Here is a 72,089-nt window from a genome sequence, read left to right on the forward strand (position 1 = left end):
ACTAAAAGACTAAGGTTTTATCATAAAGCTTCAAACAAAGAAAGAATGAATGAACGTTTCAACTTTATTAATGAATAAGCAATTACAAGCAAGAGTCTTCGTAAGACTATATGACATCAAATGTACATAAATAGACACTACTACTCTTCTTGTGGGCACCATTGACAACAAACTCCCACTTGACTCAAAGAAGATGTGAGTAGTCCTACATGCCTAATCCCTCTCGAAGTTGGTCGAAGACCATGTTCGCTAGGGCCTTGGTGAATGGATCTGCCAGAGATCTACTTCACCTCCACGTCTCCGCGTTGCGCGATCTCTCGAATCAAATGGTATTTCCTCTCAATATGCTTAGAGCGCTTATGGCTTCTAGGTTCCTTTGAGTTAGCGACGGCCCCACTATTATCACAATAAAGGGTCATGGGCTCGTCGACGTTTGGAACAACTTCCAAATACTTAAGGAATTTTCTAAGCCATACAGCCTCTTTGGATGCTTCACAAGCAGCCACATATTCTGCTTCCATTGTGGAGTCAGCAATGCAAGATTGCTTAATACTTCTCCACACAACAGCTCCACCATTAAGGATGAACACAGATCCCGAAGTGGATTTCCTGGAATCCTTATCCGCTTGAAAATCGGCGTCGGTATATCCCGTCATAGTCAGGTCAGTACCTTAGTATGTAAGCATCAAGTTCCTAGTTCTTCGAAGATACTTAAGAACATGCTTAACAGCAATCCAGTGCTCGGGTCCAGGGTTGGATTGGAAACGGCTAACTACGCCAACGGCGAAACATATATCAGGTCTAGTGCAAAGCATGGCATACATGAGGCTTCCTACGGCAGAGGCGTAAGGAATTTTCCTCATGTCTTCAATCTCTTGTGCAGTCTTGGGAGACTGGTCCTTAGAGAGTGAAACTCCATTCCTAAAGGGTGTTTGGCCCTTCTTGGAGTCTTGCATCGAGAAGCGATCCATTACCTTATCAATATAAGATGCTTGAGAGAGCGACAGGGTCCGGTTTTTCCTATCTCGAAAGATTTGGATCCCCAGAATGTACGCGGCTTCTCCTAGATCCTTCATATCGAATTGTTATGCCAGCCAGACCTTAACCTCAGATAACTTACCCACGTCATTACCAATGAGTAGTATATCATCGACATATAGTACCAGAAACACAACTTTGCCTTCGTGTAATAACTTGTAAACACAAGGCTCATCTATTGACTGTTCAAAACCGAAGCTCTTTACAGTTTCATCGAATCTAATATTCCATGACCTAGATGCTTGCTTTAGTCCATAAATGGATTTAAGCAACTCACAAACCTTGGTCTCTTGACCTTTATCCACGAAACCGTCTGGTTGAGCCATGTAAATGCGCTCGTCAAGATTGCCATTCAGAAAGGCTGTCTTGACATCCATTTGCCAGATCTCATAGTCGAGAGCTGCAGCTATGGATAGGAGTATGCGGATGGATTTAAGCATTGCGACTGGCGAGAAGGTTTCTTCATAGTCAATCCCTTCTTGTTGGGTATAACCCTTTGCCACAAGTCGTGCTTTGAACGTCTCGACGTTCCCATCAGGACCCCTTTTCTTCTTGTATATCCACTTACACCCTACGGGTTTAATCCCTTCAGGAAGGTCTACAAGTTTCCAGACTTTGTTGACATACATCGAGTGCATTTCAACTTTCATGGCGTCAAGCCAAAGGTTTGATTCAGAACAAGCCATCGCTTGGCTATAGGAAACAGGGTCATCCATGTCGGAGACGGCTACAAGAGAGTCTCCATAAGACATGTACCTGTAGGGCTTTTGAGTAGCCCTCCCACTACGTCTAAGTACTGCTTGACGAGATTCTGATGAGTTAGGTTGTGTTTCAGTTGGGGTAAGAACAGTTCTTACAGATGAGGTAGAAGCTTCCTCACCCAACTTTTCTTCAAGCACAATTTTGCTTCTAGGTTTCGCATCCTTCATAAAGTCCTCATCAAGGAAACGAGCATTCGTGCTAACGAAAGTCTTATCGTCCTCGGGACTATAGAAGATGAAACCCTTGGTTTCCTTTGGATATCCTACAAACAGGCACAATTCTGACCTACTAGCCAACTTGCTAGTCTTTTGCCTCAGCACGTGTGCAGGGCAACCCCAAATTCGGATGCGGGCAAGATTCACTTTACGGCCAGTCCATCGTTCATAAGGAGTACCAGGAACCGTCTTGGACGGAACTTGGTTCAGAATGTAGGCGGCTGTTTCGAGGGCATATCCCCAAAAGGAAAGCAGGAGTGATGAGTAACTCATCATCGATCTAACCATCTCCATAAGAGTTCGGTTTCTTCTCTCTGACACTCCGTTTTGTTGAGGTGTGCCAGGTGCGGTAAGCTGAGAAGCGATACCTTCTTCTTTAAGAAAGTCATCGAACTCTCCAGACATATACTCACCACCTCGATCAGATCGAAGGGTTTTGATCACTTTGCCAGTTTGCTTTTCCACTAAAGCCCTAAAGACCTTAAATACGTTAAAGGTCTCGGATTTGTGTTTAAGCAAATAGACAAACCCATATCTTGAGTAGTCATCAGTGAAGGTAACGAAGTATTCGTATCCTCCACGTGCCTGTTGGTTGAGCGGACCACATACATCAGAATGTATTAGTTCCAGCAACTCAGTGGCTCTTCGACCCTTATCGGAGAAAGGTCGCTTAGTCATTTTTCCTTCTATGCAGGATTCACAAGTAGGTAGTGAATCTATTGCAGAGGCTTGGAGTGGACCATCCCTCACAAGTCTCTTAATCCTTGATATGACCAAGTCTTAAGTGCCAGAGGTATGTTGATTTTGTTAGATCGGAGGATTCAGAAAGTTTGATCCTCTTTGGCTCCCTAATTAGATCGTCATCTATTTCGGTGTCTAAAAGAGAAGGTTTAGTGGGGTAGATGTAGAAAAGAGCATTCTTCATACATGCATCAGTGACAAAAGAATTATCAGGAAACGAAATACGAATTCCATTCTTAATGAACTTTAAACAATAATCTTGCTCACGAAGACGAGCAACAGATATTAAGTTCTTCCCAAAGGTAGGAACAAAATAAACATTATTCAAGTTTAAAGTGCGGTCTTCAAAAGACAGCGTCACGGATCCCACAGCCTTCGCGGACACCAGGCTCCCATCACCCCATTTGAAACAGAACTCGCCTTCCTCTAAGCTTTTGGTTTTCTTGAAACCATTCAAGGAACAACAAATATGGTTAGTAGCAGCGGAGTCAAGAATCCACGTTGATACATTATCAGCTACTAAGCATGCTTCGGTAACTAGTACAATACTATGTTCCTTTGCTTTGAGATAGGCGGGACAGTTCTTTTTATCGGCCTTGTAAGGTCTCTTCACAGTTCCAGAGGCGGAGGCTTTTTGCTCAGTAGCATGTGCCTCTCCTTGATTCCTCTTTCTCTTAGTGAGACCTACAGCAGTGTGAAGTTCCTCCATAAGCTTGGTAACAGTGTACTCTAGCTTGTTAATGGAGTAGTTCATCTTGGAGGTATCAAGAGATACGGGGAGAGTTTCTAAGATCATATCTATGATATTCTTCCCATCAATCTCAGATCCTAGGATTTCCATTTTATTCAGAAAACTAATGATCAGTATCATGAAGTCTCCAACAGGAGTCCTAGCCTGCATATGACAGTTCATAAACTGTCGGACTGCTTGTAGCCTTGTTTGACGCCTTTGCCCTCCAAACATCTCAAGGAGATTGTAGAGCATGTCAGCGGCAGTCTCGAAGTCACGATGTTGCTCTTTCAGCATATTGTTCATAGATGCCAAAATATAGCACCTCACAATCACATCGGATCGAAGCCAGGCCGCTAAGGCGTCATTGTCCTCTTGAGTTGAATCATCATTCGTCAGAGGAGGACACGGGGTGGTGAGTACCCATTTGTGCTTGTTAACGGTAGGTATTATGTCGAGGTTATGTTTCGAATCTATGTAGTTTTCGTTTTCGAGTTGGTTCGAGGAAAGAAAGATAGAGAGAGGGTTGAGAGACATATTGCCTATATAAGTTGAAACAAGTTTATGATTAGTCTTTGGTTTAGGATTTAAGTTTCATTAAGACTTTTGTAAAATCCAAAGGTGTTATGAACGAAATGACACTTTACTCCTTCGAGGGAAGGCCGCAACGAGTCTCCTTTCATAAGTAAATGACTCATCATTAATGCATAGCCAAGATGTCAATACATCAATTTTGACTAGCCACCTTGTAAATTGGTTTGATCACTCACATCCTTTCGCAGGGCCTCGAGGGAGGATTACTAGGGATTGAGTCTAAGTGTGTAACCAACCACTTAGTCCAAAAGATTGACTTTGAAAAACAATCCGCCGAAGGGAGGTCTTGTCATCATCGTCTCACTCTCGAACGTAGCTCATTGAGCAATGATCAGAGCAAAGCGCCCTTGAGTACTCTCATTTAAGAGAGGGCCACGAGGGTGACTCTTAGTCCGGCGACACTTGCACTTTTCATTAGTGTTGGGGATCGTGGGTTACAAACAACAAGTATAACCCTCCCACTTAGTTTTTGGAGTTGGTTCATCGACTCTTTTAAGTTCGGAAACAAATTTCCTAGTTAGAGAGCGACAGAGCGGACAACTAGAAGAGAATCCTAGATCGACATGTTCAGAGCAGTATTAGTGCATAAAGGCACAAGGTACATACTCGATCTTTTCCTATTTTCTATTTCGGGAAAGTGCGTGAGGGAAGTGTGAACTTCAACTCACTCGAACACTTGAAAGTTTGAGATTACACATCCTTTTATTTTTCGGCTTGTCTACAAGGAGACCTCCCACTCAAAATTTCAAGAGCATATAGATTTTGAACATATGTGATATAGATATAGTTTTGAAAACATTTTGAAAACTTATTTGATTTGGATGACAAAATATTTTCAAGTTTGAAAGTGAAAACGGTTTTTCAAAATTCAAACTAGTTTTGTAAATATTCAATTTCAATTAATCTTTCAAAAATCAAAACTTTTAATCTTTACACATCATGTTTATAATCATATGAAAAACATTTTTGCTGAAGAAAATTTTCTCATTAGAGTTCTATAACTCATGGTAGTGGGGTTTGAAAATCCGGATTTCTAAAAACTGGAGTTTCAGACAGCCGCGCACCTCGGAGTAAAATCACCATATCTGGCGGCTCCGATGTCCTTTTGAGCCGAAACCGGTGGCATTGGACAGAGGACAGACAGAGCTTTAATTTGATTCAAGAATCATTAAATTTCGATTTCTGAGCAGAGAGTTATGCCGCTTTTAATGCGGGTTTACATTCCAGCTCGAAGAAAAAGAAATAAATTAAAGCTTCGTCCTTTTAGGTGCGAAAAAGAATCGAGTGTAACGGAACGTTTTAAGATGTTGTTTAAAGCTTTTATTTGTGTTTTATTAGCAGGGTAATAACATAGAATAAAAGAAATGACAACATGCATAAAACGATTCAAGTAAATAAACGAAACTAGCAAGAAAATAAAACTAGACACAAAATTTACTCGAAAATTCTCAAACCTTTAAAACACTTTTTTCAATATAAAAATTAAAAACTTTTAGAACTGATTCTAATGTGTTTTAACATCATCCCAAACTCATAGAAAATCAACATGGTTTTTAATTTAGAGACAAGAGCAATAAATTAAAAAAAATCTAAGATTACAATTCTAACTTGTCACAAAATTAGTAAACTTTCGAAAACGTTTTTCAAGCTCATAATTTAAAAACATGCACATGCATTCCTTTGACCATAGCTCTGATACCATTTGTTGGAATCGATCTAGGGTTTGAGAAAATAATTAACGCTTCGTTAAGCGGCGGAATTTTAAAAATTTTCTTTTACAAGTAAAACAGTTTTTTACTAACCTAGACAAGTGCAAGTACATGTAATTAAAAACCAATATGAGCTATGAAGTTCACTAACCTTTCTTGAAGCTTGAACCTTGTAGAAGCTTTTGGAAAGTTGCAACGCTCGTCTCCCCTCGTAGCACGTCTCTCTTCCTTTCCTCGGCACCTCGAGCAACCACGAAAGTTTCTATCACTAAATCACTCGAAAAGAAGGAATCAGTGAGTGGGCACTTTTAAACACTACGACTTAAGAACGAGTCTCGAAGTCGCAGAGCTAAACACTAGGTCGAGTGAGGACCTAGGTGCCAAGACAAGAAAAAACCGAAAATAACTAGAGAGAGAGAGAGAGGATTTCGGCCAAGTTCTAGAGAGAGAGTCTCTCAATCTCTTAAACTTGGGATGAATGAAATGTGAGGAATGAGGCTCCTATTTATAGGAGGAGGATTACCTTCAAAAGGTAGTTTCCTCTTTTCCTATTGCCTTGCACGTCCAACATGCCTCATGAAGGCTTAGGATTTGTTTCCTCATTTGATTTCCTCTTAGTTGGCCGAAAATGCACTTTCCTTCTTAAGGAAATTTGTTTCCTCTTTTTCTTTTGGCAAGTATCTTCATACATCAATGCACAAAATAAACTCTCTTTCCCACTATGGCATGAACGAAATTCAGCCTTATTTTCCTTGGGTTGGACGAAATTTGAGCTTCTAGAAGGAGCTTCTAGATGTTTCTTCATTTGTTCATGACAACATAAGAAAAGCCCATTAAGAATTTTCAAGTAAAATTCTATGAAATGAAATTAATCCTCAAGGCCCAATTACACTAATATGGCTGAGTAATATTTATTTCATTTTTCATCATATGACAATGTCAAAAAAATTTATTGACATTCTTTTCGTCCTATGTCCAAAAAGACAAAAATACCCTTTTGACAATTTTCGTAAAACTGTCTCGTTCTTGTTTTGACTTAGCTTCCAGTTTAACTATTCCTATCGATGTGATTCGTGACAGTGACCTCATGGACCCAAATGAACAAAGCTTGAGCTAAACACTTGGACTCAAAAGTTCACAAACCTTTTCCAAGTTTAGCTTAATGCCAACTGACTCCACTAAAGAGCTGACACTGAAAATCTCCCGGTTCAAATGAATTTGTTTTCTACTCAAGAATTCGACCTAATTATGATGAGCGGATCCACTGAATATTATCTATGTTTACCCTTCATGAATGTCATCAGCTAGTCGGGATTTACTAAATTACCATTTTACCCTTCTAGCTGTTATTTCCTCAACTCCTTTGTCGCTTGTGAATAAGTTAGAAACAATGTATTGACGAGGAGCTAACAAGTCACATTGTTTCATCCAAAAGAGTCAGGACTCAATTTGGACACTGGCCAGTTCATTTATTCACACTCCAAGGAACAAAGCATGAGGTGACATACATTGCATTTCAGCAATCTTGTACATGAATTCCATATCTATGAGAACTTCACAAAGTTACTCATGACATACTCACAACTTAGTATTTCACCAATAGGCCCTGTTCGGAATGACATAGTGAGTCCGAACTCTGACTTTCTCAAATGAGAATACTAATGTGTGAAATGGCATGTCTCATTTCAGGATTAAGGTAAGCATGATGCAATTCATACATAGTGACTTCGAGACATAAGAGGTTAAATGGTTTGTTCTTATATTGTCTCTAGAAGTGCACTGGTCAATTCAGTACCTTCGGAAGATACCTAGAAGAACTATAGAGTCCCCAACTCTCAATGCCTCATAACCAGACATCATAGATTCTTCTAACAATCATACTGAGGTCAATAGTCCTTTGACCCTAAGATTGCGAATATATCGTTTTAAGCAAACTACGAAGAGTTTGTTCATGCAAATCTACATTTGTCTCTTCGTAAGTTGTTAAGTTTGTTTATGGACTAAAAGACTAAGGTTTTATCATAAAGCTTCAAACAAAGAAAGAATGAATGAACGTTTCAACTTTATTAATGAATAAGTAATTACAAGCAAGAGTCTTCGTAAGACTATATGACATCAAATGTACATAAATAGACACTACTACTCTTCTTGTGGGCACCATTGACAACACTATGTGATTCCGAACAGGGCCTATTGGTGAAGTACTAAGTTGTGAGAATGTCATGAGTAACTTTGTGAAATGCAATGTATATCACCTCATGCTTTGTTCTCATAGATATGGAATTCATGTACAAGATTGCTGAAATGCAATGTATATCACCTCATGCTTTGTTCCGTGGAGTGTGAATAAATGAACTGGCCAGTGTCCAAATTGAGTCTTGACATTTTTGGATGAAACAATGTGACTTGTTAGCTCCTCGTCAATACATTGTTTCTAACTTATTCACAAGCGACAAAGGAGTTGAGGAAATAACAGCTAGAAGGGTAAAATGGTAATTTAGTAAATCCCGACTAGCTGATGATATTCATGAAGGGTAAACACTGATAATATTCTGTGGATGCACTCATTACAATTAGGTTGAATTCTTGAGTAGAAAATAAATTCATTTGAACCGAGAGATTTTCAGTGTCAACTCTTTAGTGGAGCCAGTTGACATTAAGCTAAACTTGGAAAAGGTTTGTGAACTTTTGAGTCCAAGTATTTTAGCTCAAGCTTTGTTCATTTGGGTCCATGAGGTCACTGTCACGAATCACATCGATTAGGAATAGTTCAGATTAACTAGGAATAATTATCTAGTTATTTATTTATTTCAGTTTTAGATATTTATTCTGTTGTTAGGAGGTTAGACGTACAGTGCTATTACTTAGGCAATCAGTTCAGTTGTATTCCTATATATACCATATTCATCAATAAAGGAAAACACACGTTCAAATATAATTGCTCTCACTTTTTGTTAATTGTGTTTTTGAATTAGCATTTAAAACTGTTTGTGGCTCGACCTAGCGACGGACCTAATGCCTTTAGCGACGGACTTTTAGGTGCAACTTTGTCGCACCTAATAAACTATTAGGTGCGACATTCCAGGTATTCGATGCGACATTCGTCGCACCGGATGACGTTTTTTGTCCTAGTGTAGGACTGGACCTTATGATCACACTTAGGTTAGGTGCAGTGAAGTTCTTCTCTTCTCGTCGTTTTCTTATCGTTGAAGAGTCTCCTTTGTGCTTCTCGTATTCGTCTCACTCGTCTCGTTCTTCAGATCTTCGGGTCTTTTATTCTTGAGTCTTCGAGCTTTTGGATCTTCGAGTCTTCGGGTCTTCGCGTTATTCATCGAGTTATCGGATTTTCACTTCTTCAACCCTTTGAATTTCTCTCCAAGACCTTGCCTTCAACCTGTGAAACTTCTCTAGAATCCTCATCTTCAATCCTTCCATCCGATCACGTCATCGTGTTCTTCGCATTTCTCATCGTGTTTTTGGATCTCCGAATCGTTCTTAGATCTTCAAGTCCTTCTTTCTCGCGTAGAGTTTTCCCTTGGCGCGCGCTCCGACGCTCAACATTAGTTGTGTTGTACTATGTTCTTAGTGAACGATTTATGCTCCTCTTTATATTTTATAGAGAAAGAAAGTTGTGATGTCAATTGTGTAGAGTTTTGACAAGTTGAGAGAACTTACCTTGAGAGTGAGAGAGGGATGGGTATTTATAGAGGTCTTGGGAGTTATGAGAGACCTTGGGTAGGAGGCAAAAAGGTTGGAGGCGAGTTTTTCCTTATCGCGTATGGGGTTGGCGGCAACAAGGGTCTTGGAGGCAGCTTGGAGTTTGCGGCAAGGTGAGGCTTGGTGGTTAGCAGGGTTGTTGTCAATGACATGGTGGCGTGGAGTTGGCGGCATCTTGTGTTGGAGGTACTTATGGGTTGGCAACATGGAGTGGTTGGAACCCATCTTGGGTTGACGGCGTCATCAGGTTAGCGGCCCCATCAGGTTGGCGGTGTCATCGGGTTGGTTGCACCATCAGGTTGGCGGCGTCATCAAGTTGGCGGCGGCATCACGTTGGCGGCAAGACTCATTTGGTCACCGAAATAGGTTGAAGAAGAAAATTGTGCTGTGGCCAAAATAGGTTGGCGGCAAGGTCATTTGGTGGCAAAAATGAGTTTAAGGCAAATCTCATTTTGTGACAAAAATGAGTTGAAGGCAAATCTTGTTTATTGGAGAAATTGAGTTCGCGACAAGATATGTGTTGTGGCCAATATGGGTTGGCGGCAAGACATGTTTGGTGACCAAAATGAGTTGAAGATAATGCTTGCTTTATGGCCAAAATGGGTTGACGGCAAGACATGTTTTGTAGCGAATATGGGTTGGGGGCAAAAAAATTTTGGTGGCCAAGATGAGTTGAAGATAAGACTTGTTTTTAATGACCAAAATGTGTTGGCTGCAAGACATGTTTTTGTGGCTAATATGGGTTGGCGACAAGACATGTTTTTGTGGCTAATATGGGTTGGCGACAAGACATGTTTGGTGGCCAAATGATTTGAAAGAATGACCCGTGTAGAAAGAAAGCGTCAAGTTGAAAGCAAGACACAGGTTGAAGGTAAGCGTCGTATCGACGACAAATATCATGTTGAAGGCATGACCCAGGTTGAAGGCAAGACCCGAATTGAAGGCAAGCATCATGTTGAAGGCAAGTATCAAGTTTGAGGCAAAATTTGGGTTGAAGGCAAGAGTCAGGGTTGACTGAAGTTTTACCAAATGACTTTACTTGTGGGCGTGAGTTTTTTACGTTGTGAAACTAACGGAATAGCACTTTTCATGTTGCTATTGTGGTGAAATAAATTGGAATAAATAAAAATTACTATTTATAAGAAAACAAGCTTGTAAATTATTTATAAAAATACTTATGTTTATAAGCCGTTTTAAATATATATATATATATATATATATATATATATATATATATTTATATTGAAAAATCTAATATTAACATGGTAATTTAATTTCAATTTAAAAAAACAGAATGGTGAAATTGAAAAAACAGCAAATGAAGTCTACATTGTTGTAAAATCTAATTGATTCTCCGTCATGTGATCTTCTCAGAATTGGTATTTCACTCTAGCGAGAGAAGCAATAGTTATCAGAAATTTGCTTTGAAAGATGAAAAACGAGAAAAAAAAATCCTAAAAAATATGATATAAAAAGATCAAAAGCGTAAATTATTTTTCAACGGAAGAAGAAACTTTGTCTAGTTTGCAACACAATAATTTTATAGAGAAATTGCCTCAACTACCACCGTTTGATAAGTTTTTTTCCAATTTCTCACTAGAAGCTTAATTTGGCCAAAAATACTAACAAGTCACTTGTACATATACAATTTTACCCTCAATGATTGATGTCAACAATTTATGTCAATTGTTGACATAGATGTTGATTGTTGGCATTCAACAAAAAGAAAACTCAAAACTCACAAATGTCAACAATAGTTGTCAATTGTTGACATCTATGTCAACAATAGATGTCAATGGTTGACATCTATGTTGAATGTCAAATTGTATTTGTACAAGTGGTTTACTAGTATTTTTTGACCAAATGAAGCTTTTCGTGGGAAATTGGAAAAAACTTATCAAATGGTGATAGTTGAGACAATTTCTCTAATTTTCTAATGGCCTACTTTGTTTAAATATATTTTTAATTTATGTTTTCTAACTTATTTAATGTTTAAGTATTTTTTTAATCTTCCTTCCCTACACAAGTTGTATTTTTTTTGGTTCGTCGTAGCTAAACAGACTATTTTTATGCAATGTATTACATATATAAAAATGGGAAATATTTGTTCTCTTTTTATCTTTCAACGTTGATGCATGCACAATATTTTTAATTTTTTAAAATAAATTTTATTTTTAACTTTTTTTTTTTACCCTTCCCTTTATTTCTCGAAGAAACTAATTGGAATAGCTCATGAGTCCCCTCAATTAAGATTATATCTCAAGTCTAACAAATATTAGAGATATAGTCCAACTCCCGTGGAGTGTGAATAAATGAACTGGCCAGTGTCCAAATTGAGTCTTGACTTTTTTGGATGAAACAATGTGACTTGTTAGCTCCTCGTCAATACATTGTTTCTAACTTATTCACAAGCGACAAAGGAGTTGAGGAAATAACAGCTAGAAGGGTAAAATGGTAATTTAGTAAATCCCGACTAGCTGATGATATTCATGAAGGGTAAACACTGATAATATTCTGTGGATGCACTCATTACAATTAGGTTGAATTCTTGAGTAGAAAATAAATTCATTTGAACCGAGAGATTTTCAGTGTCAACTCTTTAGTGGAGCCAGTTGACATTAAGCTAAACTTGGAAAAGGTTTGTGAACTTTTGAGTCCAAGTATTTTAGCTCAAGCTTTGTTTATTTGGGTCCATGAGGTCACTGTCACGAATCACATCGATTAGGAATAGTTCAGATTAACTAGGAATAATTATCTAGTTATTTATTTATTTCAGTTTTAGATATTTATTCTGTTGTTAGGAGGTTAGACGTACAGTGCTATTACTTAGGCAATCAGTTCAGTTGTATTCCTATATATACCATATTCATCAATAAAGGAAAACACACGTTCAAATATAATTGCTCTCACTTTTTGTTAATTGTGTTTTTGAATTTGCATTTAAAACTGTTTGTGGCTCGACCTAGCGACGGACCTAATGCCTTTAGCGGCGGACTTTTAGGTGCAACTTTGTCGCACCTAATGTCGCACCTAATAAACTATTAGGTGCGACATTCCAGGTATTCGATGCGACATTCGTCGCACCGGATGACGTTTTTTGTCCTAGTGTAGGACTGGACCTTATGATCACACTTAGGTTAGGTGCAGTGAAGTTCTTCTCTTCTCGTCGTTTTCTTATCGTTGAAGAGTCTCCTTTGTGCTTCTCGTATTCGTCTCACTCGTCTCGTTCTTCAGATCTTCGGGTCTTTTATTCTTGAGTCTTCGAGCTTTTGGATCTTCGAGTCTTCGCGTCTTCGCGTTATTCATCGAGTTATCGGATTTTCACTTCTTCAACCCTTTGAATTTCTCTCCAAGACCTTGCCTTCAACCTGTGAAACTTCTCTAGAATCCTCATCTTCAATCCTTCCATCCGATCACGTCATCGTGTTCTTCGCATTTCTCATCGTGTTTTTGGATCTCCGAATCGTTCTTAGATCTTCAAGTCCTTCTTTCTCGCGCAGAGTTTTCCCTTGGCGCGCGCTCCGACGCTCAACATTAGTTGTGTTGTACTATGTTCTTAGTGAACGATTTATGCTCCTCTTTATATTTTATAGAGAAAGAAAGTTGTGATGTCAATTGTGTAGAGTTTTGACAAGTTGAGAGAACTTACCTTGAGAGTGAGAGAGGGATGGGTATTTATAGAGGTCTTGGGAGTTATGAGAGACCTTGGGTAGGAGGCAAAAAGGTTGGAGGCGAGTTTTTCCTTATCGCATATGGGGTTGGCGGCAACAAGGGTCTTGGAGGCAGCTTGGAGTTTGCGGCAAGGTGAGGCTTGGTGGTTAGCAGGGTTGTTGTCAATGACATGGTGGCGTGGAGTTGGCGGCATCTTGTGTTGGAGGTACTTATGGGTTGGCAACATGGTGTGGTTGGAACCCATCTTGGGTTGTCGGCGTCATCAGGTTAGCGGCCTCATCAGGTTGGCGGTGTCATCGGGTTGGTTGCACCATCAGGTTGGCGGCGTCATCAAGTTGGCGGCGGCATCACGTTGGCGGCAAGACTCATTTGGTCACCGAAATAGGTTGAAGAAGAAAATTGTGCTGTGGCCAAAATAGGTTGGCGGCAAGGTCATTTGGTGGCAAAAATGAGTTTAAGGCAAATCTCATTTTGTGACAAAAATGAGTTGAAGGCAAATCTTGTTTATTGGAGAAATTGAGTTCGCGACAAGATATGTGTTGTGGCCAATATGGGTTGGCGGCAAGACATGTTTGGTGACCAAAATGAGTTGAAGATAATGCTTGCTTTATGGCCAAAATGGGTTGACGGCAAGACATGTTTTGTAGCGAATATGGGTTGGGGGCAAAAAAAATTTGGTGGCCAAGATGAGTTGAAGATAAGACTTGTTTTTAATGACCAAAATGTGTTGGCTGCAAGACATGTTTTTGTGGCTAATATGGGTTGGCGACAAGACATGTTTGGTGGCCAAATGATTTGAAGGAATGACCCGTGTAGAAAGAAAGCGTCAAGTTGAAAGCAAGACACGGGTTGAAAGTAAGCGTCGTATCAACGACAAATATCATGTTGAAGGCATGACCCAGGTTGAAGGCAAGACCCGAATTGAAGGCAAGCATCATGTTGAAGGCAAGTATCAAGTTTGAGGCAAAATTTGGGTTGAAGGCAAGAGTCAGGGTTGACTGAAGTTTTACCAAATGACTTTACTTGTGGGCGTGAGTTTTTTACGTTGTGAAACTAACGGAATAGCACTTTTCATTTTGCTATTGTGGTGAAATAAATTGGAATAAATAAAAATTACTATTTATAAGAAAACAAGCTTGTAAATTATTTATAAAAATACTTATGTTTATAAGCCGTTTTAAATATATATATATATATATATATATATATATATATATATATATATATATTTATATTGAAAAATCTAATATTAACATGGTAATTTAATTTCAATTTAAAAAAACAGAATGGTGAAATTGAAAAAACAGCAAATGAAGTCTACATTGTTGTAAAATCTAATTGATTCTCTGTCGTGTGATCTTCTCAGAATTGGTATTTCACTCTAGCGAGAGAAGCAATAGTTATCAGAAATTTGCTTTAAAAGATGAAAAACGAGAAAAAAAAATCCTAAAAAATATGATATAAAAAGATCAAAAGCGTAAATTATTTTTCAACGGAAGAAGAAACTTTGTCTAGTTTGCAACACAATAATTTTATAGAGAAATTGCCTCAACTACCACCGTTTGATAAGTTTTTTTCCAATTTCTCACTAGAAGCTTAATTTGGCCAAAAATACTAACAAGTCACTTGTACATATACAATTTTACCCTCAATAATTGATGTCAACAATTTATGTCAATTGTTGACATAGATGTTGATTGTTGGCATTCAACAAAAAGAAAACTCAAAACTCACAAATGTCAACAATAGTTGTCAATTGTTGACATCTATGTCAACAATAGATGTCAATGGTTGACATCTATGTTGAAGGTCAAATTGTATTTGTACAAGTGGTTTACTAGTATTTTTTGACCAAATGAAGCTTTTCGTGGGAAATTGGAAAAAACTTATCAAATGGTGATAGTTGAGACAATTTCTCTAATTTTCTAATGGCCTACTTTGTTTAAATATATTTTTAATTTATGTTTTCTAACTTATTTAATGTTTAAGTATTTTTTTAATCTTCCTTCCTTACACAAGTTGTATTTTTTTTGGTTCGTCGTAGCTAAACAGACTATTTTTATGCAATGTATTACATATATAAAAATGGGAAATATTTGTTCTCTTTTTATCTTTCAACGTTGATGCATGCACAATATTTTTAATTTTTTAAAATAAATTTTATTTTTAACTTTTTTTTTTTACCCTTGCTCATGACTCCCCTCAATTAAGATTATATCTCAAGTCTAACAAATATTAGAGATATAGTCCAACTCTTACAATATTGCAAAACCGTTATTTTCTTCTTCAATGACTTCCTTAAATAAATTAATTTAGCCATTATAGTAAATTAAATTAGCCAAAGTTCCTCAAAATTAGAATCGATCGAACTTCTTTCTTCTGAGCTTTATGTTCGTAATTGACATCTTTATTAATTAAATTTAATAGTCATAGAAAATAAAACCAACCATCGTGGTAAATAAAATTAACCTTCAAAGTATATTAAATTAAATTTCAAAGTAATTGGCTCAACTACCACCATTTGATAAGTTTTTTCCAATTTCCCACCTAAAGTTTAATTTGACCAAAATAATACTAAGTCACTTGTAAAAATACAATTTTACCCTCAATAATTGGTGTCAACAATTTATGTCAATTGTTGACATAAATGTTAACAGTATATGTTGATTGTTGACATTTATGTCAACAAATAGAAAACCCAAAACTCACAGATGTCAAAAATAGATGTTAATTGTTGACATTATGTTGATGGTAAAATTGTATTTGTATAAGTGACTTACTAGTATTTTTGGTCAAATTAAGCTTTTGGTGGAAAATTGGAAAAAAAAACTTATCAAATTGTGGTAGTTGAGACAATTTCTCTTAAAATAATGAAATCTAATGAAAATAAAAATACTACAAAATTAACATCTTATGTAGAAAAATTTGATTGAGTCTAATTAATCTTTGGTATTCAATTATAATGATGATTAATTTAATAGAAACTTTTGGAATAGCCCACACCTCATCAGTAAAAAAATATAGTTCAATTATTCAAATATATAAATATAGCTGATTAGCTCAAATTTAATAATGTGCATCATCTAATGTCTTAGTTTGAGCTATTCTTTTTTTATTTTCATTAGATAATTAGGCTATAATTTAAACGGAGATGGTTTAAATGAGTCATATGTTAAGTGCTCCTTTAGTTAATTTATTTACGCAAACAATTATATGATTATTTGATATGCAAGAGTGTGAATAAATTTTTAAATCATCGTAATTTAGCTTCTTTTTTTTTTTGGACGAGTAGTTTACCTTGTTAATAGAGGTTTTAAAATTGTTCTTAGTTATATATTGTACTAATTCGTAACGAAAGCAATCAATTTTATCTACATCTTCACACATATTGATATCATTTTTTCCTAAATGTGTAGAGACAAAGAGGAGCTCTAGCTAACGACCAGGGTACATACCCACCTGAACTTTAAAAACTAAACTTTTTACCTCAAAATTTATTTATACGATTTTTTATATATGCCTTCCCTGAATAATTTTTTTTGTTACTCGCCCCTTTTAAGCCGTTGAATATATTTTTTAATCAAATTTGTCCCCCGTGACTGCAAAGCCTAGCTCTCCACTGTTTCTATAATAAATTTAGGAAACTAGGCCTCCATATGACTCTCTTTATGTATGGGTTGCTTTGCATTTCGCTCAGCATATAATCAAAATTGGTGATAAGGCATGAAAGAAGATGATACAAATTAAAATTTAGCAAAAGCACCCAAGATCACTAATACGTGTATCTTTTATTTATAATAGGCCAGCCTTAAGAAGAAAGACATGGATACGACAGATACAGCCAAGATCTTTAGAACAAACACTTATGATAAAATGACGCAAGGAATAACCAAATCTTGTTGTGGTCACTTCTCTTCAACCCATGCTTAATTTTTTGCTGCCGGCTTGCCTCCGGCGCTTGTTGCCTAACGAAAGATCAAACATTAAAAAACAATAAAAACACATGTCTAGTCCATTCCAAATCAATCATATAACTATGAAGATTTATGCAAACAATTGTGTTACGTCGATATCTACAAGTGGTCTCCGTTAAAACTTGACCGAGCCAAATAAAAGCTATAACCGAAATTAATCGGTATTTGGTGATGTAAATTAATCTTAGTTCCGGAATTAATCAACCCAAAATTCATCAATGTTTATAGTTTTCAAAACCGCAGACAGTTATTTTTTTTATTCATTTTCTTTTACTGTTTGCTATTTCATTCAAAATTGTGTCTGCGGTTTTGAAGTTAATTAATTAGTTGATTAGATTAATTACCTTCTTCTTAGGCTCCCGAGGCTTGATCTCGACCTTCTTAGGAGCAGGTTTGGAGGCCGGAGCTCTCGGTTTGCTTGTGGAAGCCTTCGGTGTGCTTGTTGGAGCTTTGGCGGCAGGCTTCTCAAGCTTGATTGATGCCATTTTTTTTCCTTTTTCTTTCTTCTTCTTCTTTCGACTGGCCTCAAGTTTTGGATTGATTACAGAAAATAGTCCATTTTATAGACAAGTTTTTCATGAGAGTGACGGAGCTAGAATCTCCACTCGCAGCAAGTAGTGAAGAGGAAGAGAGAGAGATGTGATCAGCAAATCGAATAACCTTATCAATTGGACTTTAAATCCTGAACTAGATTCCGTTTGTATCTGATGCTCTCTGATTGAGATAATAAACTTGATGGCGTCCATTGGCCCGTTTTCATACTTCTTGACAAGCTAAAGATATTCTTATTTCTTTCCCATATATTCTATAGGCATAAATGCAACTATTTTGTTATCGATATAGCGACGAGTAGATCTGGTATCAATCTTAGATCATAAGTTTTTCTATGTTGTTAAATTTCATAATTAGAGGAATTTATATTTTTATTTTACTATAAAGAATTTATTGAAACAAGCAAATCTGTGACTTATTTAAAAAAAAAAAAAAAATGGTGACTCATTTCCTGTTTAGTTATAGCTCAGCCAGGAGTAAACTTGGGCATGGAGAAGAGAAGTATAAGAGAACTCTCTTCTCTTCTCTTTCTTTTTAGGGAAGAGAAATTTCCCTTCTCTTTAAATGAGGAAAGAGAATTGCCTTATTTTTACATTAAAGAGAAGAGAAGAGAAGAGAACCCCGAAAAATATTCCCTTTTCTCTCTTCTCTTTAGTAAACTATAGGATGTTTTTTTTTTTTTTTTTAAATATGAGCCATTGGATTGTTGACCGTTGGAGATCCAATGGCTCCGATTTTTTGACCGTTACAGTCCAAATATTACCGTTTTATATCCGTTGGAACTCCAAAAAATTTAAAAAAAATTCATTTTTAACCCCCTCATTTCTTTCTTTATAAATACTCATTTCTTCACAAAACACTCTCAAATTCTCTCATTCTTCTACATCTCTCTCAAAATTCATTTCTCATAGTTATAAATTTTATCATATAGTAATAATTTTATTATATACTTCAATGTCCCGTAAATCGTCTAACTCGTCCCGAACCCATCATCCACCTCCTCTACCCCAAAACACACCTCCCACAATTCCTCCACCACCCCAAGATTCTCCGACCATCCAATTTCCTCAAAATTGGTTAGGATTAAACCAAATTCCTAATTTTGAAAACACCGAGTTTGACCCGACTCCATCACCTTGATCTTCTTACCAACCTCCATCATTCAACATAACCCGATATGCAACCGAGTCAACCCAAATCCCACTTATGTTCAACCACCTAGTCAAATCCAATTTCAAGTCCTAAATTCTCAACAAGCCCGAATACCACAAGAGGATGATGATGAAACCCAAGATCCTTATATAGTATATCGACACTATGAAAGTCAACATCGTAACCCCGAGAAGGAGGAGGAGGCCAATGAGGAGGAAGATGATGAGAAGGAGACCGAAGAGGTGCAACCACATCATCCTCCAATTCAAATACCACAACCAAGACAACAAGAGCAAAGGCCCCGAAAGAAAAGAAATGCTTGATCCCACGTATGGCAATTCTTCGAGAAAATAGGCGAAGGCTCTACCCATCGAGGAAAATGTCTAGCATGTGGAAATGTCATCAAAGCTCAAAATGGCGTGCAAGGAACTTCTTGTCTAAAACACCACTACAAGAAGTGTTCCTCGATCGATTCTTCAAGTAATGTAAGTATTCACGATCCCTTAGAACATAGATAATATTTAGTTGAGTACATCATTTTCACGAACCAATCGTTTAGTCATGTTGAGGATGAATGTTTTATTAAATACGTTAGTTATTTGGTACTTGGTATTCAAATAATTTCTAGATCAACATTGAGGCGTGACGTACTCAAATATTTTTGGAAGAAAATGAAAAAAATGAAAGCCATTTTATCTTTTAGAATGTTTAGTGTAACCTTGACCTCTGATATATGGACGGGTAAATCTAGGATGGACTTTATGAGTGTGGTGGTTCATAACATAGACAAATAGTAGAACCTTAACAAAAGGATTATATAGCCTTTAGGAGAATAGAAGAAAAACATTGGATTCTACATAGCCGACGACCACAAGAGACATTTCGCGAAATTGAAATCATTGGTGATTTTGATACTCGATTCTCAAACATAAACCTTACCAACCCTTAGTATTTTTTTGTAATTTCTTTTTAATTTTGCTTTCCATTTTTTTTTTTGCTTTGTAATATCTTGTGTAACAACGGTATTCCTCCGCCATAAGCGAGGGTTATTAATAAAAACACCATGTTTCCCTTAAAAAACTATTTACATACAATTAAATAGAACAATATACTTAGTCATGAAAAAATTACACACACATAAAAATGTCTTTACATTTTCGTCCCTTCAATTAAAAACAATACAAATAAAATACCATTAAATTTAAATAAAAAATATATTTTAGGAGAAGAGAATTCTCTACCAAAGGAGAAGAGAACTTGTGTTCCTTCCTTTTGGCTCCGATTAGCCAGGAGTATGTTTTGGAGAATCCGTCTTTATTGTTTTTAGTTTCTATTTATATTTCTTAGTTAATATTTTCTATTTTTATAAAGTTAATTAGATCAGTAGCCCAATAGTCACTCTCCTTTTGAAAAAATTGTTAAAGTTTTATTTTATTTTAAAAAATAGCTCACAAGACCAAAATCAATTAATTAACTGATTGTGTTAGTTTAATTTACTTCAAAAAATAGCTCATTAGACCAAAGTAAATTAAATTAATCTAATCAGCTGATTAATTAGTTTCGACCAGATGAACTATTTTCCTAATAAAATGAAACTTTGGCTAAATATTTAAAATGAAATAGAAAATTGGCCAGATGCAACAAATACCTATTTTTTTATATTGCATCTTATAAGCTATGAGACCGTTAAAAACAGTACTACCTATTGCCAATTTGTAGGAGACACTTTTTTTTTAGGTCTCGACACCGCGAGCTCTTTTTTTATTTTTAGAGGTCTCGACTCTGCGAGCTCTCTTATTCTTTGTTGTGAGAGGTCTCGACGCCGCGACCTCTCTATATTGTTTTTTGTGAGAGGTCTCGACGCCGCGAGCTCTCTATTTTTTGTGAGAGGTCTCGACTACGCGAGCTCTCTATTTTTTGTGAGAGGTCTCGACTCCGCGAGCTCTCTTATTATTTTTTTAGAGGTCTCGACTCCGCGAGCTCTCTTATTTTTTTTTCTAAGAGGTCTCGACTCCGCGAGCTCTTTTTTTTGTGAGAGGTCTCGAAATCGTGAGCTCTCTATTTTTTTTTTGTAAGAGGTCTCGACGCTGTGAGATCTCCATATTTTTTTTGTGAGAGGTCTCGACTCCACGAGCTCTCTTATTCTTTGTTGTGAGAGGTCTCGATGCCGGGAGCTCGTTATTTATTATTTTTTTATAAAGAGGTCTCGACTCCGCGAGCTCTCCATATTTTTTGTGAGAGGTCTCGACGCCGCGAGCTCTCTATTTTTTTTTGTGAGAGGTCTCGACTCCGCGAGCTCTCTATATTTTTGTGTGAGAGGTCTCGACGCCGCGAGCTCTCTATTTTTTTTGTGAGAGGTCTCGACTCCGCGAGCTCTTTTTTTTTGTGAGAGATCTCGACGCCGCGAGCTCTCTTTTTTTTTGTGTGAGAGGTCTCGACACCACGAGCTCTCTATTTTTTTGTGAGAGATCTCGACGCCGCGAGCTCTTTATTTATTTATTTTTTTAGAGAAATCTCGACTCCGCGAACTCTCCATATTTTTTTGAGAGGTCTGGACTCCACGAGCTCTCTTATTTTTTTTTTGAGAGGTCTCGATGCCGCGAGCTCTCTATTTTTTTTTTTGTGAGAGATCTCGACTCCGCGAGCTCTCTCTTTTTTTTTTTGTGAGAGGTCTCGACTCCGCGAGCTCTCTATATTTTTTTGTGTGAGAGGTCTCGACGCCACGAGCTCTTTATTTATGTTTTTTAGAGAGGTCTCGACTCCGCGAGCTCTCCATATTTTTTTGTGAGAGGTCTCGACTCCGCGAGCTCTCTTATTCTTTGTTGTGAGAGATCTCGACGCCACGAGCTCTCTATTTTTTTAGAGAGGTCTTGAATCCGCGAGCTCTTTTATTTTTTTTTTCTTTTGGTGAGAGGTCTCGACTCCGCGAGCTCTCCATATTTTTTGTGAGAAGTCTCAACTCCGCGAGCTCTCTGTTTATTTATTATATTTTTGAGAGGTCTCGACTCCGCGAGCTCTCTATTTTTTCGTGAGTGGTCTCGACTCCGCGAGCTCTCTATTTGTTTTTGTGAGATGTTCGTTCCCTGATTTGGCAGGGGACGAACGTCCGAGACCGTGACCGTCGTGGCCCAGTTCTTCTTTCTTCGTAAGTCGTTGTCGAATTATTCATCTTCTCTTCGACGACTTCCCCTATCATTGGCTTTTCGACTGTCGAGGTATTCGTCAATGGAGATATCCTGGGTGGCGCGAGTGATGAGTTCTGACATGGTTGTTGGTCGTTGCCTCAGCAATGGTATCAGAAAGTTGCTGGTTTTGAGCCCATCGATGAAGGAAAAAATAGCATCGCTGTCATCGTACTCATCCACCTTGTTTGACTCTTCGATGAATCTGTTCAGATAACGCTGAAGGGTCTCGTGGTGTCCTTGCTTGATTGTTAGGAGATACGACTTTTCTTTCCTTCGGACGCGTGAGAAATTTTTCTTGAAGGTCCTCGAAAGATTGAATTGATCCCCGTTTTAGCCTTTGGAACCATTCGAATGCGGTTCTGGTGAGTGTGAGGCAGAATGCTTGGCACATTGTCGAGGGTGTTTGCCCTGTCATATTCAAGTTTATTCGGTATTGGTGGATATGATAGAGAGGGTCGGTGCTCCCATCGTAGAGTGCCATGATTGGCGGGCGAGAATTTCCTACGACATCTTGGGCGAGTACGTTCGCAGCGAACGGCGAGCCTACTCCTTCGATCATGCTTCTCACGATCGGACAACTGGTTTGTGCCGCTTGTATTTCTCGTATTTCCTCCCTTAACACATTGAACATGTTGGTTACTTCGTCGTTTCTCCGCTGAGGGACGGCGGATGCAAATCGGGTAGTGCGCCCTCTTTCGTTCGACGATTGGTTGATTAGAGTGACATGTGACACAGGTGGTGTTGTGGTTGGTGGAAGGGCGGCTTCTTGGGGCTCAGGGGCGGCTTGGCGCCTTAGCATCTCCCACCGGGCGTTGAGATGGCCTCTTAGGTCCATATTGGGTTCGAGGCGTCCTGGCAACCCGACACGTCTAGGTGGCGAAAAATGTCTTGTGTCCCTGCTGTCTGCCACTTCCTCTTCTTGTCTCAGTCGCTCGAAGGCAGACCATCGCGATGGTTCAGTCCTTGCTCCTGCCGTAGAGCGTGCGGTTTGAGGGAGTTGTTGTCTTGGTGCCTCATTTTGGTTTGCTCCAGAGTGCTGAGGCTGCTCTGCCCACTCTGCTTCGTGTTGATGATCGATGTCTCGGATGCTTGGGTCGGGAGCTTCGTCTTGTCCACCTTCATTGGCAGGTTCCTCGTTAAGTGTTTGTTCTGTCCCATGCCTTTGAACCCCAAGCAGGCATCCCGCGGGCGTCTCTCTATTGCTTGGGAGTGTAATGTCATGGTCCTCTCTTCTCGCTCCCTTGCGAACTCGCTTGCCAGCAGGAAAACATTGTTCTCGAGGCGCTCCATGCGATCGTCTCGTTCAATAAAGACGGAGTTAGGTGCAGTGGGATTCGCCAGGCCGGTGGGATTCGGGTGCAACGATTGCACGGTGCTTGCTGCTGGGACGACGCTTGGTGGCGATGTTTCTTGGACTTGGCTATGTCTAGCTTGAGTTCGGGCTCGCGTATGAAGTGCTACGCTTTCTGCCCATTGAAGGGCGTTGCTTCCAGAAGCGGCGGCACGATTGGTCATCTTGAGGAGATTCCTTGCGTCGCCTCTTAAGTTAGGATTCCCAGGTGGATGTGAGCTTTCCTTCGGATGAGAAAAGAATTGTTGGCGGGAATGTCGTGGTTCTTCTCGAGATCCCCTCCTTCTAGCGCCAAAATGTTAATGCGATTTCTCGGATAGCATTTGCGGGACACGTGTCGGGGTGCGAGCTTGCGACGTGTCTCGATCTTGTGTTGTCGGAGTCACGTTTCCTCGGTTCTTAAAAAGGATCGTGATGACTTGCTGTCCTCATGAGAGTCCTTTGGATTAGAGAATATCTTCTCGTTGCCTTCTTGGTTGTTTTTGTTGGATTCTTCATCGTCTATTCCCTGTCTTTGTTAGGTAATCAGATGTTCAATGCTTCTCTTTTTCTTTTTCGTCGAGTCGGATCATCGGTCTTTTCTTATGAGTTGAGAGAATTCTAGGTGGAGAGAATTCTGAGTTGAGAGAAGATTTTGAGTCGAGAGAATGACTTGAGAGTGGATTGAGTTGAGAATGAGTTCTGAGTTGAGCTATTTATAGAGTATTAATCTTGACGCTTGTCGCTTGTCGCTTGTCGCTTGGCGCTTGTCGCTTGTCCCTTGTCGCTTGGCGCTTGTCGCTTATGCTTGGCGCTTGTCGTTTGCGCTTGTGCTTGGTGCTTGTCGCTTGGCGCTTGTCGCTTGCGCTTGGAGCTTGTCGCTTGGCGCTGGCGCTTGTCGCCTGGCGCTTGGCGCTTAGTTTAATCATGCGTATTTTTAGCCTGTTTGACTAAATTGTCTTTTTATATTGTAACATCGTTTTAGCAACTGGGGTGTCGTTTTTACATAAGAAAAATGACGGTATAACAATTCTAAATAACAGAACAAATTACAAATATAATCAATTTACGTTTACTATAACATAGGCTTCAATACAATCTAAATCAATCCTTAGATCTAACATAGTCAGCTTGTGACTTTTAGTAGTAGTAGTAGTGGTAATAGTATTAGAGAAGTTTTAGTCTGGATTAAGTTGGAAAATTATCTTCTTTCCTTCTTTCCTTCTGTCTCTTCCTAATTAAGTCTAATGATCAATTTCTTAGTAGAAACAAATTAATAATGACAAATTCAGTAGGGTTGTCCCATCCTCAAAGCAAGATAAGCCAAAACCCTATACCCAAAAAACATAAAACTCAAAGCAGCCAAATCCCACATCATGCCGTCAAGCCCAAGGCATTTTATGGCGGGAAAATCCATAACCCGGCAAAACTCTTTATTCCCACACACGTACATGTCATCATCCGTGTATTGAGCCTCGACGAGCAACTTGTAGCAATAATGACTAAACGAGACGTACTTGAGCCATGCAATAAAAGACGGGATTACCTGAATGTAATATCCTCCTACCAGTAGGAAGACGAGCATGGTGACCGAGGCGAGCGTGGTGGCTTGCTTGACGTCCATGAGGATCGCTCCCAGGGCGAGGCCTAGGCCTTGGGAGACAAGGACGTTGAAGAGGACGATCATTAGGGTTAGGGCAAAAGTCGAGAGTGAGGGTTTTAGGCCTCCCATCCAATATGTGACGGCCACGAAGATGGTTGGGAGGACTAGCTCCATAGGGAGATCTCCGGCCATGCGAGCAAAGTAGTAGGACGAAAGGCGGTACATTCCCGAGGAGCGCTCTTTTATTAGCATTGGACGTTCTTGAGGGAATGCGAAGATTGCGTTGAATAGTGGGAAGAAGCCCCAGAAGATTGAGAAGAAGAAGAGTAGCCCGATCTGAAAATTCCGCACCGATCGAGATATGAATATATCGTTGCTCTTGATCGAGAAAGTTGAAAAATATGAGGAATTATATCGCATATGCTTTGTTTTGCCTAAATTCATTTTTGTATAATATGAACTAGAGACGGAGCATAAATCAAATTTACGGGAGCGAAATAAAAAAAAAGTTGGGGGCAAACATAACGAAATAATATTTAGTACAAATTAAATACTTTAAGAGTTCAAATTGATTTTTAGAAAACTAAATAATAGAAATTGGAATAATAAAAAGAATATATTCGGTTAATTTCTGATTTTATTAGATAAATTTTTAAAAAATTGGAGCTCTTTAATAAATAACCTAATTAGATGGAGTTTATGAATCAATTTATTAAATTAATGAAAAAAAGAAGAAGGAAATTATGCCAAAAAAGCTAGGAAGAAAATTCTCAAATTTAGGTATATAATTAAAATATCATTAATCCAAACTTGATGATAAATCAAAATTAAGTTCATATTGATGCTTAAATGAGAAAAGGAAGTACCTGGTCTTGTATGTTAGAAGGGTTAGTGTGCCACCACAGAAGGCCGGAGAGAATGGAGACAGACATGACTTGAAAAATCCTTAAGCCTGAATAAGACTCATGCTTTCTTTCTTTCAAACCCCTTCTCAGAAGAACCTTAAACTGGTCCCACCAGCTAGTGATCCACTTAACATCATTCCCTACATATTCATCACCAACAAAACCATTTAATCATAAAAATTGCAAACATGGTATGCTTTACTTAATTATTTTGAATATTATAAATTGGCCCACTAATTAGGTTTTAAATTACCTCTGGACAATGAAGTACTATCTGTGGTCCTGTGGCTTGCTTGGATCTCAGCCTTCAAGGCTGGGTACAGGTTCTTTTTATAGGAAGCAACGATGTGTTGTTTTATTTTATTTTGATCATCGTGATGATCTAATCGGCCATTAACATCTGATTGATCTTCCAGTCTTATGTCAGTCGCAATACCTGGATTCATTAAGAAAATAAAAAACAATGAAATAGCTACATTTGAATGAAAATAATGCAGTCAAGAGAAGGTCGTTTGAATAATTCTGTACAAAATAATGGTGTGTGCATATATAACATAATATTTAGAATTTATACGCAATTAAGTCACATCAAAATTATTGAATGTTAAATAAACAATATTTGATTAGTTATAATTATTCAGCATTCTATTAACAACAATTAATTGATAATTTTTTCCAAATAACTCATGTTAATTAATTGTCAGTAGCCAATAATTATTTGAGCAAATTGCCAACTAATATTGTTGTTGATAAAATCAATGACTAATTATCTATAATTAACCAAACACAAACTCAAGATTTTTATGTGGATATAACTATAGGACCCTAATATTTACCCCCTCAAACAATCGAATCGGAGGGTTATAACAAATTATGTCACATTTTAAGATTTTATTTCTAATTTGTGCTAAGACGCCATTGTACTTTGTGAAATTTTGAAATGTATATAATGTAGTTATATTTACTATATTATAATGATACCTAGTGCATGATAAAAAAATACTAAATGCTTTATAATTTCACAATATGAAAATTATATCTTGATAATGAAAATAGTTATTTAAAAAATATAATATATGAAAAATACTAAAATGTTATTTCCTCATGACCAGAAATCATAAATCACCCAAAAAATATCTGTGAAAGTAGTCCCATGTATTAATCGAAACATAAGCCAAGCACACCTAATAATTTTGTTTTTTTTCGGAACTAGTTGAACAATAATTTTAAATGGTGGGGTTGAAAATGATCGCCCATATATTAAAAAGTCAAGAACAATAAATAATTTAATATGACGTATCTTAATAAGAGCTCAATTGAATACTGTATTACTAGACAATTCAAACCTTTTACACCAACTTGCATCTAAAAACGTCTTTTTTTTTTACCCTATTTCAAAGAGACAGCCAATTCAATTTTAGATCCACAACGTAAGCTATTCATGCAATAAATACAAAATCATCCCTATACATAGAAATATAATGCAAGACCAAAGAGAAGGATTGCAAACAGTAATAAAAGAACGTAGACATTTGGGGGTCATATCATATTTAATTTATTTGCCTGTGTACTAAATCATTTTATTAATTATTTTCCTTTTATTTGGGAGAAGAGGAAATGACATTCTATAGACTGCCCTTAACGTCATATTATACTAGAAGTATGCTATTGGACAATTATAATCATAAAAGAAAAAAAAAATACTATGTCTATAGAACGAAGGCTCGATAAGTGGCAACGAATTTTTTATTTTTTTTTGTTTTGTTTTGTTTTTCTGTTTTTTTTGTTTTTTTTTTGTTTTTTTTTTTTTGTGAGAGCATTGGCAGAAACGAAGCCACATATTGCTAAGGGGTGTTATAGCACTCCCTAAAAAAACAATTTGCATTTTTTCACAGTTTTTAATTTTTTTAAATTTATCTAAAATATTTACAAATTAACCCTCTCTCAATTTTTTTTCGCATATTAGACCTCTTAACTTGAATTCTTGACTTCGTCCCTGATTCTCGGTTTGAGAAAATTGTTTTATGTGGCAAAAAAAAAAGTAAAAATAAACCTTATTATTTATTTATGTGCACAAAAATAAAAAATAAAAAAGAAGCTGGACATACGGAACGTCCACATTTAATACGGAACCGGGACTCCAGATTCTGCAAATAAAATGTCTTTCTAATCCTGGCCTACTACAAATAATTTCTAATCTAAAGTTTAGAAAATGTGGTCGTGTTATGTGTGTGTGTAGGTCAGTTAACGAGGACTTATATATAGGCCTATGTATATAGGACTAAAACATAAATTATAATTATTCCCTTCTCTCAATAATTGAATTTATTTTTTCTCAGACCCACGTTGTCCACACATTAATTAGAGAATCAAATTAAAAAAAAAAAACGAAAAATCTGAATTCCATACTAGTACGTAACTTTAATTAATCAAGTTGGTGGTGTACTGTCACCGCTTCTTTTACCTTTTTAAAAAGGAACAAAAAAAAAATAAAAAAATCACAAGCTCATATTCATATTCACTTGGCACTTAAATTATTTAAAACATACATAATTTGTTTTTATCTAAAACATCTTTTGACCGATCGCAAATAAAAAGTAGAAATGTAAAGAATTAGACGTACCGTTGGCGAGGTCCAGCAAGAAATCAGCCGGGTTGACGGGCCCGAAGCCGGGAGAGTACCCGATGGACCCGAAGTAGTGCAAGGCCCCGGTGGCGGGGCCGGAGTAGATGGGCCAGCCGTCAGAGAGGACGAGGACGGTGTCGAACATGGCGTAGAGGCGGCTCGAGGGCTGGTGGATGGTGGTGACGACGGTTCGGCCACCGCGGGCGAGCCCTCGGAGCGTGGCCAGGATGCGCTGCGCGGTGGTGGAGTCGAGGCCGGAGGTGGGCTCGTCGATGAGGAGCAAGCTCGGGTTGACGAGCATCTCCTGTCCTATGCTGACCCTCTTCCTCTCCCCGCCGGAGACTCCCCGGAGCGCCACCCCTCCGACGACCCCGCCAAGGCACTGGCCCAGCCCGAGCTCGGCCGCCACAGCCTCGGCTTGGGCTGCCTTCTCGCGCGCCGTCAGGGCCGCCGGGAGCCTTAGCATGGCCGCAAAGGTGAGGGTCTCGAGGACCGTGAGGTGCGGGTAGAGCACGTCGTCTTGGGGCACGAAGCCCGTCCTCCGCTTCGTCGCTCCGGAGAACAGGCGCCCGTTGTAGGTTATCTCGCCGGAGATCTTTCCGGGGAGCCGGCCTGCTAGGGCCGTCAGCAGCGTGGTCTTCCCGCTCCCAGACGGCCCTAGCATTGCCATGAGCTCCCCTGGCCGCACCGACCCCGTCACGCCCCCCAACACCGGTCGCCCGCCCCCCCGCTTTGCTGATTGCGACATGCACCACCCCGTCCCTCTCGTGCTTACCGTGTAAGCCACGTCATCGAACTGCCACCACGCCGCATAATCTTTTATTATTTTCTATTTTTAAAATGATAAATTTTTGTGATTCGAATTTAGAATATTTATCTTTTTTTTCTCTCTCTCTTCGTTCGCCACATCAAGATACATTTTTAATAGGGCTCTCTGACTATTTACTTATACTTTTTGATTATTTAACAGATATCAAAATTTTGGTGGATTAGTTACTCAATTAATTATTTTTATTATGATAAATCTCTGAACTGCCACACCCCATAAACTTGTTCTTTTTAATATGATAAATTTTTGTAATTCAAAGTCTATTTTTCCACTAATTATATGCGACACTCTAATCAAAATAAGTCATCAACACTTTTTTAACTCATTTTTTTTTCACAAAAAATACTAGATAGTACTAAATATATACATGATAATTTCTTTTATTGTTTTTTTTTTTATCGTAGAGACGCATGGCCGTAGAAACAAAGGATCCGGATTCTTAACTGGATTTATAACTTATAGTAGCTCGCCGCGTAATTTGAAACAATAATAACAAGAATTAAATAGCATAAGAAGTTTTACCTTGAGTGTCACGGGACGTAAGGACTGAATGAAAATATTATTATTATTGTTGTTGGCATGGTTGTGGTGATAGAAGGAGTCGTGGACGGAACTGGTTTCGGAGGTAGACCTGGATGGGTTTGAGAGAAGGAAGTGTGAAGGAGAAGCGGTGGTGATATAACTAGTATTATTATTACCACTTGTGACGGTAGTGGCAGTGGTTAATTTGGTGGCGTTGGTGTTTGTGATTGTTTCTTGCTCCGGAGGCATCATTTTTTGTTTTTTTGTTTTTAATTTTGTTTTTGGATTTTTACTGAATCCCAGAAGTTGTGACTCAATAACTCGAGGCTACTTGAAAGTCATGAAAAAGATATGTATGTGGATTGAGTGAGGGGGAGAGAGATTGAGAGAAGAGTAATGGATAGAGACTTAAATGAGAGAAAAGCAAACTAATAGTTTTGAGAGAGAGATGGCGAGAGAGGGAGGGAGTTAGGAAGAGGATTGGGATGTGTCGCAAACTCAAACTCACATGAAGGAACAAGGCATGTGATGTTTGGCTTATAAAGTGAGTGAAGGCACGAGAAGTAGGAACATACAAGCCACTGAAAATACTAGTAAGTTAGGAGTATAGTTTACCACTACTTCTAATTTTTATTTATTATTATTATTATTATTCTACCAAGCACACCCCATTTTTTTTTTCTTTACACTTTTTTTTTCTTTTTTTTTTTTTGCTCCTCCGATTATTATTAATTTTTTTTTTTGGAAATATAAAGGTGATTGATCTTATTGACCCCCGTGTACTCATTAATTTTCATTGATAAAATTACATAGCCTTAACTTTATAACTTAAAACTTCCTCAAAAAAAAAAAAAAAAAAAACTTTATAACTTAAAAACAATTCCGTCTCTGAACATATGTCCTTAACTATTGAAAATACAAGCTTACGACTAAAAAAATTGCTAACATGGATATGTTTGTATAAAAATTGAGATTTTCAGGTAAACAAAATAATTTGTTAAAAATAAGTAAGATCTCAAATCCGAAATTACCCCAATTTGAAACGAGAAAATTAAAATTCTATTTATCAAAGATGTATAAAAATTTATATACTCTCTCTCTCTCTCACACACACACACAATTAAAATTATATGTATCAGATGAGAAATTTCATTTTCTAGACCCGAAAGTAATGAAAATATCTCAATTAGATCCACTACTTAAAAAAGATCCAAAATTAGATTTTTGTACCAATTTTTGACGAAAATACTCTCGATTCAAACATACACCCTCTCTCTCATCTCTTTCACTCTCACTCTCTCACTTTCTCTCTCTTGCTCTCCACACCAAATCCGGCGCCCACAACACCATTCTGACGCCCACCACACCAAATCTGACCTCCATCACCTCAAATCCGACGCCCACCACACGAAATCCGACCGAAACCACAACAAATCCGACCTCCACCACATCACTTCAAGGTCTCAAGCTCTCAAACTTCCATAACTCAAAATGACAGAAAATGTTAGTTTTTTTTTTTTTTTTTTTTTCATGGTTTGATTAGTGTAGGATTGATAGGATACAAGATTTTAGTGCTTATTAATTATTTTAGGTTGATTTGAATGAGATTTGGAGGTAAAAACATATTTAAAAAAAAAAAAACTGAAAATTTCTGATGAAGACTATCGGAATCCATCGGATTCGGTCGGATCCGATTTTATTTATGAACAAAATATACTAATAATGGGTTGCTTTTTCTAATTAATGATTAGTTGTTTTTTTTTAATTATGAACAACATACTAACAAATTTTTGTTTTTAAAATTATGAACATCGTGTTTTTCATGTTTAATTTACTTATAAGTTGATGATATTTTGTTTTATGTCACTACTACATATCTATGATTTTAAGACGTTTACAAAATCGCGCAACTTTAAAAAATGAATTTTCACCTAAACCATTTTAAGTCGTTTTAAAAAAGAATTTAATAAATATTTGAAGTCGTCAAAAAAATGACTTATAAAGTGTCAACGTATATTTTTTAAGTCAAGGAATAAACGACTTCAAAGTGTAATGTAAAATATTTACTTTCAAGTCATTTCAATAATGTCTTCAAAAGTGATCCATTAATATATGAATTTTGATTTTAAGGCTTTTGTATTATGACTCTGTAGCATTTTAAAGTTGTTTTAAAGACATCTTTAAATGTAGGCAGTCTTGACACGTGTAATACGAGTTATGTTCACTTTTTTTTTTTTAAAAATGTCACAATAATATAACATAACTCATATTACATCTTTAAGCGTCCACATCGAATGCTTTTATTCCCTTCAGACTTAAAGTCCCAACCTCCTTGCACTCCTTTGCAAACCGCCCCTCTCCCATCAACACCTTGATCTCCGCCGTCGATTGGTTGTCTCTACTCGTCGAAAACATGCTTGTCGTACGAGCCGGTGTGACGGTATTTCTCAGCAGCGTTTTCGTCATGAACCCACCGACAGTTTCCACTCCCAAGCTCCAAGGATGGATTTCAATCGACAAGAAATCTCTATCCACATCTCTTCAGTCCGTAGTACGGGGAATTGCTCGAGTATTACGGGTTGAAGGAGCAAGAGTCGGACATCGGTGAGCTTCAGAGGCAAGTAAAGATCAAGTCGGTGGAGATCGACATGCTTAACATCAAGTCGGTTAACTCTGGTTCTACAGGATTTCAATCTGTCATCGAAATCCTACGGCGATGGGTTCTCTCTTGGGTTTGAATCCCATAAAAAAAATCATTGGAAAAAATTTGGTTGTAGTCAGCCAGGTGCTCGATGAAATTCCCAAGAGAAAAGACCAACGAAGAACGGTTGCAGAGCAGTGATTTGTAGTTGATTTTTTTTATCAAATCGTAGCTATCCACGTAAGCAGGTAAATAATGCCCACGTTACATTCTTAATAAGTTATTTTTAATAAGTTTATTTGAATATTGATTCGGCCCAAATTAAACAAAGCCCTAGTTTTTACTCCGTAATGCTCTTTTTTCTCTGTCACTTAGTCTCGTGAAAATTGTGCATCCGCCAAGCCTCTCGTTTGTCGTTTATGCGAGCGACTGTCATTGATTTTTCTCTTCAGCCTCCACAGTTTATTCACCGAGAAGGTTAGTTTTAACTTTTAACTTTTTAAATAATGGTTGACGTGCTCTCAACATTATATGTATAAAGCTAAGAAAACACCAAAAAAGCTATGAATTGCAATATAATATCACAGAACATCGTTCAGGGCAAAATCCAAATTATTTTTTCCGATAAAAAAAAATCCAACTATAATTTTATTTTGATAACGAACTCCCTCAATTACAGTTTATGTGATACAAGCTGAATGAAAGGAAATAATCTTTGGCGTGTTTATTACTCCATCTTCGCACTTCTTTTCTAGACCTGTGCCAGGCACTAAAACACCGAAAAATATATAGTTTAAGAAGTGTATAAAGAGTAAACTTCATGAGTCCTTCCATCATGGTCCCGTAAATATCAGTAATTATTGAAAAATATACAATATACTCATCCTCCAGTGTTTTAAAATTATTTGAAACTTTATGCTTACTGTAATTTATTATTAATATAGATCACTGTCTTTTTTTGTGTGTGGTTTTCCTGTCTCAAATCTCTACATTCAGGCTTGTCTTACGTCTATCAAGTTATAAATCACATGAAGATACCTATATTGAATATACTTTTTATACTAATATTGGAAAATGTAGTCTATCTAGTCACAGTAGTCATATTTTCTTATTAGATATTTCTACTAATGTATGGCAAAAGCGGTCTAATAGATTGCAGACTGCAGTGCATTCCTCAAAAAAAAAAAAAAAGTTTGTAGTGCATTCCTTTAAAAAACTAGAAAGAAAAAGAATGCTGATTCATTTTTATTCCTCTGTTATAAATATAAATTCCAATGGTCTGTACATATTTTATTGTTTCATAATTAATTATACTAATAGAATGATTTTTGGGAAAAAACTTTATTTTGAAGAATAGACAAGTCTTGGATGTCGCTCGATAGAACAACTTCTCAATATCATAATGGAGTGGAAGAGTTTGTAAAGCACTGTCTATCCTGTAGTGATCCAAATAACATTAAGTGTCCATGTCTAAGTTGCGGGAATACAAAGAGAATGAATATAAGAAAAATAAGAGAACATCTAATTGTTGTCAATGGTGCCCACAAGAAGAGTTGTAGTCTTTATTTTGTACATTTGATGTAATAAAGTCTCACGAAGACTCTTGCTTGTAATAGCTTATTCATTAATAAAAAGTTGAAACGTTCATTCATTCTTCCTTGTCTGTTTGAAGCTTTATGATAAAACATTAGTCTTTAGTCCATAAACAAACCTAACAACTTACGAAGAGACATATGTAGATTTGCATGAACAAACTCTTCGTAGTTTGCTTAAAACGATATATTCGCAATCTAAGGGTCAAAGGACTATTGACCTCAGTATGATTGTTAGGAGAATCTATGATGTCTAGTTATGGGGCATTGAGATTTGGAGACTCTATAGTTCTTCTAGGTATCTTCCGAAGGTACTGAATTGACCAGTGCACTTCTAGAGACAAAATAAGAACAAACCATTTAACCTCTTATGTCTCGAAGTCACTACGTATGAATTGCATCGTGCTTACCTTAATCCTGAAATGAGACATGCTATTTCACACCTTACGTATTCTCATTTGAGAAAGTCAAAGTTCGGACTCACTATGTGATTCCGAACAAGGCCTATTGGTGAAGTACTAAGTTGTGAGAATGTCATGAACTTTGTGAAGTTCTCATAGATATGGATTTCATGTACAAGATTGCTGAAATGCAATGTATATCACCTCATGCTTTGTTCCTTGGAGTGTGAATAAATGAACTGGCCAGTGTCCAAATTGAGTCCTGACTCTTTTGGATGAAACAATGTGACTTGTTAGCTCCTCGTCAATACATCGTTTCTAACTTATTCACAAGCGACAAAGGAGTTGAGGAAATAACAGCTAAAAGGATAAAATGGTAATTTTGTAAATCCCGACTAGCTGATGATATCATGAAGGGTAAACACTGATAATATTATGTGGATCCACTCATTACAATTAGGTTGAATTCTTGAGTAGAAAATAAATTCATTTGAACCGAAAGATTTTCAGTGTCAACTCTTTAGTGGAGTCAGTTGATATTAAGCTAAACTTGGAAAAAGTTTGTGAACTTTTGAGTCCAAGTGTTTAGCTCAAGCTTTTTTCATTTGGGTCCATGAGGTCACTGTCACGAATAACATCGAGTAGGAATAGTTAAACTAGAAGCTAAGTCAAAACAAGAACGAAAATTGTCAAAAGGGTATTTTTGTCTTTTGAGACATAGGATGAAATGAATATCAATAAATTTTTTTGACATGGTCATTTGATGACATGCATCACTCGGCCAAAATTAGATTTATTGGGCCTTGTGGATTAATTTCATTTCATAAGAATTTTATTGAAAATTCTTAATGGGCCTTTTTCATGTTGTCATGAATAAATGGAAAAGCTTCTAGAAGCCTTTTCTAGACTAAATGGGCGCCCAACATACCCAAAGATAGAGAGAATATTTTGTGCATAAATGTGTCATGATACATGCCAAAAGAAAAAGAGGAAACAAATTTTCCACACATGCACTAAGGGAATCGGCCAAGTAGTGTCAAGGCAAGGCAAGGAACAAAAAAGGAAACAAATCCAAGACTTCTAGAAGGCTGCCTTGGCCGTGTGACTTGTGAGAGAATAAGGCAATATTTGCTCATGAATATGTGATATTCTATAGAAGAGGAAACTACCTTATTGAAGGTGAGACCTCTCCTATAAATAGATGCCTCATTCCACACATTTCATTCATCCAAAGTTTTATAGATCGAGAGCTTGTCCCTCTGGACTTGGCCGCCCCTTTCCTCTCTCTCTCTCTCTATTCAATTTCGTTTTTATTGTTTTGGCACCTAGGTCCTCATTTACCTAGTGTTTAGCTCCGCGACTTCAAGACTCGTTCTTAAGTTGTAGTGTTTAAAAGTGCCCACACACTAATTCCTTTTCTCTCGAGTGATTTAGTGATAGAAACTTTCATGGTTGCTCGAGTTGCCGAGGAAGGAAGAGAGACGTGGTGCGAGGGAGACGAACGTTGCAACCTTTTCCAAAAGCTTCTCAACGTTCAAGCTTCTAAAAAGGTTAGTAATCTTTTATTCTCATATTAGTTTTTATTTACATGTGCTTGCTCTTAATCTAGGTTAGTAAAAACTGTTTTACTTGTAAAAGAAATTTTTTAAAATTCCACCGCTTACCGAAGCGGTAAACTTTTTCTTAAACCCTAGATCAATTCCAACACTAATATGTAATGGAATTGATCAGAGTTACAACATTAGGATTTATCATGGTGAGAGTTGCCCCTTAGTTGAAGAGCCTTGCTTAGATGAGAGTGTAGAAGATGATGATTGTGCAAGAGGCTTTGATGGACCATATGTTTCTCAAATGCTTGAAGATCTTGAAGAACTTGAAGATCCTCAAGTTCTTGAATCATTAGTTAGAGACGCCAATAAACCTATTTATCTTGGCTGTGAAAAGTTTACCACGTTGTCCACGTTGTTTCGCTTGTATAATCTCAAAGCCAGACATGGGATGAGTGACACATGTTTTGGGGAATTACTTGGTTTTCTTAAGAAGTTGTTGCCTGAAGGAAACGAAATGCCATCTAAATCGCATGATGCAAAGAAGAATTTGAATGCTCTTGGTTTGGGATATGAGAGGATACACGCATGTCCAAACGATTGCATTATCTACCGCAAGGAATTTGAAGAAGAGATGGAATGTCCAATTTGTCACACGTCGAGATGGAAAAAGAAAAAGAATAGTGATGAAGACAGGGAAGGCATTCATGCGAAGGTTTTGTGGTATCTTCCTATCATTCCAAGGCTTAAACGCTTGTTTCGTAGTCCCCAACATACAAAGAAATTAACTGGGCATTCAGATGATAGGATCAAAGACGGAAAGATGCGATATCCAGCAGATTCACCAGCGTGGAAAAGTGTAGATTCTTTGTGGCCCGAGTTTGGAAAAGAAGCGAGAAATCTTAGGTTCGGACTTTCAGCCGATGGCATAAATCCTCACAGCGAAAAAAACAGTAAGTATAGTTGCTGGCCGGTTTTACTCATGATTTATAACCTTCCGCCGTGGTTATGCATGAAAAGAAAATTTATGTTTCTTTCATTGCTAATATCTTGTCCTAAACAACCCGGCAATGACATTGATGTCTACCTAGCTCCTCTAATTGATTATCTAAAGCTTCTTTGGAGAGAGGGTGTACAAGCGTTTGATGCATATAGAGGAGAAAACTTTACGCTTCGTGGTGCATTATTGTGGACAATCAATGATTTTCCAGCATATGGAAATCTATCTAGATATTCAGTTAAAGGACACTGTGCATGTCCAATATGCGAGGAGGAAACATACAGTAAATACTTGAACCATAGTAAAAAAGTTGTTTACATGGGTCATATGAGATATCTACCAGAAAATCATGTCTACAGAAGATGGAAAAAATCATTCAATGTTCTTCAAGAATTCAGGGCTGCTCCAGAACGTATGCATGGACTTGTTGACAGAAAATTGTCTGGCATGAATTTCAGACCTCCAGGGAAAATAAAAAAGAGACCTAGGCCCACTGGTACACAAGGGAATTTGAGTAAGGAGAACACTTTCGAAAGTGGTTGTTGGAAAAAGAAATCCATATTTTTTCAATTGGAATATTGGAAACACTTACTTGTTCGTCACAATCTAGATGTTATGCACATCGAGAAAAACGTATGTGATAGCATTATCAGAACTATTTTGAATATGCCTGGGAAAACCAAAGATGGGGTAAAATCCAGATGGGATCTAGTTGATATGGGCATTAGAAGTGAATTAGCACCAAAAGTAGATGGTAAGCGCACATATCTGCCACCAACGAGTTATTGTTTTACAAGAGACGAGAAACGTCAATTTTGTCAAACTTTAACCGAGATAAAGGTACCTGAAGGTTTTTGTGCAAATCTCAGCAATTACGTCTCTATGAAGGACTTGAAGCTCTTCGGTCTTAAGTCTCACGACAGTCTTATGTTGATGCAGCATTTTCTTCCGGTGGCTATTCAATCACTTTTGTCAAAGAATGTTAGAGATGCAATCAATCGATTGTGTATGTTTTTCAACATTCTTTGTTCAAAAGTTGTTGACCCGGATAAACTCGATGAACTTCAGAGTGATGTTGTAATAACATTATGTTTACTTGAGCAGTACTTCCCTCCATCTTTCTTCGACATCATGGTTCATCTTATAGTCCACTTGGTGGAAGAAGTTAAATTGTGTGGACCTATGTTCTTGAGATGGATGTACTCATCCGAGAGAAATATGAAGGTTATGAAGGATTATGTTCGGAACCGCTCACGTCCAGAAGGATCCATTATTGAAGGCTACATCGTAGAAGAAGCTATTGAGTTTTGTTCGGAATATTTGCATGATCTTGATTCAGTTGGACTACGTCATGATCTAGATCAAGATTTAAATGTTACAAAGGGCATGGGCAATGGTGATATTCTTTCTGTAGATAATAGTCTACTCAATCAAGCTCATCGTTACATCCTACAAAACACAAATGAAGTTGAACCGTTTATCGGGTAAGTAAACAACAATTCACCACTCAAATACCTTTTTTTTTTCAGCGTTGACTTCTAATAACTCAATTTCTTTTGTAGTGAGCATATTGATTGGTTGACATCCAATTATAAGCATATGTGACAAAAACAGATTCAAAAGAAGCATCATGATACATTCAGTGACTGGTTTCGCACAAAGGTTCAATTCTTTGCAAACCATTCGATTCTTGTCACAACACGTATCTTACAATTTGTTTTTACATCTTCAGATCGTTTCTCAAGTAAGGAATCATTCGTCTGTGTCCGACGTATTAGTTTCCATTTCAAGAGGTCCAAGCCCACTTGTAATCAAACATTCTGCTTATTTAATCAACGGTCTTCAATTTAGCAGGGAAGCGAGAGACAGTAATAGAACCACCCAAAATAGTGGTGTCAGCCTAGTTGCCAAGACCATACAATTTTCGAGCGCTAAAGATAAGAACCCTATCTATTCTGATATGATTTATTATGGGGTCATCAAGGAGATATGGGAAATCGATTATGTCACGTTTCGAACTCCAGTCTTTTTATGTTCTTGGGTAGAGAGCAACAATGGAGTAAAAACTGACAAGAATGGTTTTACATTTGTTAATTTGACACGAGTCGGTCATAAAAAAGAACCGTTTATCATGGCGTCTCAAGCAAAGCAAGTGTTCTATGCAAAGCGCCAAAAGAGTGATGTATGGGCTCGTGTATTTGCAACTCAATCTAAAGACTACGTCAAGGATATCGAAGTCGAAGATGAGAGTGAAATTCTAGCCGAACGTTTGACACCATTGAAAGGCTTAGTTGAAGGCCCCTTTAACACAAATAGTTCTGAAGAAGATGAATACATTAGAGAAGATGGAGAAGGGATATGGGTTGATAATCAATAGGTTTTAACCTGAAACCACGGACTCGAGGAAACTGCCTTTTAAAACCAGTATGTGGTGCATTGGTTTATTATTTTTGTTTATGTACTCTAGATAAGATAAATCTACTTTTTTATTATTCGTATTCTGAATCAATTACCAATTTTGGATATAGTCAAATTGTACTTGTATGAGGAATGGATAAATCTAAACAGTGTGTTTACATGTCATGTACCTTATTTTTTACTTAACTAGTTGTCTGGTCTTTCTTATCACTTTGTGTTGGAATTGATCTAGGGTTTAAGAAAAAGTTTAACGCTTCGTTAAGCGGCGGAATTTTAAAAATTTTATTTTTCAAGTAAAACAGTTTTTACTAACCTAGACAAAGAGCAAGCACATGTGAATAAAACTAATATGAGCATAATAAATTTACTAACCTCTTTAGAAGCTTGAACGTTGATGAGCCTTCGGAAGGTTGATAACGTTCGTCTCCCTCGTAGCACGTCTCTCTTTCTTTCCTCGGCAACTCGAGCAACCACGAAAGTTTCTATCACTAAATCACTCGAAATAAAAGGAATTAGTGTGTGGGCACTTTTAAACACTACGACTTAAGAACGAGTCTTGAAGTCGCAGAGCTAAACACTAGGTCAAATGAGGACCTACGTGCCAAAACAATAAAACAAAATTGACTAGAGAGAGAGAGAGGAGTCGGCCACCACAAGGTCTAGAGAGAGAAGCTCTCAATCTCTAACTTATGTGGAATGAATAAAATGAGGGGAATGAGAGTCCTATTTATAGGAGAAGGGTTGGCCTTGGAAAGAAGTAGTTTCCTCTTGTTTTCCAAGCTATCATGAGCAACCTTTATTTCCCATTTCTATCCAAGTCACACGGCCAACATGTGCCTTCATGACACCTTGGATTTGTTTCCCCTTTTATTCTTGCTTCCCCTTTGAATTGTCTTGGCCGAAATACTTGTTTCCTCATAGAGGAAATTTGTTTCCTCTTTTTCTTTTGACAAGTATCTTGATACATTTATGCACAAAATATTCTCTCTTTCTCTTGGGTATTTGGGCGCCGAACATGTCTCTAGAAGGAGCTTCTAGAAGCTTCTTCATTTGTTCATGACAACATGAGAAAGGCCCATTAAGAATTTTCAATAAAATTCTTATGAAATGAAATTAATTCACAAGGCCCAATGATCAAGTCATGGCCGAGTGTTATTGAGTCATCAAATGACCTTGCCAAAAAATTTATTCACATTCATTTCATCCTATGTCGAAGACTAAAATACCCTTTTGACAATTTTCGTTCTTCTTTTGACTTAGCTTCCAGTTTAACTATTCCTACTCGATGTGATTCGTGACAGTGACCTCATGGATCCAAATGAACAAAGCTTGAGCTAAATACTTGGACTCAAAAGTTCACAAACCTTTTCCAAGTTTAGCTTAATGTCAACTGACTCCACTAAAGAGTTGACACTGAAAATCTCTCGGTTCAAATGAATTTATTTTCTACTCAAGAATTCAACCTAATTGTAATGAGTGGATCCACAGAATATTATCAGTGTTTACCCTTCATTACTATCATCAGCTAGTCGGGATTTCAAAATTACCATTTTACCTTTCTAGCTGTTATTTCCTCAACTCCTTTGTCGCTTGTGAATAAGTTAGAAACAATATATTGACGAGGAGCTAACAAGTCACATTGTTTCATCTAAAAGAGTCAAGACTCAATTTGGACACTGGCCAGTTTATTTATTCACACTCCAAGGAACAAAGCATGAGGTGATATACATTGCATTTCAGCAATCTTATACATGAATTCCATATCTATGAGATCTTCACAAAGTTACGCATGACATTCTCACAACTTAGTACCTCACCAATAGGCCTTGTTCGGAATCACATAGTGAGTCCGAACTCTGACTTTCTCAAATGAGAATACTAAGTTGTGAAATGACATCTCTCATTTCAGGATTAAGGTAAGCACGATGCAATTCATACGTAGTGACTTCGAGACATAAGAGGTTAAATGGTTTGTTCTTATCTTGTCTCTAGAAGTGCACTGGTCAATTCAGTACATTCGGAAGATACCTAGAAGAATTATAGAGTCTCCAACTCTCAATACCTCATAACCAGACATCATAGATTCTTCTAACAATCATACTGGGGTCAATAGTCCTTTGACCCCTAGATAGCGAATATATCGTTTTAAGCAAACTACGAAGAGTTTGTTCATGCAAATCTACATTTGTCTCCTCATAAGTTGTTTAGTTTGTTTATGGACTAAAGACTAATGTTTTATCATAAAGCTTCAAACAGACACGAGAGAATGAATGAACGTTTCAACTTTTTATTAATGAATAAGCAATTACAAGCAAGAGTCTTCACGAGACTTTATTACATCAAATGTACAATATAAAGATTACAACTCTTCTTGTGGGCACTAGTGACAACACTTTGTAGGTATGGATGATGACGAGATTCAACACCAAAACCAAACTGATGATAGTGAAAATGAAATGCCAGAATGCGAGGAGGCTGAAGATCAATTGGAACCTAAAATTTAGGAGATAAAAAAAAAGGTTAGAGGACGATCTCATATGAAGTCTGTCATTAAAGATAGAAATTGTGGAATCGTTCCCGAAGTTTTGTACTATAAGTTTGGTCAGCCATACGAAGCACTAAACACCAAGTTACAAAGTTATATTGGTGTTTTGACACGTGCTGATATTCAAGTATCGACACGAGGCTGGAGAGATGTAGACGCTGATGTTAAAGACAAAATCTGGCATGTTATTAATGTAAGCTTTTGTATTATTCATTTTTATTCAAATATAAATCATGCTTTATCTTTTATTGTTTATATATGTTACAGAAAACGTACAAAGTTAGTAAGAAAAGTAAAGGGCAGATTATGGCATCGATTGCAAAAAAATGGAGGCAAGAAAAATGGAGACTTGGAGGTTATATTCGTAAACATAAGGATAATCCTAGCATGCTTGCTGAACCGCCCGAAGGTTATAATTTGTCGAAAATAGAGTGGAAAGAATTTGTAGCCGTCCGTTTATCACCAACATGGCAGGTATGTTTTTACATGTTATCTACATTTAACCTCATTATAGTTGTGACAATATTTCCTCATTTATGTATAGGAGCGAAGGAAAAAATATCAAAATATTAAAGCCAAACAAACTATCTATCATACAAGTGCAAGAAGACCAATTGCTACGATAAGAGAAGATATGGTACGACTCTGTCCCTTCAACAAGAATATAATAAAATCATGCACACATACATTCATATATACATACAAAAGTACAAACATCTTGTAACTATCACTACTAAATAAATATTATATAATATATGCATAATGCGAATGTTACTGTACCCTATAAGGGTACAGATTACGGGAATAAATAAAGTTCCACATTTGATACAATATATATAGAGCTGATACTTGGATTGCGACATTTAATATTGCAGAAAGAGCAATCTGGAGTGTTTCCTGATAGAGCTGATACATGGATTGCGACTCATAAGAGAAAAAATGGAGAGGTCAAAGAAAAAACAAAAGAAATTATTGAAAAAATTGTGAGTGTTGTCTTACTTTTCTTTTAATTGGTGTTGATAGAATTAATTGTAACTCTAGGCAAGCTGATGTCATTATTTTTTTTTTTTTGCTTATAATCAAGGTGGAAGTAAATCACAAGGAAAAAGATGGAACGTTTGTAGCCAATGGAAGGGTTGATAAATTAGCAATGGCCTTAAACAAAACTGAGCATTCAGGACTTGTTGTTGGAGTCGGGGCATATGTGACTCCCAAGCAATTTTTTGATGTTCCCAAACAATCGAAGAGTGACATGTTATTACAAAATCAGCAATGGAGTCTTCAACAACAAAAGCTTTCGGAGGAAAGAGATAAACAAGTTGAGACATTGATGGCTCAGGTAAAAGACTTTCAAGAAGAGCTGAATTTGAGTAAGACACAACACCAGTATCAACCATATATTCCACAATATCCCCAAAATATTTTGTATGGAATTCCTCCACAAAACTTTCCACACAATCCTTTGTTTGGTTCACAATCACAATTTACCCAAGCTCCACAACAATATTTTTCTTCCACTATACCACAACATCAACACTACCCCTCATTTATGCCACAACATTTTTCTCAAACTTCACCACAACGACAACCATTTTCCCCTATTTCACGACAACCACAGTTTTCTCCAAGTCCACAAAATCATGTAAATATACCTCCCATCCCCCCACAACACTTCTCTTCTGCCGTACCAAATGAAACACAGTCAACTTCTCAAGACCAAGACAAAATAGAACGCCAAATCCCTCAAGATCCTATAGAGCCCACTTTTTTCCGAAATTTTCTTAATACAGTTGCTTTTGATCAACATGAGGTGTGTTCTCGGAAAAACATGCCAGAGAATCAAGTTGATCACCAATCAGAGTCTCAAATATTGGTAAACATGTTATTAGTTTCATTATCACAAACCTAGATTTTAATTTCAATTTATTCATTGTTATAGGAAAAGAGCTGCAAGCTTGCTGTTAAATCAGTAGACGACATAGTTGTTGGAATCGATCTAGGGTTTGAGAAAAAGTTTAACGCTTCGTTAAGCGGCGGAATTTTAAAAATTTTCTTTTTAAGTAAAACTAGTTTTTACTAACCTAGACAAGAGCATGTACATGTAAATAAAAACTAATATGAGCTATTAAAGTTACTAACCTTTCTTGAAGCTTGAACCTTGTAGAAGCTTTTGGAAAGTTGCAACGCTCGTCTCCCCTTGCAGCACGTCTCTCTTTCTTTCCTCGGCACCTCGAGCAACCACGAAAGTTTCTATCACTAAATCACTCGAAAAGAAGGAATCAGTGAGTGGGCACTTTTAAACACTACGACTTGAGAACGAGTCTCGAAGTCGCAGAGCTAAACACTAGGTCGAGTGAGGACCTAGGTGCCAAGACAAGAAATAATCGAAAATAAACTAGAGAGAGAGAGAGAGGATTTTCGGCCAAAGTTCTAGAGAGAGAGTCTCTCAAATCTCTTAAACTTGGATGAATTAATTGTGAGGAAATGAGGCTCCTATTTATAGGAGAGGTCTCACCTTCAATAAGGTAGTTTCCTCTTCTATAGAATATCACATATTCATGAGCAAAATAACCCTTATTTCCCATTCCTCTTAGGCGCCCAAGGCAGCCTTCTAGAAGGCTAGGATTTGTTTCCTTTTTTGTTCCTTGGCTTGCCTATTGCTCTCTTGGCCGAAATTCCCCATGCTTGTGTGGGAAATTTGTTTCCTCTTTTTCTTTTGGCAAGTATCTAAATACATTTATGCACAAAATAAACTCTCTTTCCTTAGGTATGTTGGGCGCCCAACATGTCTCTAGAAGGAGCTTCTAGAAGCTTCTTCATTTATTCATGAGAACATGAAAAAGGCCCATTAAGAATTTTCAATGAAATTCTTATGAAATGAAATTAATTCACAAGGCCCAATGATCAAGTCATGGCCGAGTGAAACATGTCATAAAATGACCTTGTCAAAAAAATTTATTGACATTCATTTCATCCTTTGTCTCAAAAGACAAAAATACCCTTTTAACTATTTTCGTTCTTGTTTTGGCTTAGCTTCCAGTTTAACTATTCCTATCGATGTGATTCGTGACAGTGACCTCATGGACCCAAATGAACAAAGCTTTAGCTAAACACTTGGACTCAAAAGTTCACAAACCTTTTCCGAGTTTAGCTTAATGCCAACTGACTCCACTAAAGAGCTGACACTGAAAATCTCTCGGTTCAAATGAATTTATTTTCTACTCAAGAATTCGACCTAATTATGATGAGCGGATCCACTGAATATTATCAATGTTTACCCTTCATGAATGTCATCAGCTAGTCGGGATTTACTAAATTATCATTTTACCCTTCTAGCTGTTATTTCCTCAACTCCTTTGTCGCTTGTGAATAAGTTAGAAACAATGTATTGACGAGGAGCTAACAAGTCACATTGTTTCATCCAAAAGAGTCAGGACTCAATTTGGACACTGGCCAGTTCATTTATTCACACTCCAAGGAACAAAGCATGAGGTGACATACATTGCATTTCAGCAATCTTGTACATGAATTCCATATCTATGAGAACTTCACAAAGTTACTCATGACAGACTCACAACTTAGTACTTCACCAATAGGCCTTGTTCGGAATCACATAGTGAGTCCGAACTTTGACTTTCTCAAATGAGAATACTAAGGTGTGAAATGGCATGTCTCATTTCAGGATTAAGGTAAGCATGATGCAATTCATACATAGTGACTTCGAGACATAAGAGGCTAAATGGTTTGTTCTTATCTTGTCTCTAGAAGTGCACTGGTCAATTCAGTACCTTCGGAAGATACCTAGAAGAACTATAGAGTTCCTAACTCTCAATGCCTCATAACCAGACATCATAGATTCTTCTAACAATCATACTGAGGTCAATAGTCCTTGACCCTAAGATTGCGAATATATCGTTTTAAGCAAACTACGAAGAGTTTGTTCATGCAAATCTACATTTGTCTCTTCGTAAGTTGTTAAGTTTGTTTATGGACTAAAAGACTATGGTTTTATCATAAAGCTTCAGACAAGGAAGATTGAATGAACGTTTCAACTTTATTAATGAATGAATAGGCAATTACAAGCAAGAGTCTTCATGAGACTTTATTACATCAAATGTTCAAAATAAAGACTACAACTCTTCTTGTGGGCACCATTGACAACAAACTCCCACTTGACTCAAAGAAGGTGTGTGTAGTTCTTCATGCCTAATCCCTCACGATGTAGGTCGAAGACCTTGTTCGCTAGGGCCTTGGTGAATGGATCTGCGAGGTTGTCCACCGTTGAGATCTTCTTCACTTCCACGTCTCCGCGCTGCACGATCTCTCGAATCAAATGGTATTTCCTCTCAATATGCTTAGAGCGCTTATGGCTTCTAGGTTCCTTTGAGTTAGCGACAGCCCCACTATTATCACAATAAAGGGTCATGGGCTCGTCGACGTTTGGAACAACTTCCAAATACTTAAGGAACTTTCTAAGCCATACAGCCTCTTTGGATGCTTCACAAGCAGCCACATATTTTGCTTCCATTGTGGAGTCAGCAATGCAAGATTGCTTAATACTTCTCCACACAACAGCTCCACCATTAAGGATGAACACAGATCCCGAAGTGGATTTCCTGGAATCCTTATCCGCTTGAAAATCGGAGTCGGTATATCCCGTCATAGTCAGGTCAGTACCTGAGTATGTAAGCATCAAGTTCCTAGTTCTTCGAAGATACTTAAGAACATGCTTAACAGCAATCCAGTGCTCGGGTCCAGGGTTGGATTGGAAACGACTAACTACGCCAACGGCGAAACATATATCAGGTCGGGTGCAAAGCATAGCATACATGAGGCTTCCTACGGCAGAGGCGTAAGGAATTTTCCTCATGTCTTCAATCTCTTGTGCAGTCTTGGGAGACTGGTCCTTAGAGAGTGAAACTCCATCCCTAAAGGGTGTTTGACCCCTCTTGCAGTCTTGCATCGAGAAGCGATCCATCACCTTATCAATATAAGATGCTTGAGAGAGCGACAGGGTCCGGTTTTTCCTATCTCGAAAGATTTGGATTCCCAGAATGTACGCGGCTTCTCCTAGATCCTTCATATCGAATTGCTTTGCTAGACAGACCTTAACCTCAGATAACTTACCCACGTCATTACCAATGAGTAGTATATCATCGACATATAGTACCAGAAACACAACTTTGCCTTCGTGTATTAACTTGTAAACACAAGGCTCATCTATTGACTGTTCAAAGCCGAAGCTCTTTACAGTTTCATCGAATCTATTATTCCATGACCTAGATGCTTGCTTTAGTCCATAAATGGATTTAAGCAACTCACAAACCTTGGTCTCTTGACCTTTATCCACGAAACCGTCTGGTTGAGCCATGTAAATGCGCTCGTCAAGATTGCCATTCAGAAAGGCTGTCTTGACATCCATTTGCCAGATCTCATAGTCGAGAGCTGCAGCTATGGATAGGAGTATGCGGATGGATTTAAGCATCGCGACTGGCGAGAAGGTTTCTTCATAGTCAATCCCTTCTTGTTGGGTATAACCCTTCGCCACAAGTCGTGCTTTGAACGTCTCGACGTTCCCATCAGGACCCCTTTTCTTCGTGTATATCCACTTACACCCTACGGGTTTAATCCCTTCAGGAAGGTCTACAAGTTTCCAGACATTGTTGACATACATCGAGTGCATTTCAACTCTCATGGCGTCAAGCCAAAGGTTTGATTCAGAACAAGCCATCGCTTGGCTATAGGAAACAGGGTCATCCATGTCGGAGACGGCTACAAGAGAGTCTCCATAAGACATGTACCTGTCAGGCTTTTGAGTAGCCCTCCCACTACGTCGAAGTACTACTTGACGAGATTCTGATGAGTTAGGTTGTGTTTCAGTTGGGGTAAGAACAGTTCTTACAGACGAGGTAGAAGCTTCCTCACCCAACTTTTCTTCAAGCACAATTTTGCTTCTAGGTTTCGCATCCTTCATAAAGTCCTCCTCAAGGAAACGAGCATTCGTGCTAACGAAAGTCTTATCGTCCTCGGGACTATAGAAAGTAAAACCTTTGGTTTCCTTCGGATATCCTACAAACAGGCACAATTCTGACCTACTAGCCAACTTGCTAGTCTTTTGCCTCAGCACGTGTGCAGGGCAACCCCAAATTCGGATGCGGCCAAGATTCACTTTACGGCCAGTCCATCGTTCATAAGGAGTACCAGGAACCGTTTTAGACGGAACTTTGTTCAGAATGTAGGTGGCTGTTTCGAGGGCATATCCCCAAAAGGAAAGCGGGAGTGATGAGTAACTCATCATTGATCTAACCATCTCCATAAGAGTTCGGTTTCTTCTCTCTGACACTCCGTTTTGTTGAGGTGTGCCAGGTGCGGTAAGCTGAGAAGCGATACCTTCTTCTTTAAGAAAGTCATCGAACTCTCCAGACATATACTCACCACCTCGATCAGATCGAAGGGTTTTGATCACTTTGCCAGTTTGCTTTTCCACTAAAGCCCTAAAGACCTTAAATACGTTAAAGGTCTCGGATTTGTGTTTAAGCAAATAGACAAACCCATATCTTGAGTAATCATCAGTGAAGGTAACGAAGTATTCGTATCCTCCACGTGCCTGTTGGTTGAGCGGACCACATACATCAGAATGTATTAGTTCCAGCAACTCAGTGGCTCTTCGACCCTTATCGGAGAAAGGTCGCTTAGTCATTTTTCCTTCTATACAGGATTCACAAGTAGGTAGTGAACCTATTGCAGAGGCTTGGAGTGGACCATCCCTCACAAGTCTCTTAATCCTATCTAGACTGATATGACCAAGTCTTAAGTGCCAGAGGTATGTCGATTTTGTTAGATCGGAGGATTCAGAAAGTTTGATCCTCTTTGGCTCCCTAATTAGATCGTTATCTATTTCGGTGTCTAAAAGAGAAGGTTGAGTGGGATAGATGTAAAAAAGAGCATTCTTCATACATGCATCAGTGACAAAAGAATTATCAGGAAACGAAATACGAATTCCATTCTTAATGAACTTTAAACAATAATCTTGCTCGAGAAGATGAGCAACGGATATTAAGTTCTTCCCAAAGGTAGGAACAAAATAAACATTATTCAAGTTTAAAGTGCGGTCTTCAAAAGACAGCGTCACGGATCCCACAGCCTTCGCAGACACCAGGCTCCCATCACCCCATTTAAAACAGAACTCGCCTTCCTCTAAGCTTTTGGTTTTCTTAAAACCATTTAAGGAACAACAAATATGGTAAGTTGCAGCGGAGTCAAGAATCCACGTTGATACATTATCAGCTACTAAGCATGCTTCGGTAACTAGTACAATACTATGTTCCTTTGCTTTGAGATAGGCGGGACAGTTCTTTTTATCGGCCTTGTAAGGTCTCTTCACAGTTCCAGAGGCGGAGGCTCTTTGCTCAGTAGCATGTGCCTCTCCTTGATTCCTCTTTCTCTTAGTGAAACCTACAGCAGTGTGAAGTTCCTCCATAAGCTTGGTAACAGTGTACTCTAGCTTGTTAATGGAGTAGTTCATCTTGAAGGTATCAAGAGATGCGGGGAGAGTTTCTAAGATCACATCTATGACATTCTTCCCATCAATCTCAGATCCTAGGATTTCCATTTTACTTAGATGACTAATGATCAATATCATAAAGTCTCCAACAGGAGTCCTAGCCTGCATATGACAGTTCATAAACTGTCGGACTGCTTGTAGCCTTGTTTGACGCCTTTGCCCTCCAAACATCTCAAGGAGATTGTAGAGCATGTCAGCGGCAGTCTCGAAGTCACGATGTTGCTCTTTCAGCATATTGTTCATAGATGCCAAGATATAGCACCTCACAATCTCATCGGATCGAATCCAGGCCGCTAAGGCGTCATTGTCCTCTTGAGTTGAATCATCATTCGTCAGAGGAGGACACGGGGTGGTGAGTACCCATTTGTGCTTGTTAACGGTAGGTATTATGTCGAGGTTACGTTTCGAATCTACGTAGTTTTCGTTTTCGAGTTTGTTCGAGGAAAGAATGAAAGAGAGAGAGTTGGGAGACATATTGCCTATGTAAGTTGAAACAAGTTTATGATTAGTCATTGGTTTAGGATTTAAGTTTTATTAAGACTTTTGTAAAATCCAAAGGTGTTATAAACTAAACGATAATTTACGCCCTCAAGAGAAGGCCGCAAAAAATCTCCATTTATAAGTAAATGACACATCATTAATGCTAAGCCAAGATGTCAATACATCTATTTTGACTAGCCACCTTGTAAATTGGTTTGATCACTCATATCCTTTCGCAGAGCCTTAAGGAAGGATACTAGGGATTGAGCCTAAGTGTGCAACCAACCACTTAGTCCAAAAGATCAGCTTTGAAAAACAATCCCCCAAGGGGAGGCCTTGCCATCATTGCATCATTCTCAGACGTAGCTCATTGAGCAATGATCGAAGCAATAACGCCTTGGAGTACTCACATTTAAGTGAGGGTCGCAAGAGCGGCTCTTAGTCCCACGTTATTACATCTTTCACTAGTGTTGGGGATCGCGGGTTACAAACAACGAATATAACCCTCCCACTTAGTTTTTGGAGTTGGTTCATCGACTCTTTTAAGTTCGGAAACAGATTTCCTAGTTAGAGAGCGACAGAGCGGACAACTAGAAGAGAATCCTAGATTGACATGTTCAGAGCAGTATTAGTGCATAAAGGCACAAGGGACATACTCGATCTTTTCCTATTTTCTATTTCGGGAAAGTGCGTGAGGGAAGTGTGAACTTCAACTCACTCGAACACTTGAAAGTTTGAGATTACACATCTTTTTATTTTTCGGTTTTGTCTACAAAGAGACCTCCCACTCAAAATTTCAAGAGCATATAGATTTTGAACATATGTGATATAGATATAGTTTTGAAAACATTTTGAAAACTTATTTGATTTGGATGACAAAATATTTTCAAGTTTGAAAGTGAAAACGGTTTTTCAAAATTCAAACTAGTTTTGTAAAAATTCAATTTCAATTAAACTTTCAAAAATCAAAACATTTTAATCTTACACATCATGTTTATAATCATATGAAAAACATTTTTGCTCAAGAAAGTTTTCTCATTAGAGTTCTATAACTCATGGTAGTGGGGTTTGAAAATCCGGATTTCTAAAAAACTGGAGTTTCAGACAGCCGCGCACCTCGGAGTAAAATCGCCATAACTGGCAGCTCCGATGTCCTTTTGAGCCGAAATCGGTGGAATTGGACAGAGGACAGACAGAGCTTTAATTTGATTCAAGAATCATTAAATTTCGATTTCTGAGCAGAGAGTTATGCCGCTTTTAATGCGGGTTTACATTCCAGCTCGAAGAAAAAGAAAAAAAAAAATTAAAGCTTTGTCCTTTTAGGTGCGAAAAAGAATCGAGTGTAACGGAACGTTTTATGAAGTTGTTTAAAGCTTTTATTTGTGTTTTATTAGCAGGGTAATAACATAGAATAAAAGAAATAACAACATGCATAAAACGATTCAAGTAAATAAACGAAACTAGCAAGAAAATAAAACTAGTCACAAAATTTACTCGAAAAATCTCAAACCTTTAAAACACGTTTTTCAATATAAAAAATTAAAAACTTTTAGAACTGATTCTAATGTGTTTTAAAAACATCCCAAACTTATAGAAAATCAACATGGTTGTTAATTTAAAGGCATGAGCAATAAATTAAAAAAAAATCTAAGATTACAATTCTAACTTGTCACAAAATTAGTAAACTTTCGAAAACGATTTTCAAGCTCATAATTTAAAAACATGCACATGCATTCCTTTGACCATAGCTCTGATACCATTTGTTGGAATCGATCTAGGGTTTGAGAAAAAGTTTAACGCTTCGTTAAGCGGCGGAATTTTAAAAATTTTCTTTTTAAGTAAAACTAGTTTTTACTAACCTAGACAAGAGCATGTACATGTAAATAAAAACTAATATGAGCTATTAAAGTTACTAACCTTTCTTGAAGCTTGAACCTTGTAGAAGCTTTTGGAAAGTTGCAACGCTCGTCTCCCCTTGCAGCACGTCTCTCTTTCTTTCCTCGGCACCTCGAGCAACCATGAAAGTTTCTATCACTAAATCACTCGAAAAGAAGGAATCAGTGAGTGGGCACTTTTAAACACTACGACTTGAGAACGAGTCTCGAAGTCGCAGAGCTAAACACTAGGTCGAGTGAGGACCTAGGTGCCAAGACAAGAAATAATCGAAAATAAACTAGAGAGAGAGAGAGAGGATTTTCGGCCAAAGTTCTAGAGAGAGAGTCTCTCAAATCTCTTAAACTTGGATGAATTAATTGTGAGGAAATGAGGCTCCTATTTATAGGAGAGGTCTCACCTTCAATAAGGTAGTTTCCTCTTCTATAGAATATCACATATTCATGAGCAAAATAACCCTTATTTCCCATTCCTCTTAGGCGCCCAAGGCAGCCTTCTAGAAGGCTAGGATTTGTTTCCTTTTTTGTTCCTTGGCTTGCCTATTGCTCTCTTGGCCGAAATTCCCCATGCTTGTGTGGGAAATTTGTTTCCTCTTTTTCTTTTGGCAAGTATCTAAATACATTTATGCACAAAATAAACTCTCTTTCCTTAGGTATGTTGGGCGCCCAACATGTCTCTAGAAGGAGCTTCTAGAAGCTTCTTCATTTATTCATGAGAACATGAAAAAGGCCCATTAAGAATTTTCAATGAAATTCTTATGAAATGAAATTAATTCACAAGGCCCAATGATCAAGTCATGGCCGAGTGAAACATGTCATAAAATGACCTTGTCAAAAAAATTTATTGACATTCATTTCATCCTTTGTCTCAAAAGACAAAAATACCCTTTTAACTATTTTCGTTCTTGTTTTGGCTTAGCTTCCAGTTTAACTATTCCTATCGATGTGATTCGTGACAGTGACCTCATGGACCCAAATGAACAAAGCTTTAGCTAAACACTTGGACTCAAAAGTTCACAAACCTTTTCCAAGTTTAGCTTAATGCCAACTGACTCCACTAAAGAGTTGACACTGAAAATCTCTCGGTTCAAATGAATTTATTTTCTTCTCAAGAATTCACCTAATTATAATGAGCGGATCCACTGAATACTATCTATGTTTACCCTTCATGAATGTCATCAGCTAGTCGGGATTTACCAAATTACCATTTTACCCTTCTAGCTGTTATTTCCTCAACTCCTTTGTCGCTCGTGAATAAGTTAGAAACAATGTATTGACGAGGAGCTAACAAGTCACATTGTTTCATCCAAAAGAGTCAGGACTCAATTTGGACACTGGCCAGTTCATTTATTCACAATCCAAGGAACAAAGCATGAGGTGACATACATTGCATTTCAGAAAACTTGTACATGAATTCCATATCTATGAGAACTTCACAAAGTTACTCATGACATACTCACAACTTAGTACTTCACCAATAGGCCCTGTTCGGAATCACATAGTGAGTCCGAACTCTGACTTTCTCAAATGAGAATACTAAGGTGTGAAATGGCATGTCTCATTTCAGGATTAAGGTAAGCATGATGCAATTCATACATAGTGACTTCGAGACATAAGAGGTTAAATGGTTTGTTCTTATCTGGTCTCTAGAAGTGCACTGGTCAATTCAGTACCTTCAGAAGATACCTAGAAGAACTATAGAGTCTCCAACTCTCAATGCCTCATAACCAGACATCATAGATTCTTCTAACAATCATACTGAGGTCAATAGTCCTTTGACCCTAAGATTGCGAATATATCGTTTTAAGCAAACTACGAAGAGTTTGTTCATGCAAATCTACATTTGTCTCTTCGTAAGTTGTTAAGTTTGTTTATGGACTAAAAGACTATGGTTTTATCATAAAGCTTCAGACAAGGAAGATTGAATGAACGTTTCAACTTTATTAATGAATGAATAGGCAATTACAAGCAAGAGTCTTCATGAGACTTTATTACATCAAATGTTCAAAATAAAGACTACAACTCTTCTTGTGGGCACCATTGACAACAATAGTTGCCATAGGAAAAGTAGTAGGAATTGATCCAAATTCGAAAGTGCACGGCATTAGATTGGGAGAGTCGAATTACAAAGTACAAGTACTTGTGATCATGAAGGGGTGTGAAGATGTGATGATTCCGATTCCAGTTGGGGATGAGATGACTAGACTTGTTGACACTGTGAAGTCCTTCATCGCTTGGCCAAAAGCACTCGTATTGAACAAGGATACCCTGGTAAGTAAATACTGTAAATAAGCTAATTCACCATTTTCTATCATTTTCAGCAACTAGTTTTTTTTTTTTTTTTTTTTTTTTTTTTTTTTTTGTATTCAAGGCTAAAAAAGCATTTAAAAAATCATTGAGTTCTAAGCCACACCAGAAGAACATGAAAGATGCCCAGGTACTTTATTTACATTTTAAATATTAATATTCTGCTTATAAAAGTTAATAACATGTTGTGTAATTGTCTTATTCACTAGGGTGCTTCTTTTGATCAATTAATAAAAAAATCTACCAAAGTAGCAGCAACTTCTTGCGGCTCCCAAAATTACACGAGCTCTTTCAAAATGCCACAAAGATTAGCACAATTATGGAAATGCGTTAAAGATTGGATGGGTAAAAAAGTAAGTTATATCAAGTTCGACAAGCAAATAATGGGTGATGATATATCTTTGCCCATTTTTAAAGAAGACATTAAACAATTTTGTTTCATGCAAGACATAGGATCATCTGCAATTACAATATATTTCAGGTATGACTATGTGTTTTTTTTATAGTGAGCTTTTTTCCATTACTATAATTCAATGTATGATTTACCGTGTAGGTATCTCCATGATGTGCTGAAACAAGAAGGAAAAACGGAACAATTTTCTTTCATAGAGCCTTCACAGGTTGCTATTAGAGGAGGAACATCACATTCACGATCCGCAAAAAATTTGCCAAAAGTTGGAAAGTTTGCTTGAGAAACAGTTGTTATGCATTCCCATGAATACCGGGCAAGTCTTTTACTCTTAAAATTAGGATTTAACAGTTGAAATTATTTTTCAATATTTTGATGGATATTTTTTTGTCACATGTAGAGGTCATTGGACTTTAATTGTGATTGATGGTTCGGCTAAGTTAACTTATTACTTTGATCCACTTAGAGAATCTATAAGTGAAGACACACTTGACATTCTTGACGGGTAAGTGTTTAAGTTTTTTTTTTACTAAACAAAGTATGAACAATGTATAATTGCTCTTACACTTTCATTTAATCATGACAGGGCAATGAAAATGTTTGCATTGGCCAAAGAACACAAGAAAACAATGCAAAGTAATTTTTTAAACACAAGACATTGCATTGTAAGTATCTCTGTTAAGTTATGGTTGTGTATAATTTATTTTCTTTTGAATGTTTTCTTTTTGTCTCGTTTGGGAGTTTTTCATGAAAATACATACAAATGTATAAGTACTTGACATATGGTTCAAAAATGCCATTGCAGTGTCCGAAACAGCCGTCAAATTTCGAATGCAGATTTTATGTGCTTAGATATATGCACGATCTCATAAACGCACCTGACTTTTACGCCGTTATCAACTCAAATGTAAGTTGTATATATATATATATATATATATATATATATATATATATATGTGTGTGTGTGTGTCTATGTTATTTTTATAAGTTACTGATCATGATTTATGATTTATTGCTTCTTACCTTAAACTGTTTATTTTTTTTCCTAATTGCAGTTTAACGGTAAATCGCAGTACAAAGTGACTGAAATTAATGAGGTACGTACTGTTTGGGAAGACTGTGTAATTAAAGGATTACTACTTCAATTCTAATTCGAACTTATGTAATAGGTCATCTCATAATACTTAGCATATTGTTTATTCTTGTTTGTCACACTGAATTTTATCTATGAATTTATTTACTTATTTGTTATGCTCTTATGAATCATATTTTTGTCATGATCTTGTAAAAGGCTGCTACGCTACTGTATCAAATGAAAAAAAAACGACTTTAGAATGTGAAAATAAACCCATTCATATTTAATTTTACAGATTTATTTCTAAAAAAAAGCAACATTTTAAGTAACAAAATGGACGTCTTTAAAAGTTTAATTTGTGAGAAAACTAGACTTTTAAAAAACGTCTTTGTACATCATTGACCACGTCAGCAGTATTTAATGTCTCAAATAGAACGTCTTCTAATGTCAGTTAAGACTCATGATAAACGTCTTCATAAATGATTGTCCACGTAATTGATTTTTTAAGTCTTCTTTAAGATGTCTTCAAATGTATTAAATAAGACACAAAATAAACGTCTTTAAACACCATTCCACATCATCATATTCATGCCACCGTGGACACTTTTGAAATCGTCGGTTTTTAAGTTTTGAAGACGTTTTATAAATGTCTTGCAAAACATGCACTTTTTAAGTCATGACAATAGAAGACGTTATGTAAAAATGACTTTAAATCTTTTTTAAGTCATTTCCTTTATGTCACAAAATGATCTAAATGTAGTAGTGTGTTATATTTTATGTTATAATACAAAAAGTTAAATAAATTATTGTTATTAAGGTTTTAGTTATGAGATCTCTTTAGTTATTGTAGGAAAAATATGAGGTTAATCTTGTTACTATTTGTTTGTTTGTTTGATTAATTATATTAATATTTCGTGATAATTAAATATTAGTCGTGTTTTAGGAAAAATTGACGTTTCTATGCGACCACGACTTTGCGGGTCGAATCACACGGTGGTTCAAGATATTTTGAAGGAATTCAACCAATTGGATACGTGAAATGATGAGAAAATGAGAGAGAATGAGAGATTTTCAATAAGTAGAGAATGAACTTTTTTTAGTAGTGTTATATGGTCTACAATGGTATTTTCGTCCAAAATTGGTACAAAAGTCAAATTTTGGATATTTTTAAAGTAGTGGGTTTAATTGAGATATTTTCATTACTTTCGGGTCTAGAAAATGAAATTTCTCTATTAGATGATGTATAAAAATTTATACTCTTCTCTCTCTCAAGTTTACTCTACGAATCAATATAAAGATTAATGTTCAAGAGATATCTTCATTTTTTTGCCGCAATTATATATTACAAATGGGTTCGATAAGGATATCAAGTAGGTACAATAGTTTTTGATGAGTACGTTTTATACGAATTTTCAAACATCATCTCAAGAATTTAGTGACATATTCTCACCATGTCACAAAAACAACTGGATATTGACTCTCAAACGACAACTATTGAGATGATTATTTTTCCAGAATCTTTAGGAAAACATATATAGCATTTCTTATAAAAAACAATTTTCATGAGAAAGAAAAGATTGAAAAATCAAGAAACACAAAAGTGCTCGATTTTGAACCAAAAACTATTTTAAATAAAAAACTAAGTTAGCGTGCATACAATGACTTAGCTTTGATATCAATTCTTAGAAATGACATATAGAGTTGTGGAAAAGATTTATCATATCATTAGATGGCAGAATATAGAAAAAATTGTTTATTTCCCAATATCGGTTTTTAGTGAAAACTACCCAAGATGCATGAAAGCTTAGTGAGTTATCTAAGGTTTAGGATTTGTTGTCGCACAAAAATGAACAACGACCAAGTGGCCGCACTCGAGCCAAAGGTGTGAACTCGATAGTCTTGAGTTGGGTTTCCTCCAGTTGGAGGGCTTCTCAGAGGAGAGAATGGGTGAATATGGGGAGTGACCGTGCTTTTTGTATAAGCTGCCTATGTACCCGTGTGAATAGGGATCAGGTCAGATGTAGTTCAAGGCGTATGTAACACTGTATGCGGCGTGGAGCCTGGGGAGTGTGCTCGTCAGAGGAGACGTAGCGCCGAGTTATCTCCGAGCGATGTCTCAACTCTAGGATCGAGTTACCCGAGAGAGAATGTGTGTTTTCTCTCTTTTGGAGGTGTGGTAGCCTCTCAGTCGAGAGTTCCTTGTTGTGGCGGGCATGCAGGATGCGTAGGCGATTTTCTGCCGAAAATGGTGGACGCGTCATTTTTAGTGGAAAATTCTAGGAGCGCGCTTGTGTTGGAATAGATCTAGGATTAAGAATAATTTATCACTTCTTGTAAGCGGAAGAAAATAAAAAAATCTTTAAAACATGTAAAACAATTTTACTACGTAGACAAAGTGCATGAACATGTAATCTAAAATAAAACTATAATAAGTTTTCACTCCGTACCAACCTCGCTTGAAGCTTGAGCGTTGAGAAGCTTGTAGATTGGTTGAATCGCTCGTCTCCCCACTTAGCTTGTCTCGTTCGTGTTTTCTTGAATCCGAGCAACCATGATAGTTTCTACCACTAGAGTCTTCGAGTTTGGAAAGGATTTAGGGGATGTTTGGTAACATTTTTGTTTTTTGTTTTTCAAAATACAAATTCTGTTTTGTTTTGTTTTCTAATTAAAAAAATATAAAAACATGTTTGGTAATTGCGTTTTTGTTTTTTGTTTTTAAAACGAAAAAAAACATGTTTGGTAATCATATTTTTATTTTTTTAAATAAAAAATAAAAAACATGTTTGGTTTGTCTGCTTTTAAAGTATAACAAAAATCATGGGGTAAATTTGTTAATATTTAAAGTATAAAATACGAAAAAAAATTAAAAATTAAGGTCTTTTTTGTTGTTGTTTTTTTTTTTGAGAGAGCTATAGCATGAGCTAATAATTCTGGGAATGAGTTATAAACATATACAGTAATTTAGAAATAAGATTACTAAATAAGGCTAAATAATTCATTTATCTGTTAAGCAACAAATTAATGTGAAATTATTTAATAACAAATTTTCTCGTAAAATAAGGATAATTGTTTGTTTTTTTTTTCGGATAAGATTTCTAAACATAAAGAAAAATAAAAGAAAAGAAAAAGACTATAGACCTGACGAGATTTGCAGTAGTCAAGGTCAGTCCAGGAATCCTCGTCAAAGACCTTCCCTTAAGGCCACGAAGGATTCGGAACCATAGCCGAGATCGACGACGTGATCACCACGCGCTTCACGCCCGCGTCTCTGGCAGCGCGCTGGACGTTGATGGTGTCGTCAACCGCCGGGGAGAGCAGCTCGGCCTGCGGCTCCCGCGGGGCTTCGAGCGTGCAGGGGGACGCCACATGGAAGACGCCTCGGCAGCCTCGGACGGCGGCGGAGACGGCGTCGGCGTCGAGGAGATCGGCGTTCGATGAGAAAAAGAATCTCGAGAGTTTTTGTTTTTAAAATTTTTGAAAACAAGTATTTTTTATTCTCCAGTTTTTGTTTTATTCTCTCCCCTATTTTTAAAAACAAAAAACAAAAATAACTTTATCAAACACGTTTTTTTTGCTCAAGGTCACTTTTTTATTTTTAAAAACAAAAAACAAAAAACAAAAACGTTATCAAACAGCCCCTTAGTGTTTGAGCACTATTAAATACAATGACCTAAATGTTGTCAATGGTGCCCACAAGAAGAGTAGTAGCCATTACTTATGTACATCTGATGTAATAAAGTCTCACGAAGACTCTTACTTGTAACTGCTGAACAATTAATAAAAGTTGAAACGTTCATTCCTTCTTCCTTGTCTATTTGAAGCTTTATGATAAACTATAGTCTTTAGTCCTTAAACAAACCTAACAACAAATGAAGAGTCAAATGTAGATTTGCATGAACAAAATCTTTATGGTTTGCTTAAACCAGTATATTCACAATCTAAGGATCAAAGGGTTATTGATCTCAGTATGATTGTTCGGAGAATCTATGATGTCTGGTTATGGGACATTGAGAGCTGGAGACTCTATAGTTCTTCCTAGGTATCTTCTTAAGGTACTGAATTGACCAGTGCACTTCTAGAGACAGTGTTACCTGCCCGTCCCGACACGGTGAAGCGACGGCGAGAGCGGCAACGGCCGACCCTGGGCCTCCCCTCGACGCATGGCCGGCCCTGGGCCGTCACTCGGCCGATGGCCGGTCCTGGGCCGTCACTCAGCCGATGGCTGGCCCTGGGCCGTCACTCGGCCAATGGACGGCTAGGGCCATCACTCGGCCGATGGCCGAGGTTGTCACTCGGCAGGCCCTGGGCCGTTACTTGGCCGATCGCCGGCCCAGGGTCGTCACTCGGCCGATGGCCGGCCTTGGGTCGTCACTCGGCCAATGGCCAGCCATAATGCTCACACGGCCAAGGGGCCTCCAAACGTTCCTTGGTCGCCTATAAATACGAGGTTGGACCCCTCGAGTCAGGTAATCCGAAATTGATTACTGAAATGCTACTGAACTCGTACTTCACTCGTTTCTCTCAAGCTTCGGCCCTCTAAACACTAAATCCTCTATATTCCACGTCAATCCTCCTAATGTTGAGCATCAGAGAGGTAAACATAGGGACCCCATCTGTTTCCCCTTTGTAGTTCACGTGTTCTTTCTCCTGTTTCAGGTGTTTGGACGAACTCAAGGATCGTTGACAACTAAGGGACGACTTGGGACACCAAGTCTGAAATGCTCGAGCCGAAGCGAGACCACTTGGTTTGGCCTTGGGTCTGACCGCTTTAGGCTCCTAAAGAGTTGTCCGAAAACGAGCGACAACATTTTAGCGCTAGAAGGAGGGGACCTCCCGACCTTTCCGACGCTCTCCCTTCCAACCTCCTTTCTTGCAACCTCTACGACTCTCAAAAGATGAGTCAAGTTCCGACCACTTCTGCGGGCACCCGAGCGACTGGCTTGAGGTACGGCCTCAAAAAACTTGCACACCGTCTAGGAGGGCAGCTTCGTGATAACGAGAGCCAGCCCCAAGACCCAGCGGACGACCTCGAAGCCGTCCTCCGCAAGGACACGGCTTGGAGGCTCGCCGAGCTCCTAGACCGCCCCGGCGTGGACAGGACGCTTATCGCTGACCTTCTCGGCTACGATGTCGAGGGTGGTCCCAGTCACGGCGACTCCGATCCCGACTACGATGGGGAGTCTAGGACCGACGATGCTGCAATTGATCTAGGGTTTAAGAAAACATATAACGCTTCGGGGAAGCGGCGGAAATTAAAATTTTCTTTTTGACAAGTAAAACGATTTTACTAACCTAGACAAAGAGCAAGTACACGTAAATCATAACTATTATGAGCATTATAAATTTACTAACCTTTTTAGAAGCTGGAACGTTGATGAGCTTTCGGAAGGTTGAAAATGTTCGTCTCCCCACGCAGCACGTCTCTCTTCTTTCCTCGGCAACACGAGAAAAGACGACAGTTTCTATCACAAGAATGACTCGAGAGAAGAGGAATTAGTGAGTGGCCACTTTTAAGCACGACAACTCAAGAACAAGTCTTAGAGTTGAAGAGCTAAAACAGTAGGTCAAATGTGGACCTAGGTGCCAAAACAAAAATGAAAAGAACTAGAGAGAGAAAGAGAGGAGGTCGGCCAAGAGGTTCTAGAGAGAGAATCTCTCAATCTCTAAAACTTTGGAATGAATGAAATGAGAAGAATGAGGGCTCTATTTATAGGAGAGGTTTTTCCTTCAAAAGGTAGTTTCGTCTTCTCTATTGAATATCACATATTCATGAGCAAATCCATCGTTTCCTTTTCTTCATTTGGGTGTGTAACACAATACCTCATGCCACATGGATTTGTTTCCTCATTTGTTTTCTCCCTCTTTGGCCGAATTCCCTTGTGCTTCTAGGAGCAAATTTGTTTCCTCTTTTTCTTTTGGCAAGTATCTTCATGCATTAATGCACAAAATAATCTCTCTTTCACAATATGGGCGGCACGAAATTCGGCCTCTCTTTTCCTTGGGGTGGACGAAAATAAGGCTTCTAGAAGGACTTTCTAGATGTTTCTTCATTTGTTCATGACAACATAAGAAAAGCCCACGAAAAATTTTCAAGTAAAATTCTATGAAATGAAATTAATCCTCAAGGCCCAATTACACTAATATGGCCGAGTAATATTTATTTCATTTGTCATCATATGACAATGTCAAAAAATTTATTGACATTCATTTCGTCCTATGTCCAAAAAGACAAAATTACCCATTTGACAATTTTCGTAAAACTTGTCTCGTTCTTGTTTTGACTTAGCTTCTAGTTTAACTATTCCTACTCGATATGATTTGTGACAGTGACCTCATGGATCCAAATGAGCAAAGCTTGAGCTAAATACTTGAACTTAAAAGTTCACAAACCTTTTCCAACTTTAGCTTAATACCAACTGACTCCACTAAAGAGATGACACTGAAAATCTCTCGGTTCAAATGGATTTATTTTCTACTCAAGAATTTAACCTAATTGTAATGAGTGGATCCACTAGATATTATCTATGTTTACCCTTCATGAATATCATCAGCTAGTCGGGATTTACAAAATTACCATTTTACCCTTCTAGCTGTTATTTCCTCAACTCCTTTGTCGCTTGTGAATAAGTTAGAAACAATGTATTGACGAGGAGCTAACAAGTCACATTGTTTCATCCAAAAGAGTCAAGACTCAATTTGAACACTGGCCAGTTCATTTATTCACACTCCAAGGTGTTGGAATTGGTCTAGGGTTTAAGAAAAAGATTAAACGCTTCGGGTAGCGGCGGAATTTTAAAAAAATTATTTTCAAGTAAAAACAGTTTTTACTAACCTAGACAAAGAAGCAAGTACATGTAATTAAAAACCAATATGAGCTAAGAGTTTACTAACCTTTCTTGAAGCTTGAACTTTGAAGAAGCTTTTGGAAAGTTTGCAACGCTCGTCTCCCCTCGCAGCACGTCTCTCTTCCTTTCCTCGGCACCTCGAGCAACCACGAAAGTTTCTATCACTAAATCACTCGAAATAAAGGAATTAGTGAGTGGGCACTTTTAAACACTACGACTTAAGAACAAGTCTTGAAGTCGCAGAGCTAAACACTAGGTCGAGTGAGGACCTAGGTGCCAAGACAAGAAAAATCGAAAATAAACTAGAGAGAGAGAGAGAGGATTTTCGGCCACAAGTTCTAGAGAGAGAGTCTCTCAAATCTCTTAAACTTGGATGAATGAAATGTGAGGAAATGAGGCTCCTATTTATAGGAGAGGCTTTACCTTCAATAAGGTAGTTTCCTCTTCTATAGAATATCACATATTCATGAGCAAATATTGCCTCTTTCCCACTTAAGTCACACGGCCAAGGCAGCCTTCTAGAAGGCTTGGATTTGTTTCCTTTTTTGTTCCTTGCCTTGCCTTGACTCTACTTGGCCGAATTCCCTTAAGCATCCTTATGCAAATTTGTTTCCTCTTTTTCTTTTGGCAAGTATCTTGATACATTTATGCACAAAATATTCTCTCTTCCTATGGGTATGTTGGGCGCCCATTATGTCTAGAAAAGGCTTCTAGAATTTTCTTCACTTGTTCATGACAACATAAGAAAAGGCCCATTTAGAATTTTCAATAAAATTCTTATGAAACGAAATTAATTCACAAGGCCCAATGATCAAGTCATGGCCGAGTGACATTAAGTCATCAAATGAACTTGTCAAAAAATTTATTGACATTCATTTCATCCTTTGTCTCAAAAGACAAAAATACCCTTTTAACTATTTTCGTTCTTGTTTTGACTTAGCTTCCAGTTTAACTATTCCTATCGATGTGATTCGTGACAGTGACCTCATGGACCCAAATGAACAAAGCTTGAGCTAAACACTTCGACTCAAAAGTTCACAAACCTTTTCCAAGTTTAGCTTAATGCCAACTGACTCCACTAAAGAGTTGACACTGAAAATCTCTCGGTTCAAATGAATTTATTTTCTTCTCAAGAATTCACCTAATTATAATGAGCGGATCCACTGAATACTATCTATGTTTACCCTTCATGAATGTCATCAGCTAGTCGGGATTTACCAAATTACCATTTTACCCTTCTAGCTGTTATTTCCTCAACTCCTTTGTCGCTCGTGAATAAGTTAGAAACAATGTATTGACGAGGAGCTAACAAGTCACATTGTTTCATCCAAAAGAGTCAGGACTCAATTTGGACACTGGCCAGTTCATTTATTCACAATCCAAGGAACAAAGCATGAGGTGACATACATTGCATTTCAGAAAACTTGTACATGAATTCCATATCTATGAGAACTTCACAAAGTTACTCATGACATACTCACAACTTAGTACTTCACCAATAGGCCCTGTTCGGAATCACATAGTGAGTCCGAACTCTGACTTTCTCAAATGAGAATACTAAGGTGTGAAATGGCATGTCTCATTTCAGGATTAAGGTAAGCATGATGCAATTCATACATAGTGACTTCGAGACATAAGAGGTTAAATGGTTTGTTCTTATCTGGTCTCTAGAAGTGCACTGGTCAATTCAGTACCTTCAGAAGATACCTAGAAGAACTATAGAGTCTCCAACTCTCAATGCCTCATAACCAGACATCATAGATTCTTCTAACAATCATACTGAGGTCAATAGTCCTTTGACCCTTAGATTGCGAATATATCGTTTTAAGCAAACTACGAAGAGTTTGTTCATGCAAATCTACATTTGTCTCTTCGTAAGTTGTTAAGTTTGTTTATGGACTAAAAGACTAAGGTTTTATCATAAAGCTTCAAACAAATAAAGAATGAATGAACGTTTCAACTTTTTATTAATGAATAAGCAATTACAAGAAAGAGTCTTCGTAAGACTATATGACATCACAAGTACATAAATAGACACTACTACTCTTCTTTTGGGCACCATTGACAACAAACTCCCACTTGACTCAAAGAAGATGTGAGTAGTCCTACATGCCTAATCCCTCTCGAAGTTGGTCGAAGACCATGTTCGCTAGGGCCTTGGTGAATAGATCTACCTGAGATCTACTTCACCTCCACGTCTCCGCGTTGCGTGATCTCTAGAATCAAATGGTATTTCCTCTCAATATGCTTAGAGCGCTTATGGCTTCTACGTTCCTTTGAGTTAGCGAAAGCCCCACTATTATCACAATAAAGGGTCATGGGCTCGTCGACGTTTGGAACAACTTCCAAATACTTAAGGAATTTTCTAAGCCATACAGCCTCTTTGGATGCTTCACAAGCAGCCACATATTTTGCTTTCATTGTGGAGTCAGCAATGCAAGATTGCTTAATACTTCTCCACACAACAGCTCCACCATTAAGGATGAACACAGATCCCGAAGTGGATTTCCTGGAATCCTTATCCGCTTGAAAATCGGAGTCAGTATATCTCGTCATAGTCAGGTCAGTACCTGAGTATGTAAGCATCAAGTTCCTAGTTCTTCGAAGATACTTAAGAACATGCTTAACAGCAATCCAGTACTCGGGTCCAGGGTTGGATTGGAAACGGCTAACTACGCCAATGGCGAAACAGATGTCAGGTCTAGTGCAAAGCATAGCATACATGAGGCTTCCTACGGCAGAGGCGTAAGGAATTTTCCTCATGTCTTCAATCTCTTGTGCAGTCTTGGGAGACTGGTCCTTAGAGAGTGAAACTCCATGCCTAAAGGGTGTTTAGCCCTTCTTGGAGTCTTGCATCGAGAAGCGATCCATTATCTTATCAATATAAGATGCTTGAGAGAGCGACAGGGTCCGGTTTTTCCTATCTCGAAAGATTTGGATCCCCAGAATGTACGCGGCTTCTCCTAGATCCTTCATATCGAATTGCTTTGCCAGCCAGACCTTAACCTCAGATAACTTACCCACGTCATTACCAATGAGTAGTATATCATCGACATATAATACCAGAAACACAACTTTACCTTCGTGTATTAACTTGTAAACACAAGGCTCATCTATTGACTATTCAAAGCCAAAGCTCTCTACAGTTTCATCGAATCTAATATTCCATGACCTAGAAGCTTGTTTTAATCCATAAATGGACTTAAGCAACTCACAAACCTTGGTATCTTGACCTTCTTCCACGAAACAGTCTGGTTGAGCCATGTAAATGCGCTCGTCAAGATTGCCATTCAGAAAGGCTGTCTTGATATCCATTTGCCAGATCTCATAGTCGAGAGCTGCAGCTATGGATAGGAGTATGCGGATGGATTTAAGCATCGCGACTGGCGAGAAGGTTTCTTCATAGTGAATCCCCTCTTGTTGGGTATAACCCTTCGCCACAAGTCGTGCTTTGAACGTCTCAACGTTCCCATCAGGACCCCTTTTCTTCTTGTATATCCACTTACACCCTACGGGTTTAATCCCTTCAGGAAGGTCTACAAGTTTCCAGACATTGTTGACATACATCGAGTGCATTTCAACTTTCATGGCATCAAGCCAAAGGTTTGATTCAGAACAAGCCATCGCTTGGCTATAGGAAACAGGATCATCCATGTCAGAGACGGCTACAAGAGAGTCTCCATAAGACATGTACCTGTCAGGCTTTTGAGTAGCCCTCCCACTATGTCTAAGTACTACTTGACGAGATTCTGATGAGTTATGTTGTGTTTCAGTTGGGGTAAGAACAGTTCTTACAGATGAGGTAGAAGCTTCCTCACCCAACTTTTCTTCAAGCACAATTTTGCTTCTAGGTTTCGCATCCTTCATGAAGTCCTCCTCAAGGAAACGAGCATTCATGCTAACAAAAGTCTTATCGTCCTCGGGACTATAGAAAATGAAACCTTTGGTTTCCTTTGGATATCCCACAAACAGGCACAATTCTGACCTACTAGCCAACTTGCTAGTCTTTTGCCTTAGCACATGTGCAGGGCAACCCCAAATTCGGATGTGGCCCAAACTTACTTTACGGCCAGTCCATCTTTCATAAGGAGTACCAGGAACCGTTTTAGACGGAACTTGGTTCAGAATGTAAGCGGCTGTTTCGAGGGCATATCCCCAAAAGGAAAGCGGGAGTGATGAGTAACTCATCATCGATCTAACCATCTCCATAAGAATTCGGTTTCTTCTCTCTGACACTCCGTTTTGTTGAGGTGTGCCAGGTGCGGTAAGCTGAGAAGCGATACCTTCTTCTTTAAGAAAGTCATCGAACTCTCCAGACATATACTCACCACCTCGATCAGATCGAAGGGTTTTGATCACTTTGCCAGTTTGCTTTTCCACTAAAGCCATAAAGACCTTAAATACGTTAAAGGTCTCGGATTTGTGTTTGAGCAAATAGACAAACCCATATCGTGAGTAATCATCGGTGAAGGTAACGAAGTATTCGTATCCTCCACGTGCCTGTTGGCTGAGCGGACCACATACATCAGAATGTATTAGTTCCAGCAACTCAGTGGCTCTTCGACCCTTATCAGAGAAAGGTCGCTTAGTCATTTTTCCTTCTATGCAGGATTCACAAGTAGGTAGTGAACCTATTGCAGAGGCTTGGAGTGGACCATCCCTCACAAGTCTCTTAATCCTATCTAGACTGATATGACCAAGTCTTAAGTGCCAAAGGTATGTTGATTTTGTTAGATCGGAGGATTCAGAAAGTTTGATCCTCTTTGGCTCCCTAATTAGATCATTATCTATTTCGGTGTCTAAAAGAGAAGGTTTAGTGGGATAGATGTAGAAAAGAGCATTCTTCATACATGCATCAGTGACAAAAGAATTATCAGGAAACGAAATACGAATTCCATTCTTAATGAACTTTAAACAATAATCTTGCTCACGAAGATGAGCAACGGATATTAAGTTCTTCCCAAAGGTAGGAACAAAATAAACATTATTCAAGTTTAAAGTGCGGTCTTCAAAAGACAGCGTCACGGATCCCACAGCCTTCGCGGACACCAGGCTCCCATCACCCCATTTGAAACAGAACTCGCCTTCATCTAAGCTTTTGGTTTTCTTGAAACCATTCAAGGAACAACAAATATGGTTAGTAGCAGCGGAGTCAAGAATCCACGTTGATACATTATCAGCTACTAAGCATGCTTCAGTAACTAGTACAATACTATGTTCCTTTGCTTTGAGATAGGCAGGATAGTTCTTTTTATCGGCTTTGTAAGGTCTGTTCTTAGTTCCAGAGACGGAGGCTTTTTGCTCAGTAGCATGTGCCTCTCCTTGATTCCTCTTTCTCTTAGTGAGACCTACAGCAGTGTGAAGTTCCTTCATAAGCTTGGTAACAGTGTACTCTAGCTTGTTTATGAAGTAGTTCATCTAGGAGGTATCAAGAGATGTGGGGAGAGTTTCTAAGATCACATCTATGACATTCTTCCCATCAATCTCAGATCCTAGGATTTCCATTTTATTCAGAAAACTAATGATCAGTATCATAAAGTCTCCAACAGGAGTCCTAGCCTTCATGTGACAGTTCATAAACCGTTGGACTGCTTGTTGCCTTGTTTGACGTCCTTGCCCTCCAAACATCTCAAGGAGATTGTAGAGCATTTCGGCGGCAGTCTCGATGTCACGATGTTGCTCTTTCAGCATATTGTTCATAGATGCCAAGATATAGCACCTCACAATCTCATCGGATCGAAGCCAGGCCGCTAAGGCGTCATTGTCCTCTTGAGTTGAATCATCATTCGTCAGAGGAGGACACGGGGTGGTGAGTACCCATTTGTGCTTGTTAACGGTAGGTATTATGTCGAGGTTACGTTTCGAGTCTATGTAGTTTTCGTTTTCGAGTTTGTTCGAGGAAAGAATGAAAGAGAGAGAGTTGGGAGACATATTGCCTATAAAAGTTGAAACAAGTTTATGATTAGTCTTTGGTTTAGGATTTAAGTTTTATTAAGACTTTTATAAAATCCAAAGGTGTTATGAACGAAATGACACTTTACTCCTTCGAGGGAAGGCCGCAACGAGTCTCCTTTCATAAGTAAATGACTCATCATTAATGCATAGCCAAGATGTCAATACATCAATTTTGACTAGCCACCTTGTAAATTGGTTTGATCACTCACATCCTTTCGCAGGGCCTCGAGGGAGGATTACTAGGGATTGAGTCTAAGTGTGTAACCAACCACTTAGTCCAAAAGATTGACTTTGAAAAACAATCCGCCGAGGGGAGGCCTTGTCATCATCGTCTCACTCTTGGACGTAGCTCATTGAGCAATGATCAGAGCAAAGCGCCCTTGAGTACTCTCTAAGAGAGGGCCACGAGGGCGACTCTTAGTCCGGCGACACTTGCACTTTTCATTAGTGTTGGGGATCGTGGGTTACAAACAACAAGTATAACCCTCCCACTTAGTTTTTGAAGTTGGTTCATCGACTCTTATAAGTTCGGAAACAAATTTCACAGTTAGAGAGCGACAGAGCGGACAACTAGAAGAGAATCCTAGATCGACATGTTCAGAGTAGTATTAGTGCATAAAGGCACAAGGTACATACTCGATCTTTTCCTATTTTCTATTTCGGGAAAGTGCATGAGGGAAGTGTGAACTTCAACTCACTCGAACACTTGAAAGTTTGAGATTACACATCTTTTTATTTTTTGGCTTGTCTACAAGGAGACCTCCCACTCAAATTTTCAAGAGCATATAGATTTTGAACATATGTGATATAGATATAGTTTTGAAAACATTTTGAAAACTTATTTGATTTGGGTGACAAAATATTTTTCAAGTTTGAAAGTGAAAACGGTTTTTCAAAATTCAAACTAGTTTTGTAAAAAAAACAATTTCAATTAAACTTTCAAAAATCAAAACATTTTAATCTTACACATCATGTTTATAATCATATGAAAAACATTTTTGCTCAAGAAAATTTTCTCATTAGAGTTCTATAACTCATGGTAGTGGGGTTTGAACATCCGGATTTCTAAAAAACTGGAGTTTCAGACAGCCGCGCACCTCGGAGTAAAATCGCCATATCTGGCGGCTCCGCTGTCCTTTTGAGCCGAAACCGGTGGCATTGGACAGAGGACAGATAGAGCTTTAATTTGATTCAAGAATCATTAAATTTAGATTTCTGAGTAGAGAGTTATTCCACTTTTAATGCGAGTTTACTCCAGCTCGAAGAAAAAGAAATAATTAAAGCTTGGTCATTTTTAGGTGCGAAAAAGAATCGAGTGTAACGGAACGTTTTATGAAGGTTGTTAAAGCTTTTATTTGTGTTTTATTAGCAAGGTAATAACATGATATAAAAGAAATAACAACAAGCATAAAACGAATACGGTAAATAAAAGAAACTAGAAAGACAAGGTAACTAGTCACAAAATTTACCGAAATTTCTCAAACCTTTAAAACACGTTTTTCAATATAAAAAATTAAAAACTTTTAGAACTGATTCTAATGTGTTTTAATATCATCCCAAACTCATAGAAAAACAACATGGTTTTTAATTTAAAGGCAAGAGCAATAAATTAAAAAAAATCTAATATAACAATTCTAACTTGTCACAAAATTAGTAAACTTTCGAAAACGATTTTCAAGCTCATAATTTTAAATACATGTACATGCTAATCTTTGACCATAGCTCTGATACCATTTGTTGGAATTGATCTAGGGTTTAAAAAAAAGATTAAACGCTTCGGGAAGCGGCGGAATTTTAAAAAATTTATTTTCAAGTAAAAACAGTTTTTACTAACCTAGACAAAGAAGCAAGTACATGTAATTAAAAACCAATATGAGCTAAGAGTTTACTAACCTTTCTTGAAGCTTGAAATTTGAAGAAGCTTTTGGAAAGTTTGCAACGCTCGTCTCCCCTCGCAGCACGTCTCTCTTCCTTTCCTCGGCACCTCGAGCAACCACGAAAGTTTCTATCACTAAATCACTCGAAATAAAGGAATTAGTGAGTGGGCACTTTTAAACACTACGACTTAAGAACAAGTCTTGAAGTCGCAGAGCTAAACACTAGTTCGAGTGAGGACCTAGGTGCCAAGACAAGAAAAATCGAAAATAAACTAGAGAGAGAGAGAGGATTTTCGGCCACAAGTTCTAGAGAGAGAGTCTGTCAAATCTCTTAAACTTGGATGAATGAAATGTGAGGAAATGAGGCTCCTATTTATAGGAGAGGCTTTACCTTCAATAATGTAGTTTCCTCTTCTATAGAATATCACATATTCATGAGCAAATATTGCCTCTTTCCCACTTAAGTCACACGGCCAAGGCAGCCTTCTAGAAGGCTTGGATTTGTTTCCTTTTTTGTTCCTTGCCTTGCCTTGACTCTACTTGGCCGAATTCCCTTAAGCATCCTTATGCAAATTTGTTTCCTCTTTTTCTTTTGGCAAGTATCTTGATACATTTATGCACAAAATATTCTCTCTTCATATGGGTATGTTGGGCGCCCATTATGTCTAGAAAAGGCTTCTAGAATTTTCTTCACTTGTTCATGACAACATAAGAAAATGCCCATTTAGAATTTTCAATAAAATTCTTATGAAACGAAATTAATTCACAAGGCCCAATGATCAAGTCATGGCCGAGTGACATTAAGTCATCAAATGAACTTGTCAAAAAATTTATTGACATTCATTTCATCCTTTGTCTCAAAAGACAAAAATACCCTTTTAACTATTTTCGTTCTTGTTTTGACTTAGCTTCGAGTTTAACTATTCCTATCGATGTGATTCGTGACAGTGACCTCATGGACCCAAATGAACAAAGTTTGAGCTAAACACTTGGACTCAAAAGTTCACAAACCTTTTCCAAGTTTAGCTTAATGCCAACTGACTCCACTAAAGAGTTGACACTGAAAATCTCTCGGTTCAAATGAATTTATTTTCTACTCAAGAATTCACCTAATTATAATGAGCGGATGCACTGAATACTATCTATGTTTACCCTTCATGAATGTCATCAGCTAGTCGGGATTTACTAAATTACCATTTTACCCTTCTAGCTGTTATTTCCTCAACTCCTTTGTCGCTTGTGAATAAGTTAGAAACAATGTATTGACGAGGAGCTAACAAGTCACATTGTTTCATCCAAAAGAGTCAGGACTCAATTTGGACACTGGCCAGTTCATTTATTCACACTCCAAGGAACAAAGCATGAGGTGACATACATTGCATTTCAGCAATCTTGTACATGAATTCCATATCTATGAGAACTTCACAAAGTTACTCATGACATACTCACAACTTAGTACTTCACCAATAGGCCCTGTTCGGAATCACATAGTGAGTCCGAACTCTGACTTTCTCAAATGAGAATACTAAGGTGTGAAATGGCATGTCTCATTTCAGGATTAAGGTAAGCATGATGCAATTCATACATAGTGACTTCGAGACATAAGAGGTTAAATGGTTTGTTCTTATCTTGTCTCTAGAAGTGCACTGGTCAATTCCATACCTTCGGAAGATACCTAGAAGAAC

General features: G+C 37.8%; 1 protein-coding gene, 1 long non-coding RNA gene and 1 pseudogene across 2 annotated transcripts; 1 reads left to right on the top strand and 2 right to left on the bottom strand.

Annotated features, from left to right (window-relative positions):
* Nucleotides 1–16,904: 16,904 nt before the first annotated feature.
* On the bottom strand, nt 16,905–17,794 carry LOC149402519 (uncharacterized). The gene is made up of 2 exons (XR_016296117.1): nt 17,497–17,794; nt 16,905–17,143 (listed from the first exon to the last, which is right to left on the bottom strand). It is a non-coding gene; the product is annotated as an uncharacterized LOC149402519 (long non-coding RNA).
* Nucleotides 17,795–24,593: 6,799 nt separating this feature from the next.
* ABCG21 (ABC-2 type transporter family protein) lies at nt 24,594–30,576 on the bottom strand. The gene is made up of 5 exons (XM_089609465.1): nt 29,857–30,576; nt 28,503–29,301; nt 26,133–26,315; nt 25,841–26,019; nt 24,594–25,310 (listed from the first exon to the last, which is right to left on the bottom strand). Exons 1-5 carry the CDS (start codon nt 30,106–30,108, stop codon nt 24,660–24,662), a joined length of 2,064 nt encoding a protein of 687 aa, XP_089465591.1. The 5' UTR covers nt 30,109–30,576; the 3' UTR covers nt 24,594–24,659.
* A 3,280-nt stretch (nt 30,577–33,856) lies between these two features.
* On the top strand, nt 33,857–39,414 carry LOC149402521 (uncharacterized; annotated as a pseudogene).
* The last annotated feature ends 32,675 nt before the right edge of the window (nt 39,415–72,089 follow it).

The sequence above is a fragment of the Urtica dioica genome, chromosome 3 (genome assembly GCF_054948205.1).
Source record: "Urtica dioica subsp. dioica isolate 48M chromosome 3, U.dioica_male_clone48M_v1_H2, whole genome shotgun sequence".
NCBI lineage: Eukaryota > Viridiplantae > Streptophyta > Magnoliopsida > Rosales > Urticaceae > Urtica > Urtica dioica.

Coding starts and splice junctions, on each gene's coding strand:
- ABCG21 (XM_089609465.1), bottom strand. CDS start 30,108: ATGATGCCTCCGGAGCAAGAAACAATCACAAACACCAACGCCACCAAA. Junction 29,302..29,856: donor TACGTCCCGTGACACTCAAG/GTAAAACTTCTT, acceptor GCGTGGTGGCAG/TTCGATGACGTGGCTTACAC. Junction 26,020..26,132: donor TAGTACTTCATTGTCCAGAG/GTAATTTAAAAC, acceptor ATGAATATGTAG/GGAATGATGTTAAGTGGATC.